Source organism: Oncorhynchus clarkii, chromosome 29, assembly GCF_045791955.1.
Source record: "Oncorhynchus clarkii lewisi isolate Uvic-CL-2024 chromosome 29, UVic_Ocla_1.0, whole genome shotgun sequence".
Classification (NCBI taxonomy): domain Eukaryota; kingdom Metazoa; phylum Chordata; class Actinopteri; order Salmoniformes; family Salmonidae; genus Oncorhynchus; species Oncorhynchus clarkii.
In genome coordinates this window covers 12,319,962-12,390,671 of record NC_092175.1, presented here as the reverse complement: position 1 = coordinate 12,390,671, position 70,710 = coordinate 12,319,962, and the positions used below count along the sequence as shown (strand labels likewise).

Genomic DNA, 70,710 nt, shown 5'->3' with positions numbered 1-70,710 from the left:
TTTTTCTCAACCTGCCATCACCGATTAGGAGTTGTTTCAGACAATGAATGTAAACAGAAATACTAAGTGGAGCAGAGAGGAGAGGAAAGGAGAGCATAGAAGCTGGACTCCACAGTGCTTGAGAAATACAGTGATAGGCTGAGTCTCAAATAGAACCCTAACCCCATAGGGCTCTGCTCAAATGTAGTGCACTAAATAGGGAATAGTGGCATTTGGTGTGCTGTCTTTAGTGAGCAGCTGGGCTGTGCTGTGTGCTCTCTGCTCTGCAGTATGCAAACTAATGGAATGCTAAACGTGTTAGAGAGAGACGTCAAACAAATGGAGTCGACAGTTGCCAAGCAGTTCTGCACTGTATTCTCTGCACTGTCTCATGTGGAAAGATTGAGTGGAGGGAATAGGAAGTGAGAGATGAGGGAGGGAGAAAGCGGAGAGGAAGAGATAATAAGAAAGCGATATAAAGGCTTTTTTTTTTTTCATGATCTCCTTCTATCTCATCCCCCACAGTTTTCATCAGATAAAGGTTACTGTTGCCTAGCTGACTCGTCAGAAAAAGGGAAAGTGTCTGGGTTGTGTTTAGTTTCCTTGTTCCTTCCCTCTCTCCCTATCCTCTTCCCCTTTCTCCCTCTCTCTCCCTCTCCGTCACTGTGACCAGCTGCGATCCCAGAGGAGGAGCAGTGCCGAGACCTGCTTCTTTAACCTCATCAATCCAGCCCCAGCACTGCAGGGAGCCCAGCTCAGAGAGAGAGAGAGCAGAGAAGAGCAGAGCGGAAAGCCAGAGGCATAGATAGGGTGATTTCAGTCTCTCCTCCAACAGATCAAAAGGCTGTTTGGATGGATAATACACTGGGCTTTAATACCACTAGGACAATTAAAGTGAACTACATTCCCTGTAAAGCTGCCTAACTATATGAAACGGGGTAATGAGCTCGCTAGGCCTTCATGACCCAACGCTATGGCGCTGCTGATGGGAATGAGTGCGTTGTATTTTTCCTCGTACCAACTACTACTCAAGAGTGACGTCAAAATATTTGCAGCAGGTTCATGGGGGAAGTTTGCCTCAGGAGTGATAGATAGCCTATATGTAAAACCTTCATATGCTTTGAGTGTGCAGCCTGGGAAAGGTGTTGGATTTTGGTTTAAGCAAAAACCATAGATTAGTTCAAACCAATTTTAAAGAGGCTATTGTGTGTGTGTGCACCAAATAGTTACACAGTTAATATACCAAACATTAGGAACACTAATATTGACTTGCACCCCATTTTGCCCTCAAAACAGCTTCAATTTGTCGGGGCATGGACTCTACAAGGTGTCGAAAGTGTTCCACAGGGATGCTGGCATATGTTGACTCCAATGATTCCCACAGTTGTGTCCAGTTGGCTGGATGTGCTTTGGGTGGTGGACCATTCTTGATACACACGGGAAACTGTTGAGCGTGATAAACCCAGCAGCGTTGCAGTTGTTGACACAAACCGGTGCACCTGCCATCAACTACCATACCGCATTCAAAGGCACTTCAATCTGTTGCCTTGCCCATTCACCCTCTAAATGGCCCACATACACATTGTCTCAGGGCTTAAAATCTGTCTTTAACCTGTATCCTCCCCTTCATCTACACTGATTGAAGTGGATTTAAAATGTGATATCCATAAGGAATCATAACTTTCACCTAGATTACATTTGTCAGTCTATGCCATGGAAAGAGCAGGTGTTTGTAATATTTTACAGACTCAGTGTATAAAAGCTCAATTGCAAATAAAGACAGGCAAGGCAAGTAATTACAGTCAAGAGGAAAAACTCTTATGTTTATTTTGCTATGAATTTCACATTGTGAAAAAAATCTGTCACATGTACAAAACAATGTTGTAAAAAAATGGAAATCAAATTTTACTTGGACATGAAAAAGAAATGAAAGAAAACGCACATTGATAACAGTGCTTTTAAAGATGCATCCTGTCTGAATTTTACATCATTTTGGTGAATGCCTACAGCAAGCCTGCCGGGGAGAATACACTCTCATGTGACCGAGCTGAGTCTCGATAAAGGAGGAAGAGAGAGGGGGCAAAAAGAGATATGAGAGAGGTGGAAAAAAAATGCCACTCAACAATTATGTGTAAATTGGAGGGGCAGTCATTGTTGACTGTTGCCAGGGTCATTTGTTGTTCTAAAAGGGATTATACTACGGGTGGGTCTAATCCTGAATGCTGATTGATTAAAACCGCATTCCAGACAGTGTCTATTCCACAAATTACCACGTATAAACCTTGCTGTCTGTCTCTCCGACATTTGCAACATTGTTTCAATATTCAAATTCGATCTCCTCTAATGAATGAGTCAGGACGAGACAGACAGGCAGGCAGCGTTTCTCAGCCAGTCAAAATCATGAATCAGCTGGCATAATTTTTGGCATATGTGCAAAAAAATGTCAATTGAAAAAAGGTTAAACTAAACTCAGCTAATCAGTCTTTCCAGCTTCAGGTTGAAGTGATTGTGTTACTGTAGCTGTATTGTTGGCTAGGTACTCTGAACAACAGTGTCCTGATGATATGCCAGGCGAAATCGTGCCTCATTAACTTATTGTTATGGATGTATCCAAATAAATGTCACTAGAAAACAGCTTAAACAAATGTAAATGCTACTTTGCTGTTATTCTGGCTGCACTTTTTGACATGACTGTAAATTACCCGTAGTTGGCTAGCTAACAAGCAAGGGGTAAGAACGTTGCCAGCCAGTATGGCAATGGAACATTTAGAACGAACAATGGGGGTCTCTAGCAACCATAGATTTGTGTCGGGACTATATCTTGTGGAAGGATTAAATAGTATGAATAAATTAATCAAAATTTTAAAAAATTATGAAAATGTGTCAATCATTATTTGAATATGTTGGTAACCTGTTGTATAAAAGTGATAATGCCCTCCAAGCCGGGGTTTGGAGGATATATTGTCCCGTTTTGCCGGCCCTTGACTTCATCAAGGGCCTAACAACACCCATGCCAATTTATCCTCCAAACCCCGGCTTCTCGGGCATGATCACTTAAGTAACCCGCTTGTCTGATTTGTGAGGCCAGTTGGGCAGTGTTCTGTGAACGGGTTGGTTAGGGGGTTGACATCAAGGTGCTAATGAGTCTCCATAGAATTCCTCAAATGATTCCTGCTTTTGTAGGCCTGGGAGGTGGGCTATGAAGTGGGTAGCTCACACAATCAAACAGGAATGTGGAATGTTGCCCGTTTAGTTCTTAGGGGTTGAGGCGATTCACTGAATACAACCATTATACATCCTGGGAAAATCTATACAACTGTTAGCTTTTTTGTTGACATACATAATGATTTCATTGATGCTAAACTGTATATGTCAATGTTTTGGCCACCTAGACAGATAAACAGACAAAAAGTCCAGAATTCCCTTTTTTGGTCTTAGGATCTCTCCCCTGTCATATTTCTTCCCATACATCAGTGACACTATTGTGAAAAGCACTGCGGTGTCCGCCTGCCCTTATCAACACCAACACACCAAGATTACAGGATTCAACGAACCCATCCGCTTCCTCATCTCCCTCATTTTCACACTACACTAAACGGGAAGTATTCTGACTTGAGATCTACATGCTCAAATTGTCATGCAAGTCTCCCGTTGATATTAATAAATTATTTACAAGAAAGTCTGATTTACATACACTCATCTCAAGTCAGAATATTTCATATTTGAGTGTGGGACTTAAAGGGCCCAGGGACCTAGTGAGGGGACCTAGAGTAACGAACCCCTGAAGGGGTTGAGCCCAGGGTAGATGTGACACAGTCAGTCCCCCAGCTGTTCCAAGGACAGCTGCCACCTTCACATTCCTCACATAACTACACGGGGCCTGGCTAGCGGTGTCAGGGTCACAGGGTGTGTGTTTGTGTGTCACTGTGCTGATGTTCCTCACAGTTACTGCACGCCTCTGCCGCTAGCTTCGAACACATACAAATTCTCACAGCCTGCTTGCTTTTGTCGTTAACATTGTTGTTGTTGTTTTTCCTCTAGCAGTGTCTCTGTTGACACAACAACAAGGCCATTTGGTGTAGCGCTTTAGGCCCCAGTTTGACCAGTCAGTTAGTTACATTTAATCAAATGAAGCAGATATGCCTCATAGAAGTCAACATTAATATGTGAGATATTACACTACCCACTTGCACTCTGGGTAATCTGAGCGACGTCCATCCTACCCATGTCCATCCTTACTCTGACCCCTAACCCCTGACCTCTTAACCTCTGATCTGTACACCTCACTGGCCAAATGGTTGGAGGTGTTCATACAACCCCCCACCCCACTTTAAAAAGATAAGGTTCCACATTGGGAGAAACTCTGCAAAAAAAGCAGCCCAAATGAGAGAAAAAAATAGAGCAGCTTTAACTTGGGCCATGCATGATATACCCCGTTAAACGATAAACATTCATTCACATACTAATGTATGAATGCAGGCAGAGAAACAATATATAGGATTAAGCATTATTTTACATAAACAAATCAAGTAAAGTCATTTTCTTATAAATGAAGACTTCTGAAACATAATACATTGCAGCAAGATCAGAAAATTGATATTTTCAGTTTCAGTTTGGGTAAGCAAATTGACAAGATTCTCTTGACCAGAGAATTTCATGACAAACGTATCAAGTCACCATGACCATAGATGTTTTGAAGAATTCAGTATCACCGTTTAGGCAAAGCGGAAGATCAATCCATCAGTACTCCAACAAAACAATACTTCTCATTGGAATAACATCAGAACAATCCGTAAATAGTGTCCAAGGCTAAACAGTATTTTGTGTAGTACTACTGAGCTTGAATGAGCATTTTCTTCAGTTCTGTGTTGCATTGTCCTTTACTGTTCTTGGATTTGTGTTATTTTGCATGGGGAGAGTATAATAGCCTACAGCCAAAATGGGCTTCCTTTGGGGTTCCTCACATCAATATTCATGTCACCCCCTCCGCCAACCCCCCTCTCAGGCTCAGCTGGTGCTGGCACCTAAAGTCCCCAGGACACGTAGTGACAGCTAGAGCCAGGTCTCACACAAAACTGCCAAACAGGAACTCCCAACGCCCATTACAATGTTTTAAACCCCAAACGCCCACTAGGTGATGGGGACGGGAAGAGAAAGGGTTCTCTCTCTCTTTTTCTCTCTCCTCTCTCCTCTTCTTTGGCTAGGGCAGAAGGACTGGTGGCCAATAGAGCAATATAATCTCTCCCAGATGGAACGCAATGAGTCTAATGTATCAGATACACAACGGAGGCAACTAACAGAACGGAAGAGTAAAGAGTGGAGGGGAGGAGAGAGAGGGGATGTTGTTGTTCCTTCATTGTGCATATCCTGGATCAGTTTGTGGATCAGCTGGTTATAAACAAGCTGAAGAGTTTTGTCTATGTCCCGTTCTCTGGTCTGGTCACACACATGCTGATCACTGACTCTCCATCACGCACATGTTGATCACTGACTCTCCACTCTCCTCTCTCCATATGTATCCTATGTCCAGCCAGGTATTCTTCATGCCATTATATTAAAGTCCCTGTGCAGAGGGCGTGTTTTTTCCCGTTTTTTTCCCCCGTTTCATTTCACAGAATTATCAGAGTGAGAAGCGCAACGACATAGCAATACGACAAAGTCTTTCATGATTGGATGGAAAGAAATGCTGTGTGAGTGTGTGACTGACTGGTATGTTGATGGTTATTTTATGAAAGGCTGCGAAGCAACGGCGTCATTTGCCAATAGTACACTGGGATTAAGGGGTTGTTGTTATTTTACAGCACAAGCAGCAGTTTGTTGAGCGTGTTTGCATGAACAATATCCAAACCTCCCTCTCAGAAACGACATGACATCATTGACATTGTGACATCATTCTGTGTACAAGGACCTCCCAGGAGCATTGATGCTTCTTTAAACATCTGTGTACTCACAGCATCATCAGGATGGATCAAGGTGTTTTTTCACACTCACACCATGGTTCAGGTCTATTTATGGATTATTTTTTTTATTATTATTTTTTTTTTGCACAGACAGGAAGTTCCAATCCAGTGGATGATGCAAAACAGGGAAATCTAAGGAAAAATAAGAGAGAGAAAAAAAGCATTAGACAAAGAACACGACAGAGGACTTGTGTGAATGAAAAGCAGGAACGCAAACAGTGTTTAAGAGGTCATGGGAAGTATCTCTCCTTCATGCCGGGAAAAAAGGCTAAATAAAATGAACACACACTAGTAAGAGTCACTAGTTCAGGGATGGAAAAATCACTCAGATAGGCTCCAGATCCTATCTTCACTATTTTACCATAACCCCTCATTCATTTTTTTTCTCCCCTCAGCAAAAACAAAACAGACACTGCCTGCCCTGGCCTGGCATTTGCACCTGTTTCTCTACAGACGTGTGTCAGCGATATCAAGTATTAAAGCTAAAAGGCTAATTCTCTCCTCTGTGAACGTCCTCTGTGAACGTTATCCACTTTCCTCCCATTTCTTCCCCCAAAACAGTTAGGCTTTTATTTTTTTAGCATTCCCCCAACTCTAAATCCAGCTAGATATTTCACATCTGTCCAACTTTGGTTCTGCATCTCATTCTGACCTTTTTGTTTTAAAAGCGCATATCTTTATTTTTCCAGCATTACGCCACCGATGATTTATAGCCTAGGGAACACCCCATATCAATTTGAAAGATCCGTCTGTCTCGCCTTCTTCCCTGTGGCCCTAACTAGAGGGCCGAGGGGGGAAGCCGGTCTTACAAATGACTGTGGTATCTAGAGGACACACACACACAGGCGCACACAAGCACACACACGTGCACACATGTGCACACAGGCACACACATAACAGTAGCCCCCTCGTACATCCAGTGCAAGCAGCCAACTCTTCCTCCCAGAAGAGGTTTCTCATTTAGGCTTGGAGAAGCTCTAGGTATTCTAGCCTAGCGATGGGCAGATCTGCCTGGATGTCATAGCATAGCGAAGGAGGAATAACAATAAGCAAACATCTGTATCCTCTCCAACGCATCAGTGGAATGAGCAATCTGACTGATAAAATAAACCTAATTTGAGATTTTTTGGGGGGGTTCTATAAACTGGAGTTCGCTAGTCTTTACCAACCTTGGAAGTTATGAAATAGAATGATAACACATTTGATTTTATCAGTATTGGCACTCTTGCGAGACTAAAGCAGATCTCTGAATAAAAACATGGATTTGCTTGAAACCAGATTCCTTTGGGGCTTTAACCAGCAGGAAGGAATATACCTAAGAAAGGGAAGGGAGGAAGAGAGAGGGGAAAGTAAAGTTGAGTCCCTGTGAAAAGTGTTGAGTAGAGACCCTTCTCTCCTCTCTTCTTCCCCCTCTCCTCCCCTCCCACTATTTGGTAGACAGTAATATATCACTGTCACTGTGTCTCTGTGCAGTCAACACTTACACTACCTCAGTGACTAACTGCCATCTGAAATAATTGTACAACCAAAATCAGTCGTTTTGCATTGGTCTAGAGAGGTTTAAAGCCTTCACTACAGTCTCTGTTTCAGAGATGAGTCACTGAAGAAAAAGGGCCCCTTCTAAGTCAGGGAGCATTTCATCCAAGGAGAGCAGAGCAGAGAGGAGAGGCATATCAGAATCCCAGACAGAGCAGTGAGGCTGCTCCTAGCCGCTCCCTGGCATTACCAAACAGGAGACTGGAGCATGCTGGACAGCTGCAGCCCAATCATACTTCTCCTCTCCTCTCCATCTCTCCATCTCTCTCTCTCTCTCTCTCTCTCTGTCTCGCTATCTATCTCTCTCTTTCTCTGTCCCTCTCTCTTGGTCTCTCACTCACTCTCTCTCTCTCTCTCTCTCTCACTCTTTCCTGTTTCTCTCGCCCTCTCTTTGGCTCCCATCTCTTATGAGCTGAGAGCACGCAGCCATTTCACAAAAGGTTTGCGAAATAAGTTCTACCAAATGTGTGTGTGCATGCACGTGTGTGCACGACTGCCTGTTTGCGTGTGTGCATGTCTGCCTTTATGCATTCGTGTATGAGTGTGAAAGTGAGTCGGACTATGACACCAGGGTCTCCAGTGTTCAGAATGAGCAGGGTTGCCAATGGTCTATGCACTACATCCGTCTGGCCTGCTTATCGTCACTGAGGCCGAGAGAGGTTACTATGTAGGCCAACAGTGAACACTCACCTCCAGGTTAGGCACTTTTATTTGTCAGGGCATGGTGTATGGTGTATGTGTATGTGTATGTGTGTGCGTGCGGGCTGTGTGTTTTTCCTCATCTGTATGGCTGTGCAGCCGTGTTTTCTCTAAAAGACAGGCGCCAAAGCTTTACTCCTTCCCCACTCCTTTCTACGACCACCCTGTGTCTTCTCATCTCAGTAACCCCAGACAGCGACTGAAGAGCAGCAGTCTGCCTCCCTCCCTATCTCCCTCCCTCACCCCCCTCTCTCTCCATCCATCCATCCATCCATCCCTCCCTCCCTCCCTCCCTCCCTCTCTCTCTCTCCCTCCCACCCACCCAGCAACACACCATAAACTCATAAAAAGGAGGCGATTGAGAGTGGATTAGCCCCAGCAGGCTGTGGTCGCCTGCCTGCCTGCCTGCCTGCATGTAGATTGTTTAATTGGCCTCCCCTCCGCTCACTCCCCTCAGACAAATTTCCCCCACAGGGACAATAAAAGTATTCTATTCTGTTTCAATTACCCCTCTGTCCCTCCTCCCTCACCCCAACCCTGCGGCCTCAAAACTCACTTAACCTACCCATACGAACCCCTATCCTCTATTCTAGCCCTCCCACCCCTCTCTCTACATGGTCCCCCACGCACACGCACAAACACAAAGGGATGTCCAGCTATGGTGAAATATGTGGTGGGATGCATTTAGTTTATCCCTGTATCTGTGGTTTTCCGTGGTATCGACAGACACAACCACTCAAAACACACTCAGTACTCAGACAATGGAGGCTGTGTGAAGATGTTGCTTATTCAAAAACAATACACTTTAGTCTACCATCCTCCTCTTCTCTCCTTTCCCAATGGGCATCTCATTCTCTCTCTCCATCTCCTCAGTAGCCAGACATAGCAAATCCAGCTTTGCCGCTGAATCACTGAGCAATCACCTACTGGCATCATGGGAGAGATCTGTGTCTGTCATGGAGTAGATTCTCCTGAAATGTAACTGTACATACATATCATGTCAAACATACATACTGTATGTGGAAAATATGTCTATCCATTACATGCTGTATTTGTGTTGGCTCTGCCTACACATTATTTTAGTAGTGCCAGACAGAGAGTCAGCAAGCCACACATACTGTCTGCTCGGGGCTGAAAACCAGACGACAAGACTAGGAAATAAATAAAGAAGTCAAATAGCAGCGGCTGCTTGGTTAGTATTCAAAGCATGCAGTTCAGCTATGGCCAAATTCTCGTGGCAATATAATTAGTCTATCAATAGTCAATTTGTCCTTGATTCAATCAGGATATTTGTCCTTGTCCTTGTCAAAGAGAGACGGCTACTGAATGAAAACAGCTGGGAATTGAAGTTACAGTATGTGAATGTTCCAAAACACAGCCCTAATAGATATATGACTGAGTGTGTTTATAATAAAAACTGACAACAAGAAACTCATGCACTCAGCTCGGCTTTGAAACTCTCCAGTTTGGACTCTCCAGAATATCACTTATACATTATACATTCCATCTCTCTCCCCCACAGTAACAAACAGACAACAACACAGAGAGCGAGAGAGATAGAGAGACTTATCTCCATACCTCATGGGAGGGGGGTTGGATGGAGGTGTCAGGCTATCCCAGGATCCCTTGCAGCTCAGGCAGGGAGATGTTTCCAGGTGCTGACGAAGGCTGTTGGGATGAGGGAGTAGGGTACGGTAGTTATGCTGTTCCACGCGTCCAGCGTCGGATCATAACAGTCCAGAGTCTTACACCGCTGCGTGCCAAAGTAGCCCCCCACCACGTACAGTTTGTTACCTGACGCCACGGCCTGGCAGCTCATTCTCTTGGCTGTCACGTCTCCCACTTTAGTCCACTGGTACGTGTCGCTGCTGAACTTATAGGCCGAACACGCTGAGAACTCTGTGTCCCCACCCATCACAAATATCTGGTTTCCAAGGACAGCAGCAGCGGTGTAGCGCCAGGGCTGTGGGCAGGAGGCGGGCACCGTCCAGCGGTTCTCCTGCGGGTCATAGCACTGCACCTTGGGTAGTTTGTCGTGGGTGACGCTGGTGCCTCCGAAGGCAAAGAGTTTCAGCTTTACGCTGACCACCGCTGCGTTGCTCACACCCTCCCTCAGCGGCGCCACCATGGTCCATTTATTGGCCCCCGGGTCGAACTGCTCCACCTGTTTCAGGGACACTGAGGGCGAGGCGGGGAGGCAGCCAGTGCCGGCCGTGTGTCCTCCAACTACGTAGAGGCAGTGTTTCAGCTCGGCCGAGCCGTGGCCAAAGCGAGCGATGAGCATGGGCGCCGCCTTGGACCACTCCTCGTGCAAGGTGTCGTAGACCCACACGTCTTTGGACACACCGTTCTCTGAGCCCCTCCCGCCAGTCACATAGACATTACAGCCGATGGCGCAGGCGCTGAACTCCTTCCTGGGGCTGGGGATGTCTGCCTTGGGGATGATCTCCTTGGCCTTCTGGTCCACCAGGTACAGCTTGTCACACATAAAGGTCTGTCCTCCCAGCAGGAACAGGGCGTGGCTGGTCTTCCTGGGCCGGGCGCAGGGGCTTTTCACCACACCATCGTTCTGAAGGATCTTCAGCTTGCAGTGGATAGCCTCGTCCACCAGCTCCTTGCTCTTCAACTGGTCATTGATCAGCTCCTCTGTGGACACATTCTCCATGAGGAAGATGGCAGGGAGTAGAGCCAGGCGGACGGTCTGCAGCAGCTCAGGCAGGTTGCAGTGCCTCCTCTCCAAGTCGTAGTTGACCCAGTTGAGGGCAGCCTCGTAGACCAGCCTCTCATCCTCTGTCTCCAGCTCTTCGTGGGACAGGAGCTGCACCACCATGTCTTTGGGAAGCTGGAGGAAATCCTCTGTCTTGCAGATGGTGGGGAAGTTGCTGAGGCACATGCCCCAGGAGAGCTCAGACAGCTTCGTACACTGGTGGGCGTCGGAAAGCAGCAGCATGCCCAGGCAGTTGGACGGGTGCAGGTTCCTCTCCAGGAACTCGGCGCAGGCGTCCCGAATGTCCTGGAACTCCAGCATGTCCCCGGCCTCAAGGAGGGACTCTGCATTCTCCTCATTGATGACAACCCGGGACGTGTAAGCATAGTCTAATAAGAGCTCCAGGACCTCCGGGTGGATGGAGTCCCTGAAGTCCACCTCGCTGGCCTGGCTCTCCTTCAGCCCGCCAGAGAACATGGCCTGTCAGAGAACAAAGAGGATCGGAAACCAAGAGCGTTAGCTAATTAGTTCGTAAACCTTTTAGCCCAGCTAGTGTTAGCATTGTGGATAAACATGCATGTTTTCTTATGGGAAATGCTAACGGTTCCCTCTCTTGGTAATAAGTGTCTTTACCTCAAAGTAGCGGCTGCAGGCAGCCAGCACAGCACGGTGGCAGGGGAAGGAGCGACTCCCGGCATGGAGGAGGACGTCGGTGAAGAGACGCTGCTGCCGCAGCGTGTTCAGGTGCATGAGGACGCTGTCGGCATACGATGACTTGTGGAACAGGTAGATGTTCATGGAGCCGGTGCTGGCACGCGACTTGCGGTTCTCGTGGACACAGACAGACATTTTCATTGAATCCTGGGAAAGAGAAGAAAAAACAGAAATTGGATTTAGAATACATAACGTATCATAACAAAGTAAAACACACAGCCATTGGCATGAGTGATTCACAAAATGAAAACCAGTAGCCCATATATACCCAATAATATGGAAACAGAAACATGCATGATAAGATATTCAAAGCATGGGGACATAGAGACTTTGAACTGTAGATTTTTTTGACCAGAAAACCAGAATATAAATGAAAGCTAGTCCAAGCTAAACCCTGTTAGAGTGCATAACTCATCTCTACACAGTCCTAGGGAAGAGTACCGAGTCACCATCTCAGTCTCAGGGTGCTTCCCAATTGGCACCCTTATACCTTATATATATGGGCCCTTGTCAAAAGAATGCACTATATAGGGAATAGAGTGCCATTTGGGATGCAGCCTCAGTCACATTTTGATTCCGGGGACAGGTGTCTGATGTGATCAATATCAGCAGGGTCTCTCACTGGGCTAGGACAGGCTGGTCTCATAGACAAGACTTAACATAGTAAACAAAAATCCAGAACACTCAAATACATTTGGTATCGTTACATAAGACAGAAGGTTACTTAAGGGAAAAATGAAATGAGGGTGGTGGGTCAGGGTGGATGGGTAGCTGAATAAAGCGAACGTCTAGCAACCCAAAGGTTGCGTGTTCGAATATCATTACTGACAACATCAGCAACATTGCAACAACTTACTACTTTTTACATAATTTGCAAGGGTTGGCTAGGGGGAGAAAACTTTCAAAAGTAAACAGCAAGGCATGTACACCCCTAGAGTTCCTTAAGGAACAGATGCTAGCCAATGGTTTACATTTGCACCTTCGGTTAGTTGAGGGGTTCTTGGAGGAACCTTTTTGGTTCAATGTAGCACTGGGTTCCTGGAGGAACACTGGAGTGGAAGCGTGGATTAGTAGGAGTGTGGCTTTTTTTGGTGCCCCGTTAGAGTAAATGTCAGTCCTGTTCATCTGTTCTGTTGTATTGTCATCACATGTTAAAGCTGATCTAAAATCAAAAATGGCTCAAGTGATTCCATACATTGAAACTATACTGAACAAAAATGTAAACGCAACATGTAAAGTTTAAAAATCCCAGAAATGTTCCATACCCACATATATTAGACTGTGTGCATCCACTGCACACTCCATCGTGTTGATCATGATGGTGATCTAGTCAAAAAAAAAGCTTACTTCTCTAAAATGTGTGAGCACTAAATTTGTTTATATCCCATTTCTCCTTTGCCAAGATAATACATCCACCTGACAGGTGTAGCATATCAATAAGCTAATTAAACAGCATGATCTTTACACAGGTGTACCTTGTGATGGGGACAATGAAAGGTCCACTTTAAAATGTGCAGTTTTGTCACACAACACAATGCCACAGATGTCTCAAGTTGAGGGAGCATGCAATTGGCTGGATGCTTGGATGCCAAGCGTCACGTCTGGTGAAAAAACCTGGCACCATCTTTACGGTGAAGCATGGTGGTGGCAGCATCATGCTGTGGGCATGTTTTTAAGCAGCAGGGACTGGGAGACTAGTCAGTATCGAGGGAAAGATTAACGGAGCAAAGTACAGTGAGGTCCTTGATGAAATCCTGCACCAGAGCACTCAGGACCTCAGACTGGGGCGAAGGTTCACCTTCCAACAACGACCCTAAGCACACAGCCAAGACAACGCAAGATTGACTTCGGGACAAGTCTCTGAATGTCCTTGAGAGGCCCAGCCAGAGCCCAGAATTGAACTCTTTCAAAAATCGCTGGAGACCTGAAAATAGCAGTGACACTCCCCATCCAACCTGATAGAGCTTGAGATGATCTGCAGAGAAGAATGGGAGAAACTCCCCAGATGCAGGTGTACTAAGCTTGTAGCGTCAAATTCCAAGAGGACTCGAGGTGGTTATCACTGCCAAAGGTGCTTTGACAAAGTACTGAGTAAAGGGTCTGAATACTTACGTAATGTGATTTTTTGGGGGGCACATTTCTAAAAACCTGTTTTTGCTTTGTCATTTTGGGGTATTGTGTGTGTAGAAAAAATGATTGAATCCATTTCAGAATAAGGCTGTAACGTAACAACATTTGGAAAAAGTCAAGGGGTCTGAATACTTTCTGAATGCACCGTATGCCCTTCTTTGGAGTTTGACGTCACAGATGTGAGTTTTATGGAAGAAGGCACAAAATGTCACTGTCTTCCGTTGATAGATACAGACAGGTGCAGAAGATGGCCAGTAGCGATAAAAGACTGGAAATACGAACAAAACATCACTACAGCCAATCTTGCAAATCGATGTGTTTAGTAAGCACTTAATTGATGATGACTATGAAAGAGATATACAATCAGAAACGATGGTAACAAAACACAGAAGAAAATTCAAAGACAGAGCTGTACCTTCTGCATTCCCATGGATTGGATCTGTCGCCGTGCCAAAATACAGAGGCGCTTTTGAGAAGAGAAAGCGTCAAAGAGAGCGTGCGGAAGTTTGTAGTCTAGTCATCGCAGTTCGAGTTGATCTTATAGTGTTGTAGTATAGGCGCTGTACTGGTTAGCATATGTTGAGGAGATAATACACAGTAATTGTGTCACCTTACATCGTAATAGAAAGTACATTTTGTCATGTCATATTGCAGAATGGACAGAATAAAAATGAAAGGTGTTGTTGCATTTTAAAACCTTTTACTACAGTGGGCTTAATCAGGGTCACACAGAATGTTTATTGGTAGTCTTAAACAAATCTACTTTGAAACAAAAGCACACACCTTACACACATGGTTGTGGCCTTTAAAAAAAACACCTGCATCATGTCAGATGTAGAGTTGAAATGTATTACAGTGAGTACTTGCATCCCAATATTACACTTTATATACATCACAGAAGATGTAATATGTGAAATATAACAAAACTGTTTGACATGGATCGCAGCCGGCCGCGACTGGGAGACACATGGAGCGGGGCAAAATTGGCCCAGGGTCGTACTGGTTAGGAGAGGGTTTGGCCGGCAGGGATGTCCTTGTCCCATCGTGCACTAGGGACTCTTGTGGCGATCCGGGTGCAGTGCACGCTGACACGGTCGCCAGGTGTACGGTGTTTCCTCCAACACATTGGTTTGGCTGGCTTCCGGGTTAAGTGGGCATTGTGTCAAGAAGCAGTGCGGCTTGGTTGGGTTGTGTTTCGGAGGACGCACGGTTCTCGATCTTCGCCTCTCGCGAGTCTGTACGGGAGTTGCAGCGATGAGACAAGACTGTACCTACCAATTGGATACCACAAAATTGTGGAGAAAAGGGGGTAAAAAAAATGTAAAATGAAAATAATTAAAATAAAATAAAAAATCATAATTCATATTTATGTAAAATAAATTTAAAAAATAATGAAAATCCACAGTTTCTATGTCAAACTGTTTTTTAAATTATATTTTATATATTTAAAAAAAAAGTGTATTTTCTAAGTAAAATAAAAAAAGTAAAATTAAAATAATGAAAATAATAAACATTTTTTGTTGAAAATACACTTTTTTAAATATATAAAATATAATACAAAAAGCTGTGACTGAAACTGCGGATTTTCATTATTATTTTTTTTTTTACATAAATATAAATTATGAAATTGTAAAACATGTGAATAAAATTCCAGCCATGAGGCCAAAGAGGGCACCTTTGGTCATTGACTGCAGGAAAGGGCAATTGACTTAGTATCAGGTTTACTATTTTTTTTCATAATAATAATCACCAACGTCTGATGTGTTGGCTAGCCATGGTTCATTTGCATGACAACATTTCATGTTTTTAACAACTGTATAGCCTTGCGGGAAATACATGGTCCTGGGAACCACCTGGGGTAGGACTATTTGGTTGCATGTAGTCTGGTCTATTGTGTATTGTAACCCCCACCTCCACCTGTCGATAGTGGCTATGAGTATCCTAACAATATAATTACTTTGAGCCCCATTGCCATAGAAAATATATTACAGATTATAAACATCTGTGGCCCTCCGGTAGTTTTCTTCCTCACTCTCAAATATTTTGTCGTCAGACATCTTTGTAGGTGGCTGTTTACTTCGTATAACTAATCTGTAATGCTAGGCTACTGTTTTCACTTCTTCCCCATTAAAGTTGAACACAGACAGTTTTGTAGCTTCAACAAATCTAAAAGAGGTGTATGAGTTCCTCAAAAGCCTGTGCTAATCCCAAAGTTGGATCAGTTACCACTTTATTACGAGTGGCGCAGCGGTCTAAGGCACTGCATCTCAGTGCAAGAGGTGTCACTACAGTCCCTGATTTGAATCCAGGCTATATCACATCCGACCGTTATTGGGAGTCCCATAGTGCGGCGCACAATTGGCCCAGCGTCGTCCGGGTTTGGCCGGGGTAGGCGGTCATTGTAAATAAGAATTTGTTCTTAACTGACTTGCCTAGTTAAATAAAGGTTAAATAAAATATTAGCAATGTTAATATTAATATTATATTTAAGAATATGTCATATGCATAAATATTCAAGGCCATTTTTATTTGCAGTGTACAAATTTAACACGATGAACGGAATGACATTAATGCCAACGGGTGGCCAAAATGAACTATCTGAAAGCCACACCTTCAAAAAACTGCGCCTCCAATCTGATATCCAATCAACAAGATATTATTAAAAAGGTTCAAAATTGAACCCCTCCCTCACAAAAAAAAGATCCCAGTTTGAACCTTTACACAGGGGTTCCTCAAACACCCTTTTCAGAAGGGTTTCCTCAAAGATTCTGCCAGTGTGGCAACACAAAAGGTTCTTCCAGGCACCTTTACTTCTAAGAGTGTAGGCTATATCCTTTAAATGTTCAATCGCTGCAGGAAAAATTAACCCTGTCACCGGGCAAGATGTCAACAATACCCGTCTGGGTAAACTGCCACCATATGCTCATCTGCAGTGTATATTAAATATAATCTGTCCTAATTGTCATGTAACCGATATAATCAGCGCGGTCCCCAACCGGGTGTCACCATCTCTGCACGAGAGGTTAATTGTGTTTAAGCCCAACGCTCAATGGGACTAAAATTGAGGTCCTACCGAATTTAACCAAATTAGAAACATAAATGACACATCAGCAGCTATGTTGGAGCCATATCGCACCTGGTGCCCCGATTAATACGGTTACACCGGGAGCAGCTGTAATAGGGCACGCGGAGAGACCTCTTAGAACAGACCGGGTGAAATCAATGATAAGAGAACACAATATAAAGGGTATCCTAAAATGCAAGAGTTACATTCGCAAGAGATGATTTCTTCTGTTTACAAATAGCCAATAGCCTCATTTGGTGTGTTGTCTAGATGGGACTGGCATGAAGACGAGCAATCAAATATTGTATTTAAACGACATAGCCTGCATAGTCTAAAACTCCTCATAGCCTACCTATATGCCCTAACAATAGCACATTTTATATGATCACAATCCTTGCTTTGTCTTGCTTCTCTCCTTGAGTTAGGCTAGAATACATGCAGCCTAGAATAATAACATGATAATGCAAACGTTAAACAAAATAAAGTTCCCTATGAATATTGCCCTCTAAACTGTGTTATAATTTGGCATCTGATCTCATATAGACCTATGTATGATGAATTGCTTTAAATATTTTGCTGCAAAATGCATTAAAACAACGTGTCTTTAGGCTATGTCCATAAATTACGCGTTTCCCCAAAATAAGGCACAATAATGATGGAGCTTCTCCATGAATTCTGAAGTCCACGACGCCACATCTCAATAGATAATGAGAGAATGAGAATGCTCAGCTACTCCATGCATGGATATAAATCATAACAATAATGACAATTAGCAATTCTCTAATGTGGAAAATACAAGTAGGCTTTGTGCCGTACATACCTCCTTAGGTGGGAGTTCAATTTTGTCCGCTTTATCCCTCGAACATGCCACTGCTGTAAAAGTAGCCACGATGCTGGTTCAAGCAAGCCACTTGTGCTTGTGAGTATGCGCGTCTTGTGTTCCTCCGTGCGGAATAGCTATATTTGGGGAGGACCTGGACACTATTTCTATCCCTATAGAAATGTCAATGGACTCGAATCATCCAAATGTTTAGTTCAGTGATTAGATCTCCAGTTCTAAATTCAGCGTTCTGTCCAGGTTAAAATAAGGACCAATAAATACAAAATAAGGAAAAGGATTTGCGCTAGCAGCCTGACTCCAGACTTGCGTCTGATCCTATAGTAGTTCTGTCGCTAGCTAGTGCCTGTCGGTGGAGTCGGGTCTTCCCTAGGTAAAGTCAATGGGGTGTGTTTATAGTGAGAAACGGGGAGGACCGTCCCCGTGTCGAAGAAGCGAGTGGGAGGGGTATGCAAAATAGCCTAGTGTTGTGGTGAGAACCAAGCAGCAACAGAGGTAGAGGCGATGGATTGAGAACGCAAGACCTGAAGATTGGGCCCTCTGTTGATCAGATGGCAAGGTGGAGGTAATAAAACAGTAAACTAGTGTGAAAGCCAGGGAGAGAGCACAACTGCCGACTCACATCCAAGAGTGTGAATATTTACTCATCTGCAGAACTTTATTACAAACGGAAGTTTGACAAACGAATTGGATCGTAATCCATGAGTAGGGCTATACTAGCACTTCTCGTGGCTCCAATTGTAAGCATTGGCTCATTCCACATCCAACGCTGAACCAAAGCTCTTTCTTAACCTTTATAAGACTTGTTTGAGATACGTTTTTAGAAACATTTGGAGCTTAACCTTCATATCAGCAAGAAATAATTTTCAAAAAAACAAAACGTGTTGTAACTGAAAAATACTTTTGGTTGCTGTTAAAGCAAGTTGAAACAGTGTAGAGTATGTGTATATTTAGCATTTGTGAAATGATTTGGATGTTATATGAAAGAAGAGGGCTTTATGTTTCTAGAACCATACCATAACTTAGAATCAATTCATGTTTAGATGGAGTATTTGGCTGTTTTGGCTTCCAGGACCTGTTTGTTTCTGAACATAACAAGTAAGGTCCTTGGATGTTAAGGGTCGGCTCACCTACACTCCTTAACAGTTCATTCTTGGGACAGGCCTATACACTCTGTAATGTAGGCTTTTATGTGCTCATATTTTTTGCATCGTATTCTACTGGATAAAATGCACCAGATATTATTTACATGAGGCTTCATTTGAATTCCAGGAAGTCCATTTCCATACATTTTTTATAACTTCCTCATGGAGTATTGATGCGTTTCATCATCAGCATTTTGTATGCAGGGACTAGTGGCTTGTGCCATCATACATTCCTAATAGCCACTCCAGCACAGGTGTAATCTCAGTTAACCCAGAATTGAAGTCTTGTGTAATTGGTCAGCTCCTCAATTTAACACACTGAATCTGTCCTTGAAAGATTAGCACAGGCGTGGGATTGCAAATATTCACCTGCACTTTGCTATGTTGATCTTTGGTTGGGTTGCCCATAGCAGCAAATATAAAATAATGGCAAGAATTCCATACGGATAAATTTAATTACCATAGGCACATATCAAAGGTGTACACGGTGAGGACGATAAGAATAACGCTTTTTTTCATATAGGCCTCTCTTTGACTGAATGCACTCCATACCTGTGCATAGCCACAGAAGGTGGTTTGGGGTGGGTAAGTGTCCCATGAAAATCTCACTCTTAAAAGCTTATAATCTGTTAACTCCCAACTAATGTTGTTGACTTGTCCTATATTTGTATTTGTGGCCAAAGCATAAATTAGAAAAGAAACTCTTCAAAAACCCCACCTCAAACTTGTATCTCAAACAGATGTTAAAAATAATGCTGCTATTTCCTCATAAATAATGAACATCATGTTTTTGTAGAGACATCTCATTGGCTGAGCTGGCCAATCAGCTGTTTACTTGTCATTCATATTTTTTATGGACCAGTATACACCTACACCAATAAGTATTATGTAGAGTTAGGGGTTCAGCCAAACTCTTTCTCTTTTGCAAAGGTAGCAACAGTCAAAATAGTCAGTATGCTGGCAGAGCTTAAATGCTCCAAAGCCACAGGCCAGGATAATATTCCTGCAAGGTTCCTAATAGATTCTGCTGAGCAAATTGGCCCTTGTATTAAGCATATTGTTAATCTCTCTCTTGAACAAGACACCTTTCCCAGGGACATGAAACAAGCTAAAGTTATACCTCTGTATAAGAAGGGGATAAAATCTGACCCTGGGAATTATAGGCCTGTATTTATCCTCTGTGTAACATCAAAGATCATGGAGAGAATTGTACATGAGCAAATGTATGAATATGTTAACAAACAGGGTCTAATGTATGATTTTCAGTCGGGTTTTAGAAAAACATACACCACTGATTCATGTCTACTTTACTTGACTGACTTCATCAGGAAAGAGATTGATGAGGGAAATCTCTGTGGTGTGGTACTGCTTGACCTACAGATTTGATACAGTTAATCACTGTCTCCTAATCTCCAAACTGGAGCCACTGGGGTTAAGCAGTATCCCTCTAGGCTGGATAAAGTCCTATTTATCAGGAAGGGAGCAAGTAGTAGAGGTTAATGGTTCACTGTTTCAGGCAAAACCAATGAGTTGTGGCGTTCCGCAGGGAAGCATGCTTGGGTCTCTGCTGTTTTTATTGTATATTAATTGATATGAAAGATGCTTGTTCTTGCCGCCTTTTTCTTTATGTGGATGACTCTACACTTCTGGTGTCTCACAAAAGTAAAACTATGTTGGAGAGTATACTTAGCACAGAGCTTACTAACATTAGCAAATGGCCTGGACATTTTATCATATTACTCCAGTGCTAGCCTCTCTACACTGGCTTCCTGTCAAAGCAAGGGCTAATTTCAAGGTTTTACTGCTAACCTACAAAGCATTACATGGGCTTGCTCCTACCTATCTCTCTGATTTGGTCCTGCCGTACATACCTACACGTACGCTACGGTCACAAGACGCAGGCCTCCTAATTGTCCCTAGAATTTCTAAGCAAACAGCTGGAGGCAGGGCTTTCTCCTATAGAGCTCCATTTTTATGGAACGGTCTGCCTACCCATGTCAGAGACGCAAACTCGGTCTCAACCTTTAAGTCTCTACTGAAGACTCATCTCTTCAGTGGGTCATATGATTGAGTGTAGTCTGGCCCAGGAGTGGGAGGGTGAACGGAAAGGCTCTGGAGCAACGAACCGCCCTTGCTGTCTCTGCCTGGCCGGTTCCCCTCTTTCTACTGGGATTCTCTGCCTCTAACCCTATTACAGGGGCTGAGTCACTGGCTTACTGGGGCTCTCTCATGCCGTCCCTGGAGGGGGTGCGTCACCTGAGTGGGTTGAGTCACTGATGTGGTATCCTGTCTGGGTTGGCGCCCCCCTTGGGTTGTGCCGTGGCGGAGGTCTTTGTGGGCTATACTCAGCCTTGTCTCAGGATGGTAAGTTGGTGGTTGAAGATATCCCTCTAGTGGTGTGGGGGCTGTGCTTTGGCAAAGTGGGTGGGGTTATATCCTTCCTGTTTGGCCCTTTCCGGGGGTGTCCTCGGAGTGGGCCACAGTGTCTCCTGACACCTCCTGTCTCAGCCTCCAGTATTTATGCTGCAGTAGTTTATGTGTCGGGGGGCTAGGGTCAGTTTGTTATATCTGGAGTACTTCTCCTGTCCTATTCGGTGTCCTGTGTGAATCTAAGTGTGCATTCTCTATCTAAGTGTGCGGACTACCTGACATGATGACTCCTTGCTGTCCCCAGTCCACCTGGCTGTGCTGCTGCTCCAGTTTCAACTGTTCTGCCTTATTATTATTCGACCATGCTGGTCATTTCTGAACATTTGAACATCTTGGCCATGTTCTGTTATAATCTCCACCCGGCACAGCCAGAAGAGGACTGGCCATCCCACATATGCTCTCTAGGACCATGGACCATGCCCCAGGAATACCTGACATGATGACTCCTTGCTGTCCCCAGTCCACCTGACTGTGCTGCTGCTCCAGTTTCAACTGTTCTGCCTTATTATTATTCGACCATGCTGGTCATTTATGAACATTTGAACATCTTGACCATGTTTTGTTATAATCTCCACCCGGCACAGCCAGAAGAGGACTGGCCACCCCACATAGCCTGGTTCCTCTCTAGGTTTCTTCCTAGGTTTTGGCCTTTCTAGGGAGTTTTTCCTAGCCACCGTGCTTCTACACCTGCATTGCTTGCTGTTTGGGGTTTTAGGCTGGGTTTCTGTACAGCACTTTGAGATATCAGCTGATGTACGAAGGGCTATATAAATAAATTTGATTTGATTTGATTTGGAGATAATAAGCTATCTCTGCACTTAGGGAAAACTGAAGCAATTATTTTTGGATCCAGACCTAAATTGTGTAGGTTGTCTGAAATCAGAGTGGAGTTAGGGGGTGAGGTGCTGACTACTAAAACCTCTGTTAGCTACTTGAGATGTATCCTTGATGGAAGCTTGGGAGGTGTGAGCATGGCCAATAAGGTGCTAGGGAAGGTTAATGCCAGGACTAAGTTTTTGGTTAGAAAGTCCAAGCTGCTTGATAAGGACTCCATGAAAGTGCTAGCTACTGCCCTCATTCAATGCCATTTTGACTATGCTAGTACTTCCTGGTTTGGGGGCTTATCTAAACTTATGAAGAGGAAGCTCCAGATAGCCCAGAATAAGATCAGGGTAGTATTGAAGGTGAGTCCACATACTCACATAGGCAGGAGCTGCTTTCAGGAACTAACTGGCTGCCTGTTGAGGCTAGTGTGTCCCAGATTAGACTAGGTTTGGTTTACAGGAGTATTTATGGTCCTGCGCCCAGATATCTAAGTGATTTCTTTCCTCGTGTTAGGGATGCACACAATCACAGCACCAGAGCAGGTGTTGCTGATGTGCGCTTATACAGGTTCAGGAGTAATGCTGGGAAAGGTACTTTTCTTGTATACTGGAGCCTCAGAGTTGCCTCTGCCTATAAAAGCAACGTCCTCTCTGGACAGCTTTAAACATAAAGTAAAAATATGTTTGATGTCCTCTGTGCCCTAAGAATAACCCCTATGATGTAACTGGAATGATGAGATTGATGTTCTTCTTTTATGTTTTTGTTTTATTATTTCACTGCTATACTGTGTTCGATTTTGTATAGCCATCTTGTCTCAAGAGGACCACAACGGAAAATAAGTCCCAGACTTTATTGTGTGTTATCCTCGGTGCTTGTTTTTTTTTTAAATGGTTGAATTAATAAACTAAACTAAACTGTTGTTGGGGTATGGCAACACCATTCAAACACAAAATAACTGCTTTAGACACCTTGCTCTTTGAAGTTTGTAGAATCGACCCTCAAGCATGAAAACAAGAACATGTCCTTGCATCAGAAATTAAAATATGAGGCGATGCAATATTCTGCAGTGTCCTAACAAATACATTTTAGACTATGTTAATGGCCATCAGAGTTCTTTCTATAAGCAAAATGAAAGACCATATAATCAGGACCATATAATCAGTATCAAAGTACAAACACCTGGGTATGCATCCAGGAGTAATGTAATATTCCAAACATATTATATTGCAAGAGGTCGATGTTGATACACTTCAATATCGTAGACACACAAAATAGAAGTTTAAGACAGTTAAATATCGTACATATCATTGAAAATATGAAATATATCAGAATTGTTCATTGTAAATAATGTTTGTTTAGCATTGGCTCTTTTAGAATAATTACATTTTTGGGGAAGGAAAACCATTTCACTCATATTGTAAATAGTTATAGATCATATTTCATAGAAATCTTGAAACACTGGACAGCTACTTTAAGTGGAATATACATTTTGCATGCCTGGGCCTTACAGCATAAATTAGTTCATATTTGTGAAATTGTACAGACACCACAGCACAATATGATTTAGATGTATATACTGTACATTACTTGGCATGCAACATTGACAACATTTAAAAAGCTTAACTGTAGAAAGATCTTGTCTGATCAAATTCTCCCAAATCAAGTTAGAAATGGTGAAATGTGGAGATTTTATTTATTTTTATTTTTTATTTAACTAGGCAAGTCAGTTAAGAACACATTCTTATTTACAATGATGGCCTACCAAAAGGTAAAAGGCCTCCTGGGGGACAGGGGCTGGGATTAAAAAATATATATTAGATATAAGTATAGGACCAAACACACATCATGACAAGAGAGACAACACACCACTACATAAAGAGAGACCTAAGACAACAACATAGCAAGGCAGCAACACATGACAACATGGTAGCAGCACAAAACATGGCACAAAAATCATTGTGCACAGACAACAGCACAAAGGGCAAGAAGGTAGACACTTATACATCACGCAAAGCAGCCACAACTGTCATTAAGAGTGTCCATGATTGAGTCTTTGAATGAAGAGATATCGATGAAGAATGAAAACCTAAATGATACGGAAACAACTTTGAAACTTCATCATCACCAATGATTTTGTGAATCACTTATTTAAATGACAACAACGCCACTTGCTGGACAAAATTCACGCTTGAGGGTTGAGCCTGCAAAGTTCAAAGAGCAAGGAGTCAACAGTCTTTATAGCTGAACATCGAGCATTCGTTTGTTTAGGCAGCCGGTAATATGTGACCATAAGAACTGTCACTGCTTCTTATGTATTTTGTCCATTTGCTTATTGTTCCCTAATTTATTTCTGTGGCAATAAGTCTTCGGTCCATCTGGTGAGAATAATTATGAAAATTAACATATCTAATCATGGTGTGTTTCTGCAGATATTCTCGACATTAGTTAGTAAGTATTTACAATAAATAGCCTCGGTATCTGACTGAGGACATTTTTAACTCTCAGGAATAACCAGAATAAATTGTTTTATGCATATATGAATTTAACAAACAATTACACTATGCGTTCACGAATACATCACATTATATATTCTTTTACGGTTTTTGCTCAATAATTTTTTTTTTTAAATGCAATGTTCTGATTTGTTAGTTAACATTTCCGCGTTGATTTTAAGCCCCGCCCTCTCCAGGCTATATTACCAAAACACACCCACTGTCTCGCCAGTTGTCAGCTGACTGGTAGTTGGCAATACAGTAGTTGTACATCATGATCGCGACGCTGAAGTTTACAGCATTATTACTTGCTGTTGTTGTCTGCCGGGCAACGCAAGATTATGGTTATAAAGATGTCGAGGAACCTACCCTGGGCGATTCTCAATATGGATCTCTCTGGCCGTTGCCTCAGAAAGTCCAAATGTCAACGGTAGCATTCAAACTCAGCGGTGTTAGTTTCCAGATAGTTGACGCGAAAGAATCGTCTTCCGGTGCGAGCTGCAGCCTTCTTCAAAATGCATATCGAAGGTAATATGTAATTGTGAATGAATAGCCGCCTACGTATTTTCAAAGACAGGCCTACTGTAATGTAAATGTTTGTTTGGCGTTGGCTCTGTTAAATTTGAAATCATTCACGTTTTAGTTAAATTGTATTAAAATACAACTTAAGTGAAAGCCTACTTCTGAAAAACGTTGTGTGCTGAATAGAGCTATAACTGTTGAATGTGTATGCACAGAAATTCCCCGTTTTTTCACATACAGTCACGTGAACTGGTTTGTTCTTCCTTCCTTGTCCTGCAGGTATGACGAATACATATTCCCCATTTCCAGAATGCAAGGGCAAAACAAAAAGAAGGCATTTGCCTCTGTGTCTGAGTTACAGGTGTGGATCACATCAGCTGACTCTGAGTGTGACAACTACCCAAGTGTGACATCTGATGAGTCATGTGAGTGCCCTGGCATGATGTTTGTCTTCCTTGTTGGTGCTCTAAGCCAGGTACCGTATTCACAAAGCATCTCGGAGTATGCTGATATAGGATCAGATTTCCCTTTTAGATCATAATGAATAGGATTATATGTACAGGGAGACCTGCTCCGAGATCAGCGCTTTTCCTCTGAATTCAGACCCAAGTTTGCAAGGTTGGGACTCTAGCAGGGTAAATACAAATAGCAGAGTCTTCACAAGTATAGTCGAGGGGCCTTCCCAGTGGGATTGAGGCCCAGGTCTCGTCATCCTACATCAGTGTTTAGGAAGGTATTGTCCCCCAGTAGACAGAGAAAGATTACCTAGAATGTCTTGGAAGATAATAGGTCAGTAGGCATAAGACCACCGGATCTTTGTTGTTAAGACACTTAGCTACTGTTTCATGAATGCACACCACTAGTACATGTGCAAGTTTGGTCTTAGCTGTGTCTTAAGGCCCCAGACTAAAAAAGAGAAACTAACATACATTTACTTACTCATCAAAGAAGAAACATCCACTTACCTAGATGGGTAACAGTGACATATGCATGCAATTTAAATCAGTGGGCATTATCAGATATATATATTTTTAAAGAACAACCATAGGATTGACAGTCTTTCTGCTGCCTGTCCACAGACGAACTCTCGGTGGACTCTCCTGTTGCTGTGCTGAAAGCACCTAAGGTGTGGGGCGCGTTGAGAGGTAGGGGTCATGGCTTTTATGCTAGACACATACTTTTTTGCTATGTTTATAGTCGTGAAAGAAGTTTGGTAACACCTGTGAGGCCTTCCTCTATTTACATACCTATATTGTTATAACGTTTCACTTGTTTTCATAACGCTTGTGCAACTTCTGTGGTTGCGTTGCATAGCATCTTGTGTCTTGACCTTGAAAGCTACAGGAAATGTTGTAATTCATACCTACGTACTGAGAGGAAAGCTTGCAAGTTAGCATTTCATTGTACTGTGTACAACACTACACTGTATCCTGTGCAGATTACAATAAACTTTGATTAGATTTGAGGCTATATACATATCCAATACGTTTACAGTGTGTTGTAAAGCATGTTTACAATCCTGTTGTGGTTGTTCTGTGATTCTGTTGATTAATCATTGTCTATGTGTCTCACTTTTTATTACCAGGTCTGGAGACTTTTAGCCAGTTGGTGTATGAGGATGAATATGGAGCAGTAAGTTGACATGAATGCCATATGAATAGAGTTTGTTAAACAAGGAGGCCTCGCTCATGCCTGAACACAAGTCACATGATGGAGGAAGTAGCCTACCTTACTGGTTTACAGTAGCTCTATTCCAAGTCATTCTAATGCATCAACGCATTTGGCAATTCAGTTCCCAGCAACTTAGCAAGCTATTTTCAATTCCACATTGTGGTTTTTGCCTCAGAAGTATTAATCAAATTGATTAAATTGTAGAAATATTTCAATGGTACTTCTATTTTTTTAATGGATAATTTTAAATTTCTTTGTTTTGTTTTTCACAGAAAAGCATCAATAGGACAGAGATCCAGGACTTTCCACGGTTTACACATCGAGGCCTCTTATTGGACAGCTCTCGTCACTTCCTGCCCATCAAAGTCATCTTAGCCAATCTGGTTAGAGGACGATACATGCGATTTCTGATTTCAGTTCACTTTGTTGTTGTTATGGTTAAATTAATTTGTATATTAATGGCATAACATTACATAACATAATGCCATCATCAACCTCATTCTCCCCTTACCCACACACAGGAAGCAATGGCGTGGAACAAATTCAATGTGTTCCACTGGCACATAGTAGATGACCCCTCCTTCCCCTACATGAGCCGTACCTTCCCACAGCTGAGCCAGCAGGTGAGTGGGTAGGCAGACGTTGTTATCAATAGCCTGGTCCCATTTAAGCTGCTATACCTACAGCTTTCACACACCTGAAAAGACCAGATGGGCAAAGGTCATACGGCAAAAAATGTAATGCTGAAAAGTATATGGTGGGAGTGTCACAAGCCTTGTGGTCTTGGTGGATCTATCACCGTATTGCTTACAACAAATCAGTCATTTCAAAGTTGTAAATGTGTAAGGGCTAGTGTAAAGGTATAAACTACTCAATGCATATCCATATGTGTATATAATGATTCCCTTTTGTGTATGACAGCTTTTGTTTTGATGTATCGTTTTTTCTGCAGGGAGCATACCACCCGTACACGCATGTGTACACGCCCTCTGACGTGAAGATGATCATTGAGTTTGCTCGTCTCAGGGGCATTCGTGTCGTCTCTGAGTTTGACACCCCTGGACACACTCAGTCATGGGGCAAAGGTGAGTGTGGGGTCACTTAGGGGTTATTTCAGATTAAAGTCCTCTGGCTGTATCAAGGGGTTAATTTCTAGGGGGTCAGGGTAGTCTTTTGTCCTTTTAGGCATGCACATTTGCATAATGTTTTTGTATGAATTGAAATGAAATATGCAGCTACCTGATATTGCATTGGTTTTATCTGCTCCTCTCTCATGCCCCCTTTCCAGGCCAGAAGGACCTACTGACCCCCTGTTACTCTGGAGCCAGCCCCTCTGGCTCGTTTGGACCGGTCAACCCTATCCTCAACACCACCTATGACTTCATGGCCATGTTCTTCAAGGAGGTCAGCACAGTGTTCCCCGATGCCTATATCCATCTAGGAGGAGACGAGGTTGACTTCAGCTGCTGGTGAGAGGCTTATAAGGACATTTTATATTCGTAATTTAGCAGACACTTTTATCCAGGGTGACTGGCAATCGGTGCATATAACAACTATGTTGAGCAGGCAGAAACAACCACATAAGTCATTGCTAGTAGACCCTAGCAGATATTTATTTCAAACGTTACTTAATCAAAGTCTAAATATTCAGCACCAACTGACCCACAGACTCCTTATCCACTACACAGGTACAGTATATGACCACAATTGTCAACAGCCATGTGACTCTGGCTTGTTTGACAGTCAATGGAAATGAAAACGGTACTGTAGGCTGTCTCCGCCAACATCAAGCACATCAATAAAAACACTACTTTCTGCCTCTGTGATCCACAGGAAGTCCAACCCAGACATCCAGAAGTTCATGGCGCAGCAAGGCTTTGGCACGGACTACAGCAAGCTGGAGTCTTTCTACATTCAGAGGTGTGTGGCTTCAGTTAGACATGGCCTTAAAGTGAAGCAAATGATAAGTAATTCGGCCAACCTAAAATAAAAAACCCACTAACTTCCGCATATTCTAAAAAATGTCCCACTCCATTGTCCAAAGATGAATTATTCATATTATCATGTGGTTATTTTCTGTCACATGATAGGCTCTTGGATATTGTCACCACTACCAACAAGGGCTACATGATCTGGCAGGAGGTGATTGACAATGGAGTTAAGGTAACGGAGCAGCAGCATTTATTAGCACAGGCAGAGAGAAAAGCAGCCTCTCTGATATTTAGAAATCAGACTCATTTTCTGAAGTGAAATTCTAATATTTCTATGATCAAAATATCTTCAGTTATCGTTGAAGTCGGAAGGTTGCATACATTAAAACTCGTTTTTCAACCACTCCACAAATTTCTTGTTAACAAACTATAGTTTTGGCAAGTCGGTTAGGACATCCTACTTTGGGCATGACACAAGTAATTTTTCCAACAATTGTTTAAAGACAGATTTATTTCTCTTATTCACTATCACAATTCCAGTGGGTCAGAATTTTACATAAACTAAATTGACTGTGCCTTTTAAACAGCTTGGAAAATGATGTCATGGCTTTAGAAGCTTCTGATAGGCTAATTGACATCATTTGAGTCAATTGTATTTCAAGGCCTACCTTCAAACTCAGTGCCTCTTTGCTTGACATTCTGGGAAAATCAAAAGAAATCAGCCAAGACCTCAGGAAAAAAAATTGTAGACCTCCACAAGTCTGGTTCATCCTTGGGAGCAATTTCCAAACGCCTGAAGGTACCACGTTCATCTGTACAAACAATAGTATGCAAGTATAAACACCATGGGACCATGCAGCTGTCATACCGAGATGCGTTCTGTCTCAGAGATGAACGCACTTTGGTGCAAATCAATCCCAGAACAACAACAAAGGACCTTGTGAAGATGCTGGAGGAAACCGGTACAAAAGTATCTATATCCACAGTAAAATGAGTCCTATATCGACATAACCTGAAAGGCTGCTCAGCAAGGAAGAAGCCACTGCTCCAAAACCACCACAAAAAAGCCAGACTACGGTTTGCCACTTTACATGGGGACAAATATCATACCTTTTGGAGAAATGTCCTCTGGTCTGATGTAACAAAAATAAATAATACTGTTTGGCCATAATGACCATTGTTATGTTTGGAGGAAAAAGGGGGAGGCTTGCAAGCCGAAGAACACCATCCCAACCGGGAAGCACGGGGGTGGCAGCATCATGTTGTGGGGGTTCTTTGCTGCAGGAGGGACTGGTGCACTTCATAAAATAGATGGCATCATGAAGAAGTAAAATTATGTGGATATATTGAAGCAACATCTCAAGACATTAGTCAGGAATTTAAAGCTTGGTTGTAAATGGGTCTTCCAAATGGACAATGACCCCAAGCATACTTCCAAAGTTGTTGTCCTTAAGCCATTTTGCCACAAAGTCAAGGTATTGGAGTGGCCCATCAAAGCCCTGACCTCAATCCTATAGAATATTTGTGGGCAGAACTGAAAAGGCGTGTGCGAGCAAGGAGGCCTACAAACCTGGCTCAGTTACACCAACTCTGTCAGGAAGAATGGGCCAAAATTCAGCCAACTTATTGTGGGAAGCTAAACAATTTAAAGGCAATGCTACCAAATACTAATTGAGTAAATGTAAACTTCTGACCCACTGGGAATGTGATGAAAGAAAGAAAGAAATCATTCTCTCTATTATTCTGACATTTCACATTATTAAAATAAAGTGGAGTTTAAATGTATTTGGCTAAGGTGTATGTAATCTTCTGACTTTAACTGTACCTTATTCACTTCTTACCTGGTATTTACATACGTAGTAGTGCATGTGGCTTCATGGCTTGGCTCCTGTATGTATGTATGTATGTATGTATGTATGTATGTATGTGTGTATGTGTGTATGTGTGTATGTGTGTATGTGTGTATGTGTGTATGTGTGTATGTGTATGTATATATATCTCCTAACCACCACCAGACCTGTGTTTCAAATACTGAAAAAAAATATTTATCTGTGCCTGTTTGAGCTTGCCTGGCTTAATAAACCAATAGAAAAGTCCCAGAACTGCAAATCCCGCCCATCTGGCACTCCAGGCAGACTCAAGCTAGCGCTCAAAATATTAGAATAAATGATTTCAAACCAATGTCTGACCACCACAGCCGCAAATAATAAACATGCTTTCTGAGTAACATATCAGTGTAATACTTGCAGCTGAAGTCAAACACAGTAGTGCATGTGTGGATGGGGAACAAGTTTGAAGAGGAGCTTCAGAAGGTGACGGAGGCGGGCTTCACCACCATCCTCTCCGCCCCCTGGTACCTAGATTACATTAGCTACGGACAGGACTGGCAGAAGTACTACAAGGTCGAGCCACTCAGCTTCAATGGTCAGTTATCTTCATCAGACACCTCCCTTTTGTTGGATCCCAGTAAGATTAGCTGACGTTATGGCGTCAGCTAATGGGGATCCTAATAAAAAAAAAATGTAATCTTTAATGTTTAAAAAAAGAGGACCGGGTTCTAGGAGATCTGGAATAGCTCTGAGTTTTGGACCCACGGTTGAAAATGCAAAAATTGTCCTTTCAAATTTGAATGACTTCATTCAACAGGTCTGCACTTGAATATTGCACCACTGTATCATATTGAAACATCTGCTCTCTGGACCAAAGTCGTAGTGTATAGAGACATGGTTCTTGTTGGAAGGTTGTTTTTTTGTGTGTGTTTTAGACCAGCACGGTAAACCTGACATACACATTTTTTGTATCCAGCTTTGGTTCATGGTAAAGATGGAGGTTGTTGGGTAAACCAGTTAGGGCTGTGCATTGCCTTTGCTTGGTATTCATTTTGGTTCTGGTCTAGGTTGAGGCCTATGGCTGTCTTGTTTGTGGTTTGTACAAGGACATTGAACTTCTTGATTTGATCATTGTTGCTTGCTGCAGCGCGTTTGGCTTTCCAGATACTAGCCCTGACAACTCTTGCATGTTCACTTGGCGTACATGATTCATGGCTTCACAGCGCTGCTCTTATTTCGGGGTACATTCAAGATCAGCAACACTGTAACATGTTGAACATTGTAAGCAAGAAGTTGACGTGAAACCTTATAAATCCAGCCAACTTCAGAACTTTACTCCATTTGTTTTGTGGTGCCCCACCATGAAAAGAGAGACAGCCATGTGTTGAAAACCACCTCACTGGAAGCATCTTGCAAGGGGACAGCTTCAATTTGTCACTTCTCTACAACGTTGTTTTGTGTCTTGAATGTACCCAGAGGCACGCTTATCCATGGAGGGCTCTCCTGTGGCATATTCTTTCTTTCTTTTTAAGTTTCTTCACCCCCCCCCCCCCCCCCCCCCCCAAAAAAAAAACTAGTAGTACTAATACTACACCTAAATACTAAGGTTACTCCTCAATCACACGTTGCATGTGTATCTACAGTATGTGATGTGTCTCTACTGTATGTAGCTGAAGGCAGACACGCTAATCCACGTGTGGAAAGGCAACCAGCAGCAGTACCAGGCTGAGATGGCAAGGGTCACAGCATCAGGCTACCAGGCCCTGCTCTCCACACCCTGGTACCTGAACCGCATCTCCTACGGCCAAGACTGGCAGGCCGCTTACAAGGCAGACCCACAGGACTTTAATGGTGTGTGTGTGTCTATCTGGACACTTGGCAGATGCTTTATTTCTGAAAAAAATACTACTCTTTGCTGTGTGATTAAAAAAAAAAAAAAATACGGTTGGAGTTTTATATTTTACATCAACTGGTCGCGACGCTTAGCGCGATACCTCACTGTATATTTACATTAGGGCAGCAAGGACCAATACATTGACTTTTATTGTTTGTGATAAAGGAAGACTTTGCTCTAACCATGCTGTTCTAAATTGATAGACCTGTGTCATACGAGTCCGCTAAGGTCCAACCCACCTGCTCTGAGCCTGAACAGGGAAAACGCCTTCCGTGCCAAAAGCCATCCATTTTTGTCTTGTGATCCGATGGTCATGCGTTTTTATTTCTGTGCAACCCTGTTGACTGAAGTAGTAGAATGAATAACTCCATTCACATCATTTAAAGATTAAATGCAGAAATGAGCATACAGAAACTTTTCCGTGTGATTGCCTCCTGACCCCTGAATTACATTTTGACCTTGTGAACCCAGGCACAGATGCTCAGAAGAAGCTGGTAGTCGGCGGAGAGGCCTGTCTGTGGGGGGAATACGTGGACGCTACCAACCTGACCCCCAGACTCTGGTACGCTGCAGACAAACCCAAATGTTTCAAAAACAAATCTTAGAAGATACCTTTCCTCTCCATCCATTTTACACTGCACTGTCTGTAATGTTAGTCTGTGAAGATGTTTCTCTCCTATCCCCAGGCCCCGTGCCAGTGCTGTGGGGGAGCGGTTGTGGAGTAACAAGGATGTGAAAGACACAAACGATGCTTATAGTCGTCTGATCCAGCACCGCTGTCGCATGGTCCAGTAAGTTGCCCCCATAGAGAAACGTACTGTTCCATTTAACTATGTGGTGCGCCCCGCTTATAAGAATTGGGGCAAAAAAACTCTTGACTAAAGTATACAGTTGTGGTGAAAAGTTTTGAGAATGACACAAATATTAATTTCCACAAAGTTTGCTGCTTCATTGTCTTTAGATATTTTTGTCAGATGTTAGTATGGAATACTGAAGTATAATTACAAGCATTTCATAAGTGTCCAAAGGCTTTTATTGGCAATTACATGAAGTTGATGCAAAGAGTCAATATTTGCAGTGTTGACCCTTCTTTTTCAAAACCTCGGCAATCCGCCCCGGCATGCTATCATTTAACTTCTGGGCCACATCCTGACTGATGGCAGCCCATTCAGGGATTCAGAGAAATTAACCTTTTGCAAAATATCAGTCTGTCCCTGATGTTTTTCCTGGAGAGAAGTGGCTTCTTTGCTGCCCTTGACACCAGGCCATCCTCCAAAAGTCTGCCTCACTGTGTGTGCAGATGTACTCACACCTGCCTGCTGCCATTCCTGAGCAAGCTCTGTACTGGTGGTGCCCCGATCCCGCAGCTGAATCAACTTTAGGAGATGGTCCTGGCGGTTGCTGGACTTTCTTGGGCGCCCTGAAGCCTTCATCACAACAACCTCTCTCCTTGAAGTTCTTGATGATCTGATAAATGGTTGATTTAGGTGCAATCTTGCTCACAGAAATATCCTTGCCTGTGAAGCCCTTTTTGTGCAAAGCAATGACGGCACGTGTTTCCTTGCAGGTAACCAAGGTAAGGTTAGGTAACCAAGGTAACCAACCATGTGTGACAGGGGAAAAACAATGATTCCAAGCACCACCCTCCTTTTGAAGCTTTGTCTGTTATTCGAACTCAATCAGCATAACAGAGTGATCTCCAGCCTTGTCCTCAACACTCACACTTGTGTTAACGAGAGAATCACTGACATGTCAGCTGGTCCTTTTGTGGCAGGGCTGAAATGCAGTGGAAATGTTTTTGGGGGGATTCAGTTCATTTGCATGGCAATGAGGGACTTTGCAATTAATTGCAATTCATATGATCACTCTTCATAACATTTCTGGAGGAAATACAAACTGAGGTAGCAGACTTTGAAAATGTACATTTGTCATTCTCAAAGCTTTTGGCCACGACTGTACAATGTGGTAACACCCTCTCTTTCTTCCTGTCTTTTCTCTTCCCCCCTTCTGTCTTCTCTTGCTCTACTAGGCGTGGTATACCAGCTGAGCCTCTGTTTACAGGTTACTGTGCACATGAGTACAAAGGGGTATGAGCTGACAGCCACTGTGGGGCTACAACCTGAGAAGCAGCGTTAACCGCAATGAGAGAGAAATAATCTCACAAATCAAACTTGATTGTCTTCATTGATGCACTGATATGAGCCAAATTCTGCCTTAATTTTTTTCAGAACAATCCTCATTGCAATGTCACAAATTGATTGGTGTGTAGGAACACCTTTTTATATTAATGTTTATGAATTAAAATAAACTTTTGCAAAGTTTGTCTGTGTAAACACTATAGTGATAGACACCCGAAGTGCGACGCAGTTTACCGATTCATGGAAATTACACATTGGAACACATCTTTTATACAATTGCTATACATTTAATGACTGATACCGCCACTTCTACAATATGTTCAACAGAAGTACTGAATGCCCACATGCATGTTCTTGACCCGATTTTCATGTTTGCACAGCAAACACCCTCACAGGAGTATTTACAGTGCCTTCAGAAATTATTCATACCCATAGACTTTTTCCACATTGTTTTATCATAGCCTGCATTTAAAATGTCACTGGCCCATATTGTCAAAGTGGAATTATGTTTTTTGAAATGAAATGTCTTGATTCAACCCCATTTGTTATGGCAAGCCTAAAGTTCAGGAGCAAAGATGTTCTTATGTTGCATGGACTCCGTGTGCAGTAGTGTTTTTTATTTAACCTTGAAGTAGGCAAGTCAGTTAAGAACAAATTCTTATTTACAATGACTGCCAAACCCATATGATGCTGGGAGAATTGTGCACCACACTATGGGACTCCCAATCGCGGCCGGATGTGATACAGCCTGGATTTAAACCAGGGACTGTAGTGACGCCTCTTGCACTGAGTTACTCGGGAACCCCTGTTTAACAGTTTTTGAATGACTACCCCATCTCTATACCCCACACATACAATTATCTGTAATTCCTCAGTCAAGCAGTGAATTTCAAACAGATTTAACCACAAAGACCAGGGAGGTTTTCCAATGCCTTGCAAAGTAGGGCATGTATTTTTTCAAAAGCAGACAAATATCCCTTTGAGCATGGGGAAGTTATCAATACACCCAGTCACCACAAAGATACAGACGTCCTTCCTATCTCGGTTGCCGGAGAAGGAAACCGCTCATTTCACCATAAAGGCCAATGGTGACAAAAACAGTTAAGAGTTTGATGGGAGAAAACTTAGGACGGCTCAACATCATTGTAGTTAAACCACAATACTAACCTAATTGACAAAAGTGAAAAGAAGGAAACATTTGCAACAAGGCACTAAAGCAGGGTTTCCCAAACCCGGTTCTGGACCCCCCCCCCCATGAGTGCACATTATACACTGCTCAAAAAAATAAAGGGAACACTAAAATAACCCATCCTAGATCTGAATGAATTAAATATTCTTATTAAATACTTTTTTCTTTACATAGTTGAATGTGCTGACAACAAAATCACACACAAATTATCAATGGAAATCAAATTTATCAACCCATGGAGGTCTGGATTTGGAGTCACACTCAAAATTAAAGTGGAAAACCACACTACAGGCTGATCCAACTTTGATGTAACGTCCTTAAAACAAGTCAAAATGAGGCTCAGTAGTGTGTGTGGCCTCCACGTGCCTGTATGACCTCCCTACAATGCCTGGGCATGCTCCTGATGAGGTGGCGGATGGTCTCCTGAGGGATCTCCTCCCAGACCAAGGACTAAAGCATCCGCCAACTCCTGGACAGTCTGTGGTGCAATCTGTGCAGTCTGTTGGTGGATGGAGCGAGACATGATGTCCCAGATGTGCTCAATTGGATTCAGGTCTGGGGAACGGGCGGGCCAGTCCATAGCATCAATGCCTTCCTCTTGCAGGAACTGCTGACACACTCCAGCCAAATGAGGTCTAGCATTGTCTTGCATTAGGAGGAACCCAGGGCCAACCGCACCAGCATATGGTCTCACAAGGGGTCTGAGGATCTCATCTCGGTACCTAATGGCAGTCAGGCTACCTCTGGCGAGCACATGGAGGGCTGTGCGGCACCCCAAAGAAATGCCACCCCACACCATGACCGACCCACCGCCAAACCGGTCATGCTGGAGGATGTTGCAGGCAGCAGAACCTTCTCCACGGCGTCTTCAGACTGTCACGTCTGTCACATGTGCTCAGTGTGAACCTGCTTTCATCTGTGAAGAGCACAGTGCGCCAGTGGCACATTCATTCATATTTAGGAGTGTCACAATCTTGGTGTTCTCTGGCAAATGCAAAACGTCCTGCACGGTGTTGGGCTGTAAGCACAACCCCCACCTGTGGACGTCGGGCCCTCATACCACCCTCATGGAGTCTGTTTCTGACCGTTTGTGGCCTGCTGGAGGTGATTTTGCAGGGCTCTGGCAGTGCTCCTCCTTGCACAAAGGCAGAGGTAGCGGTCCTGCTGCTGGGATGTTGCCCTCCTACGGCCTCCTCCACATCTCCTGATGTACTGGCCTGTCTCCTGGTAGCGCCTCCATGCTCTGGACACTACGCTGACAGACACAGCAAACCTTCTTGCCACAGCTTGCATTGATGTGCCATCTTGGATGAGCTGCACTACCTGAGCCACTTGTGTGGGTTGTAGACGCCGTCTCATGCTACCACTAGAGTGAAAGCACCGCCAGCATTCAAAAGTGACCAAAACATCAGCCAGGAAGCATAGGAACTGAGAAGTGGTCTGGTCACCACCTGCAGAACCACTCCTTTATTGGGGGATGTCTTGCTAATTGCCTATAATTTCCACCTGTTGTCTATTCCATTTGCACAACAGCATGTGAAATTTATTGTCAATCAGTGTTGCTTCCTAAGTGGACAGTTTGATTTCACAGAAGTGTGATTGACTTGGAGTTACATTGTGTTGTTTAAGTGTTCCCTTTATTTTTTTGAGCAGTGTATATATTTTTTAAGAAACCCTCACTAAAGAAATACTGCAAAAATGTGGCTTTTGACTTTTGTCCTGAATACAAAGTGTTATGTTTGAGGCAAATCCAATACAACACATACTGAGTACCACTGTCCATTTTTTTCAAGCATAGAGGAAAACTTGGTTCCGTCTGCTTTCCAGCAGACACTGGGAGATGAATTCACCTTTCAGCAGGACAATAACCTAAAAAACAAGGCCAAATCTACACTGGAGTTGCTTACCAAGAAGACAGTGAATGTTCCTGAGTGTCCGAGTTACGGGTTTGACTTAAATCTACGGCAAGACCTGAAAATGGTTGTCTAGCAATGATGAACAACCAATTTGACAGAGCTTGAATCATTTTGAAAAGAATAATGAGCAAATGTTGCACAATCCAGCTGTGGATTTCTACAAAGTATTGACTTACTTGTAAATCAGATATTCCTGTATTTAATTTTCAATAAATTAGCTGAAATTTCTAAAAACATGTTTTCACTTTGTTATTATGGTGTATTGTATGTAGATGGGTGAGAGAAAAAATATATTTAATCCATTTTGAATTCAGTCCAACACAACAACATGAATACTTTCTGAAGGCACTGTAAATGGACATTCCTGCTGGCTTACATTTCCCAGAATTACTCTTCCATCTCTGCGTGATGTCATCAGGCGAGGCCAGCCATCTTGTTGAGCAGGGCATTCTGGTGTTGGGGGTTCATGGCCTCATAGATGTCCAGCTGGAGGGAGAAGGTGGCGTTGCCAGAGGTCAGAGTTCGCAGGGCGGTGGAGTAGCCCTGAAACAGAGGAGGAAAGATTAGATCCAAGGAAGGATACTGCAGTGTCACTTTTTGACTCTGATACAGTATATTATTCAGCTAAGATGCATTTAGAATATGCTGAACATGATGCGTCATTCGCAAGCATTGGACTTGATTCGGTAGTAACAAGACGAGAGATGTACAAAACAGAAATAGTGAAACTATTTTTTTTAAAAGCACTTCTATACTATCTTGGTGGTGTTGTCTGCCCTGTCACTACAGGAGGTTTCCACGGCAACATTGAACCAACCTACCATCATCTCAGCCAGGGGTGCGGTGGCAAGCAGCACCTTGCTGTCATGGCGACTCTGGATGTCCCGGATGGCCCCTCGTCTCTGAGCCAGGTCACCCAGCACAGAGCTCAGGTGCTCCTCCCCTACCGTCACCTCCAGTGACATCACAGGCTCCAGCACCTGCCCCCCCGCCTGCCTCAGAGCCTACAGGGGACAGAGACAACACTGTTACTAGCGTAGTATAAGTAATAATATGAGAAATAGGGTCACTGTTACTAGCGTAGTATGAGTATGAGCAATAGGGTCACCGTTACTAGCATAGTATTAGTAATGGTATGAGTAATAGGGTCACTGTTACTAGCGTAGTATTAGTAATAGTATGAGTAATAGGGTCACCGTTACTAGCGTAGTATTAGTAATAGTATGAGTAATAGGGTCACTGTTACTAGTGTAGTATTAGTAATAGTATGAGTAATAGGGTCACTGTTACTAGCATAGTATTAGTAATGGTATGAGTAATGGGGTCACTGTTACTAGCGTAGTATTAGTAATAGTATGAGTAATAGGGTCACTTACTAGCGTAGTATTAGTAATAGTATGAGTAATAGGGTCACTGTTACTAGCATAGTATTAGTAATAGTATGAGTAATAGGGTCACTGTTACTAGCGTAGTATTAGTATGAGAAATAGGGTCACTGTTACTAGCATAGTATTAGTAATAGTATGAGTAATGGGGTCACTGTTACTAGCGTAGTATTAGTAATAGTATGAGTAATAGGGACACTTACTAACGTAGTATTAGTATGAGAAATAGGGTCACTGTTACTAGCATAGTATTAGTAATAGTGTGAGTAATAGGGACACTGTTACTAGCGTAGTATTAGTAATATTATGAGTAATAGGGACACTTACTAACGTAGTATTAGTATGAGAAATAGGGTCACTGTTACTAGCATAGTATTAGTAATAGTGTGAGTAATAGGGTCACTGTTACTAGCGTAGTATTAGTAATAGTATGTGTGTAATGGTATGAGTAATAGGGTCACTGTTACTAATGTAGTATTAGTAATAGTATGAGTAATAAGGACACTGTTACTAGCGTAGTATTAGTAATAGTATGAGTAATAGGGACACTGTTACTAGTGTAGTATTAGTAATAGTATGAGTAATAGGGTCAATAACTAGTGTAGTATTAGTAATAGTATGTGTGTAATGGTATGAGTAATAGGGTCACTGTTACTAATGTAGTATTAGTAATAGTATGAGTAATAAGGACACTGTTACTAGCGTAGTATTAGTAATAGTATGAGTAATAGGGACACTGTTACTAGTGTAGTATTAGTAATAGTATGAGTAATAGGGTCAATAACTAGTGTAGTATTAGTAATAGTATGTGTGTAATAGTATGAGTAATAGGGTCACTGTTACTAATGTAGTATTAGTAATAGTATGAGTAATAAGGACACTGTTACTAGTGTAGTATTAGTAATAGTGTGAGTAATAGGGTCACTTACTAGTGTAGTATTAGTAATAGTATGTGTGTAATAGTATGAGTAATAGGATCACTGTTACTAATGTAGTATTAGTAATAGTATGAGTAATAAGGACACTTACTAGCGTAGTGTTAGTAACAGTGTGAGTAATAGGGACACTGTTACTAGCGTAGTATTAGTAATAGTATGAGTAATAAGGACACTGTTACTAGCGTAGCATTAGTAATGGTATGAGTAATAGGGTAAAATATTTAGTAAATAACAAATACAAAAATAAAAGAGTAACAATAAAATAACAATAACGAGGCTATATACAGGGTGTAATGGTACAGGTTAGTCGAGTTAATATGTACATGTAAGTAGGGGTAAAGAGACGATGCATAGAGCGAGTAGGAGCAGCGTAAAGAAACCCATATTTCTAATGCCTTTCTCCTTCTATCGACACTCACAGAGCCATCACAAGACTACAGTACAGAGGCAGAGATCATCTCACATTGTGTACACAACACTATCATGTGCATGTGTTAATGTACCTTGAGCATACAGCGGGACACGCAGGCAGACAACATAGCTAGAGACGTCCCCGGCTCCATGCTCACACTCTGGATCATAGTGGACACGCCCTGGACCGGGTAACCAAGCAACGGACCTGGGAGAGTGAGAACATAATGAGTATCAGAATAGGGGCTACAACAGTACAAGACTCATCGAAAATGGGGGTCTTCTTCCATAATCTGTGATGTCGTTACCTTGGAGATAAGAGCTGTTTACGCCGTTCTCCACGGCGTCCCTGACGTCAGGGGACAGCTGCTCCTCCACTTCCTCATCGTAGGTGATTTCACAGGAAGTGAGCGATGAGGAGGAGGAGTCCATGATGGGGCAGACCGCCACACTCACAGTCACCATGTGTCTCCTCTCCCCAACTGTACGGTCCAGCGTGTCTGAACCACACACAAGCAGGAATCAGAATAAGAAGAATCAGTACGTTCTACACTGATTGGAAAATATGGTTTCCACCTCCGTACTGATTGGCATACTATACCTGTGGTGGCCATTGATTGGAGGATGGTCTCCCTGTAGGCCACCTGTAGAGGTCCCAGGTGGGTCTCGATGCCGTACTCTCTCCTGATCCGATCATGGAGGATCTCAATGTGCAGCTCTCCCATTCCACATAGAATGGTCTGGCGAAGGAGACGGTACAAAGACCATTAAAACAGATATTGCATATTTTATTAGTCTAATATTATATGCTAGCTAGCTAACATTCATTCAATCAATCACTTTCAACCAAGCAATTAATCAATCATACATGTTCCTCCTGTACAGGTGGTATTACCTGTCCAGAGTCTGAATCTACCCTGACCTTCAGGCTAGGGTCTTCTCTCTGGAGGCAGGTCAGGGCATTCTCCAGATCTAATAGAAAACAGAGGATAATAACATTCATAGGTTGTTATAACAGTGTTACAAGAGTTTTAGGCCAGGTGGCTCAAACAAGCCTGTAGAACAGTGCACGTTATGAGGGGATTTGAGCAGGGATCCCATGCTTAGTAATGGCTGCAGGGACACTGACCTGCCTGTTTAGACATAGTGGGGGGTTCTATGGAGCAGAAGAAGACAGGCTCAGGGACCTCCACTCCAGCCAGCACCAGACTAGCCTGCTCTCCACCCCTCTTCCTCTCCCCCTCCTTCTCGTTCTGGGCCCGCCGGACCGCAGCCACTGCCGAGGCCTTGGAGGACACAATAGTGTCCCCTGTCACTGTCTGAGAGAGAGGGGGAGTGAGAGAGAGAGAGAGAGAATTTTTTGTAAACATAATGAAAGATTGCTTGGAAATTAAAGTGTTTGGTTTAATTGTCAAGCCACTGTCACCCAACAGATTCAAAACAATGTTTCAGTTTCAAAAACATATTACTCTTTACTGAGAATGGATGTGGTTTCAATTCCAATTTATGGGGCGGCAAGTAGCCTAATGGTTAGAGCGTTGAACTAGTAACCGGAAGGTTGCTAGATTGAATCCCCGAGCTGACAAGGTAAAAATCTGTCATTCTGCCCCTGAACAAAGCAGTTAACCCACTGTTCCTAGGCCGTCATTGTAAATAAGAATTTGTTCTTAACTGACTTGCCTAGTTAAATAAAGGTTAAAAAAAAATCAAAAACAGGTAGTCTCTCAAGGAGTCCTACCTGCTTGAGGCCCACACAGAGTGCAATGTTTCCTGCAGTCAGAGAAGGTATCTCCACATGCTGGTCAGCAAATGGCAGCAGCAGCCGACTCATCCTCTCTCTACAGTGGAGACCAGTGGAATTCAAAATGGCAAGCACAGTAATTAGAAAACTAACAGTACTTGAGTTTATTGGAACAGCCTGAGAATTTGTAAGGTTCACCATTTTAGAGGGCTCCTACTCAGTTATACCCAATGCAACAAAACCTTAAGAGATACAGAGTTAATTCATTGATTAGCATTAATTGAATCCCATTCAGCAAGCTGCTGTAGCAGTAAGCAGGTATTGGGTAGTAGTGGGCTGGTGATGGACCTACGTACGTGTTGTTCCTGTTGATGTTGAGGACAGCAGACTGGGGCTTCATGGTCCCAGAGTAGATCCTCACAAACACCAGAGGACCTCGCTGCTTGTCATGCACCACCTTGAAGGCCAGGGCACACAGGTCATCCTGGTACCAACGCCTGTGTGAAGGGAATAGACCAAGCTGAATCAAACTGGGTCTGACTCAAGAATAAATCCCTGACTGATATATGTGGTAGAGAAGAGTAGTTGCTTCAGCCCAATGATATGGATCAGATTGAATTACATTTGGGTTAGGTATCCCACAAAATTATTTTATAGAAAAGTCCTATTGGGGTTAGAGCTGAGTGGGCTATTATGGATAACACACTTTGTTGACTCTACAAGGTAAAGGATAAATGTTACTCACACCATGGTGCCTCCTGTTGGAGGCGAGGAGATAGGCTGTGATGGAGTTCTGGTTAGGGGTAGAGGATGTACTCACACTAGGTCGTGGTGCCTCTCGTTTGGGGCAGGGAGGTAGGCTGTGATGGCGTCCAGGAGAGGCTGAACACCTTTGTTCCTCAGAGAGCTCCCACAGAGCACAGGGACTCCTTTACGTGCCAGAGTCACCCTCCGCACTGCCTCCTGGAGCTGGAGAATACACAATACACCAGATACACACACAATACCACATGCAGAACTCAGTCCTACTGATATTTTACCTGAGATAAATATTGCTTACTTTGGCAGGAGGTACAGCATCAAAATTTTCACCGTAAACTCCAAGTAACAGCTCCGCAAACTCATCATCCAGATCAGCAACCTGTGTATGAAAAAATGCAAATGCCAACTTTGACACATAGCATTTACACATGTTTTTACTATACTTATGTTTTTATAGCGATCTAAGCTATCAGCAATAGCATAAAAATAAGCACTCGATGACAGTTGGCATGATGATGTCATTTCCTGTACCTGTTCTATCAGAGCTGCTCTGGCCTCCATAGCGTCCTGAAGAAGTTCCGGGTCATCTGATTGGCTGAGAGATTTGGTCTCAAAGACACGGCCATCCTCTGCTCTGGATTTCACCCGCCACGTGATTTGCTGGTTGGTAATCAAGTCAATCAATCCTGTGAAGCTCTTCCCGCTGCCAATTGGAATCTGTGTAACCAGTTGTTTCTCATTTATACTGTAATGTATGTCATTTGATATGGAGGCATTAACACAGCAGGGAAGCTGAACAATGAAAAATACATAGACGGCCTATTGAGAATGTTGTCTACCTGGAGGAGCACAGGATTGGCTTTCAGTTTCTTCTTTATGCTCTCAATGGAAAAGTGTAAACTATATAGGAAAAAATATTATTTTTTTTATCAAAATGAACACTGTAGTCCCAAATCGTAACAGCAAGCAAGCATATGTCTGGTTACAACAGAAGGGAGTCACTATGTGATGCTGGTTGTTTTACCTGGCCCCAGGCTTGTCCATCTTGTTCAGGAAACAGATACAGGGTACATGATGTTTCTCAGCCTGCCGCCACACTGTCAGAGTCTGAGCCTGGTGATATCACAAGACACAACACACAGCCATACCGAGTCACTAACACACACACTTACAATACAATCAACACCTCGATTCTAGGTCAGTTCAATTACAGTCTTTTATTTATTTAATTTTTTTTTACAAACAATACAGTCAGGTAAACAGAGATGCATAGGCCTATTTCAGTACAGGGTGGGAACATGGCATCGTATCAGGGCTTGACTCACCTCAACGCCAGCAGAGGCATCAAACACTGCCACCGCCCCGTCCAACACACGCAGGGCTCGCTCCACCTCCAGAGTAAAGTCAACATGTCCTGAAACACCCACCCACACACACAGTGTTGTACTATGGAGGGTCTATGGGTTGATTTTGTTCCAGGGTTGCCTGTCTATAGGATTCGTGTTTGTGTTTTTGCACAATTTATTGAATGGGACTGGCTCTGTACCTGGCGTATCTATGAGGTTGATCCTGTGCTTTTTCCAGTCGAAGGTGACTGCAGCAGACTGTATGGTGATTCCCCGCTCCCTCTCCTGAACCATGAAGTCTGTCACAGTGTCCCCGTCATCAACATCTGGGAAACAAGAAAAGAGAGAGAAATTGAGTTGCTAGCTTGGGACTCTGTTAAACAATGCAGGAAAAAGCTAACAGAGGACGTGGAATTGAAATTAAATTACTGACCTCAACCTGCTCATCCCCCTACACATGTCTATCCCAATCCCCTCCTACACACCTCCCAAAGCCCTGGTGTATCCAGAGTAATACAGCATTCTCTCTGTGGTGGTGGTCTTCCCTGCATCTATGTGTGCCATGATGCCAATGTTCCGGATTCTGGGGACAAACAATAGTGAGTATTACATCTGATATTAAGGGGCTACCAAGGACCATGAAGTAGGCTATAGAGTAGTAATAAACATAGGCTGGAGCTAGTTTTACCACTTACTTCGATATATCTGGATTGACGACAGCTCGTGGGGATTTGACATCATCTATAGGATATAAAATAAGAACTTACAAAGTTGTATTACAAAAGCACTGAGAGATCATCAAAGTTCAGTCTAATATGGGAATGGGACATGTCATATACCTGGCAAAAAGCTGTACTGTCTTCTTCCTTGTAGTCTCCACCTGCACGTCTGTGGTCCATTCTTCAGTAGACCTTTACCCTACGCAACCCAACACAGGGCAATACACATTATCCATAGAAAACAGTAGCGACTAGTGACAAATAGCCAACAGTCTACAGCCTTTTAACCATGTTTGTCCCTGAAATGTAAGTCTTACCCCCCCAACCAGAACACTGAACGTCCCAATGCCTATTCCCAGGACATTCCGAAGTCGCATCTTCAACCTGCTTCGGGCTTACAAACGTATTCCAGTGAAAATATTGTAGACAGTCTTGACATGGACAGGGCAATGTCGACTGCTCTGTGTGAATGTCATTCATCAACCATAAACCCTGTTGGCATTGAACTGGCTGTCAAATAAGGTAAACACATTCTCTAAATGCCGTGCCTCCCGAGAACAATAATCAAAATCAGTATAATGTATTAATTATCTCAAATGATCAACAAAAATATATAATAATATGAATCGACGTCGATTCACGCTTTCCTTAAAAAGTGCATCTTCAAAATACACCCCAAGCAGCAGTCCTATCTGAATTTAAGTTCCGGCTTTGACTTTTAAAATAAATGTGTATTTATAGTTTAATAGTTCTGACTATTTTAATAAATAGTAAAACCGTGCTGAATTGTTTTGATAATGATTTGCTCAACTTACTACGAATTACTAATAAATATGCAACGGGACTGCTCAGGAACTCTCGTACCTGGTTTCATTCCGGAATTTGTTTTAAGCGGACACTCCCATCACATACTTCCTCTAAAATATTGGCTTCGGAAAACAACACCAACGACCCAAGCCTCTAGCAAAAACTACGAAAAAAAATCAAAATTTGAGACAATAAATTCCATCAAATAAGTATCGTATCTGAATACGTAACTTTCAATACACAAAATGGTAAGCTATACACATATTTCACGTTATTTATGATACATAATTTGATATGGAAATCTTCTAGCATACGAAGTTAGCTAGCAACATGTGGCAGACATCCGACTCCTAGCTGCTATTCAACCAAGAATTGTCTTTTGACATTGTGATGGGAGACATTGGTCTTGGTTGAATTGCGTCGATCCGACCACATGCAGTGTCTAGAATTCGTTATGTTGGTCAAACTGCTCTGGCCAATAAATTAACGTTATAGTTAATTTATTTGAACGAAATTATCAAATCAAATTTTATTTGTCACATACACATGGTTAAATCAAATCAAATTTTTATTTGTCACATACACATGGTTAGCAGATGTTAATGCGAGTGTAGCGAAATGCTTGTGCTTCTAGTTCCGACAATGCAGTAATAACAAGTAATCTAACTAACAATTCCAAAACTACTGTCTTGTACACAGTGTAAGGGGATAAAGAATATGTACATAAGGATATATGAATGAGTGATGGTACAGAGCAGCATAGGCAAGATACAGTAGATGGTATCGGGTACAGTATGTACAAATGAGATGAGTATGTAAACAAAGTGGCATAGTATAGTATAAAGTGGCTAGTGATACATGTATTACATAAGGATACCGTCGATGATATAGAGTACAGTATATACGTATGCATATGAGATGAATAATGTAGGGTAAGTAACATTTATATAAGGTAGCATTGTTTAAAGTGGCTAGTGATATATTTACATCATTTCCCATCAATTCCCATTATTAAAGTGGCTGGAGTTGAGTCAGTGTCAGTGTGTTGGCAGCAGCCACTCAATGTTAGTGGTGGCTGTTTAACAGTCTGATAGCCTTGAGATAGAAGCTGTTTTTCAGTCTCTCGGTCCCAGCTTTGATGCACCTGTACTGACCTCGCCTTCTGGATGATAGCGGGGTGAACAGGCAGTGGCTCGGGTGGTTGATGTCCTTGATGATCTTTATGGCCTTCCTGTGACATCGGGTGGTGTAGGTGTCCTGGAGGGCAGGTAGTTTGCCCCCGGTGATGCGTTGTGCAGACCTCACTAACCTCTGGAGAGCCTTACGGTTGAGGGCGGAGCAGTTGCCGTACCAGGCGGTGATACAGCCCGCCAGGATGCTCTCGATTGTGCATCTGTAGAAGTTTGTGAGTGCTTTTGGTGACAAGCCGAATTTCTTCAGCCTCCTGAGGTTGAAGAGGCGCTGCTGCGCCTTCTTCACAATGCTGTCTGTGTGAGTGGACCAATTCAGTTTGTCTGTGATGTGTATGCCGAGGAACTTAAAACTTGCTACCCTCTCCACTACTGTTCCATCGATGTGGATAGGGGGGTGTTCCCTCTGCTGTTTCCTGAAGTCCACAATCATCTCCTTAGTTTTGTTGACGTTGAGTGTGAGGTTATTTTCCTGACACCACACTCCGAGGGCCCTCACCTCCTCCCTGTAGGCCGTCTCGTCGTTGTTGGTAATCAAGCCTACCACTGTTGTGTCGTCCGCAAACTTGATGATTGAGTTGGAGGCGTGCGTGGCCACGCAGTCGTGGGTGAACAGGGAGTACAGGAGAGGGCTCAGAACGCACCCTTGTGGGGCCCCAGTGTTGAGGATCAGCGGGGAGGAGATGTTGTTGCCTACCCTCACCACCTGGGGGCGGCCCGTCAGGAAGTCCAGTACCCAGTTGCGCAGGGCGGGGTCGAGACCCAGGGTCTCGAGCTTGATGACGAGCTTGGAGGGTACTATGGTGTTGAATGCCGAGCTGTAGTCAATGAACAGCATTCTCACATAGGTATTCCTCTTGTCCAGATGGGTTAGGGCAGTGTGCAGTGTGGTTGAGATTGCATCGTCTGTGGACCTATTTGGGCGGTAAGCAAATTGGAGTGGGTCTAGGGTGTCAGGTAGGGTGGAGGTGATATGGTCCTTGACTAGTCTCTCAAAGCACTTCATGATGACGGAAGTGAGTGCTACGGGGCGGTAGTCGTTTAGCTCAGTTACCTTAGCTTTCTTGGGAACAGGAACAATGGTGGCCCTCTTGAAGCATGTGGGAACAGCAGACTGGTATAGGGATTGATTGAATATGTCCGTAAACACACCGGCCAGCTGGTCTGCGCATGCTCTGAGGGCGCGGCTGGGGATGCCGTCTGGGCCTGCAGCCTTGCGAGGGTTAACACGTTTAAATGTCTTACTCACCTCGGCTGCAGTGAAGGAGAGACCGCAAGTTTTCATTGCAGGCCGTGTCAGTGGCACTGTATTGTCCTCAAAGCATGAATACACCCGCTGGTCTGAATTGTTTTGACATTGCCTTAGCCTGGGTAGCCAGCTAACTAATCTGTCAGCTATATACTTGACTGGTCCCACATATGTTCGCGCTGTCATGCCAAACATATTTTAAGGATGTTTGATCAATTAGATTAAGCCCACCTTGGAAATTAATGTACAGAAATCATTCATTTTATTCTATTGTTTGTTGACTTAATACATTCAGAAAGCCTTAAATAAACTATTAAAATGTGCCTCCTACCTCAGCCCCAGAACGAGCACATTGAGTTACATCGCAAGCGCCATGGCCAACGCCTGGACCACCAGGAGAGGAAGAGGAAGAAGGAGAGCCGTGAGGCCCACGAGCGGTCACACAAAGCCAGGAAGATGATTGGTCTGAAGGCCAAACTCTACCACAAACAGAGGCACTCTGAGAAGATCCAGATGAAAAAGACGTAAGTACAGTATAACCATAGATGAGTAGTACACACTACAGTAGTACAGTAGTGTAGTACACTACAGTAGATCAACCAATGGGCTCCTTTATAGAGTGAAGAGTTGACTCTTAGGATTTAGGTTCAGGGACATGATAGGTTTAATGTCCTATTTTTAAACAAATTCCTTGGTTATGACATAGTAATTAAGACATCCTCTAGTAACTGCTATTGTCAAAATGTTGATTGAAACGGCATATGCCATTGCCACCAATCCAAAACGTTTGTTTGTGCCAACACCACTTGTCTTACCACAGCCTCAAGATGCACGAGCAGAGGAAGACCAAGCAGAAGAACGATGACAAGACTCCTGAGGGAGCAGTACCAGCCTACCTGCTCGACAGAGAGGGACAGTCCCGCGCCAAGATCCTCTCCAACATGATCAAACAGAAGAGGAAAGAGAAGGCTGTGAGTATTCAATGCCTTTCTTTTACTTGTTTGTGTTTTCACCACCATGTCCCACTGAAGACAGGTAATAGTGCCTGGCCATATGATCTCATATAGAAGGGAACAACACCTAGGTTAACCCTATCTATTGCCAACCGGCATGCATTTTGCATACCATGCAAACAATTTGAGGTCAAAGTACTCCGGTACGAAAAACTGGGCCAATCAAGAGAACTTGAGCTAGGAGGGAAAAATCTCTGGTTCTCTGCTCCAGCCCGTCCCCCGTAGTCGTAGTGCTATTTTCCTCCCTCGAGCTGGATGGCAGATTTCTTCCGTTGGTACCGTTGATGTGAGGAAAATGGAGGGGGGAAATGGTGTATTAGTCGAGCACTATTATTTCGTAGTTAGCTCCTTAGCTAAGGCATCATTGCGATTAAGGTAGTTAGCTACAGCATTTAGTCAACTAGGCGAGAACACTTTCTTGCCCGAACATGCTATGATCTCCGCAACGGTAGTAGGTGCGAGCGCATTGACGTGCAAAGAAATGTGCGGTGTTGCGGTAGTTCAGTGCGTGTCGCTGCGTGGATGGAAACAGACATGGCAGAGAGAGCTGTTCCGCTAATATCGTCTTTCACTGAGTTATGTTAGACTGTTAAAGATTAGTAGACCTATGTTAATTCATCCGTTCGTGATCTCTAGGTTTCAGGAAATGGCAGTTGCAGTTAAAATAACTAAATAAAATACAGCCAATTGCTCCAACTTCCTGAGGAGGGAGTTGAATGACCCCATCCGGACCTATAACAGTCTATAGCCTGCCATTCCTACTGAGCCAGTCTTCTGCCAACATCATTATTAGGCAAAAAGTGCATTTGCCTATGATTTGAGCAGTGTGGGTGTTGCACGCGTGCCGTCGTGAGGTCCGCAGGGCAGAGATTGGCGCCGCGGCGTTGAAATGGTACTCATAAAAATTATTCAAGGATGGCATGTCTGCTATTGTCAGATTAATTGTTTCAAATGTCAATGTAATACTGTTGACTGTTTTCCCGCAATCCCATTAAACCTAGTCCTGGATTAACATGCACTTTCAATGAAATTGTCCCTAAGTGTGCAAAGCCCAAGCCAGTTTAGTTAAAAACTGGTGTCCTGATATATTCTGTGTGTGTTTCTTCCTGTAGGGTAAATGGGAGGTGCCCCTGCCCAAGGTTCGAGCCCAAGGGGAGACGGAGGTGCTCAAAGTCATCCGTACGGGCAAGAGGCAGAAGAAGGCCTGGAAGAGGATGGTCACCAAAGTGTGCTTCGTAGGCGACAACTTCACCCGCAAGCCTCCCAAATATGAACGCTTCATCAGACCCATGGTAAGGGGGAAAGAAACACTACTCACTAGCATACAGTGTATATAGCAGTGTTGGATTGAAACTCTGATATGTAAACACCCTCGTTATCACTGTGAACATCAGAGTAACTTTGACTACATTTTTTTTCATTTAGCAGACTATGTAGAGAGACTTTAGTTACAATCAACTAAATTAGGTTAAAAAACTAAATTGACTTACTTGCTCTTTGGGGAGCATCGGTCATTCACAAACTTCCTCCTGCGGGTTTGAAGAGGTAAACAACCTAAATTACCTGAAATAAATGTCCCACAATTGTCTGCCCTTCCCTCTCTCCAGGGTCTACGGTTCAAGAAGGCCCATGTGACCCACCCGGAGCTGAAGGCCACGTTCTGTCTGCCTATTCTGGGGGTGAAGAAGAATCCCTCGTCACCCCTTTACACCACTCTGGGGGTCATCACCAAGGGAACCGTGGTAGAGGTCAACGTCAGCGAGCTGGGCCTGGTCACGCAGGGGGGAAAGGTCATCTGGGGTGAGATATCTCCTATCCTCTCAAATGTCTATTGATATTCATCTGGATCAGTATGGGACAGTTTCCCGGCCACAGATTAAGCCTAGTTCTAGAATAAAAAGCACTTTCTATGGAGATTCTCCATTAAACATGCTTCTTAGTAGGATGTCATTCTAAATAAGAATTTGTTCTTAACTGACTTGTGTAGTTAAATAAAGGTTAAATACAAATTAGTACACCACTAGGCTACATCTGTGTACACAGTACCAGTCAAAAGTTTGGATACACCTACTCGTTCCAGGGTTTTTCTTTATTTTTTACTATTTTCTACATTGTAGAATAATAGTGAAGACATGAAAGCAATGAAAGAACACATGGAATCATGTAGTAACCAAAAAAGTGTAGTAACCAAAATCATGTAGTAACCAAAATATCTTATATTTGAGATTCTTCAAAGTAGACACCTTTTGCCTTGATGACAGCTTTGCACACTCTTGGCATACTCTTAACCAGCTTCATGAGGAATGATTTTCCAACTGTCTTGAAGGAGTTCCCATATGTTGAGCATTTTTTGGCTGCTTTTCCTAGCATTTATGAGGCCAGCAAACACGTTCCTTACACGCTAGGAACATATTTCCTCCAACGTTATATTGAAAGGGTGCCTCTCGGTCCCAAAACACACGTTTTCTGGAGACTTGTGAGAGGAGTACTGATGACATTGCCCACTGTATGCTTTTTCGGACGCCTGATTGCATCCAGACTGAGGAGAAATCCAAACACAATGCATCTCTGACTACCTTCTGAAGTGGTCAGCTAGATCTGAACACAGTCAGACCACAAAGTTACTTTTGTGTGTCTAGACATGTCTTTTCAATGTGATCTTTGTATTCTGATAGCAGAAGTCACATGTAAGTGTCAAGTGTAGACACAACCTTATTCAACTTCTGAAGTGTAGTGATTAAAATATCTCATTTATTTCTCTTCTCTTCAGGTAAATATGCCCAGGTGACGAATAACCCAGAGAACGATGGCTGCATTAATGCTGTACTGCTGGTGTAAATTAAGAACTCGCTGGGACGGTCCCCTGGACACAGATTAAGCCAAGTCCTGGACTAAAAAGAATTTAATGGAGATTTTCCAGTGTTTTTTTTATAGTCCAGGACTAGACTTAATCTGTGTCTGGGAAACGACCCCATCAATACAGACTGTGCCTGTAACATACAGCCAGAGCTATGGCTGGCATGAAATAACAGACCAGACCAGGAACACTGAAACATCTGGGAATAAACCATGTGTGTTCAGCCGTGGAGAAAATCAAGAAAACACAGAAAAGATCAGATGCAGTATTTTGCTACGAGGTGTCTTGTAACTAAATACTAAAACATGCGCAAAGGTATGTGTGACTAAATATAAGGGGTTGTGCTTTTGTCCTAAATTTGTTATATAAATTGTTTTTGACTGCTCTGAGAAGTTTCCAGTGTTTTTTTTTGGGGGGGGGGGTAAAAAAAAACAGATTACTTGAAAGAGCAGTAAACTTGAAAAAGGATGGTGCTATTTAACGTGAGAAAGGGATAATGTAACAAGATATACTAGTCCTCTCCACAACTCAGAGCAGGCCAGCACAAGTGGAGCCACAGTTTGAGACGGATGTCATACCTGCAGTGATACTGGTGCTCATCTACTGGAGTACAGGTAGGATAGTGATACACCTGTATTGTATGTAGGGCTGTGCTACACTAATATACAGGGCGGCAGGTAAGCCGAGCGGTTAAGAGCGTTGGGCCAGTTACCAAGAGGTTTTTAGTGGGGCTCTCTTACACTTCTATACGCATGTGTTTGTGCTGAAATTGTACAGTGTTTTTGTCCAGGCCCATCTACACACACTAGCCCATAAATATTTTTGCAAATTTATTGAAAATGATATACAGAAATATCTAATTTACATAAGTATTCACAGGCATGCTGTCAATACTTTGTATAAGCACCTTTGGCGGCGATTACAGCTTTGTTGTCTTTGGTATGTCTGTATCAGCTTTGCACTTAATGATTTGAGTATTTTCTTCCTTGTATATTTTCTTAAGCTCTGTTAAATTAGATGGGGAGTGGTGGTCAACAGCAATCTACAAGTCTTTCCACAGATTTTCAATGGGATTCAAGTCTGGGTTTTGGCTGGGCCACTCAATACGTTCACATTCTTGTTCTGAAGCCATTCAAGCGTTGCTTTGGCTGTATGGTCATTATCCTGTTGGAATGTACATTTTCGCCCTAGTCCGTCATTTGCATTCTGAAGCTGGTTCTCATCAAGGATTTGCCTGTATTTGGTTCTTCATTGTTCCCTCTATCCTTGCCAGTCTATCAGTCCCTGTGGCTGAAAAGCACCCCCATAGCATGATGCTGCCACCACCATAGTGATTTTCATTCAGGCCAAAGAGTTTAATTTTTGTCTCATCAGACAACAGAATCTTTCGCTTTTTTCTCCATCTTTCACGTGCTTTTTTGCAAATTTCAGGTTTGCTGTCATGTTTCTCAGGCGTGGCTTCCATCTGGCCACTCTCCCATAAAGCCCAGATTGGTGAAGTGCTGTAGAGACTGTTGGGTTTTTTGCCACCTCCCTGACCAAGGTCCTTCTTGCCCAGTTTCTCAGTTGGGTCGGACGGCCAGCTGTAAGCAGAGTCTGGGTAGTTCCATGCTTTTTCAATATCCCAATGAAGGAGACGACTGTGCTCTTGGAAACTGCACACTAGAAATGGTTTTGTACCCTTACCCAGATACTCTTTTCCACATTTTGTTACAGCCTGAATTTAAAATGGATTAAATTGAGAAGTCACAGGCCTACACACAATACCCCATAACGTCAAAGTGTAATTATGTTTTTAGATTTTTTTAAACAAATTAATAAAAAATTAAAAGCTGAAATGTCGTGAGTCTAGTTTTCAAACCCTTTGTTACGGCAAGCCTAAATTAGTTCAGGAGTAAAAAATGGGCTTAAGTCACAAGTTTCATGGACTCTGTATGTGTGCAATAATAGTCTTTGACATGATTTTTAGAATGACTACCTCATCGCTGTACCCTACAAATAAAATGATCTGTAAGGTCCCTCAGTCAAGCAGTGAATTTCAAATACTGATTCAACCACAAAGACCAGGGAGGTTTTCCAATGCCTTGCCAAGAAGCACACCTATTGGTAGATAAAAAATAAAAAAGCAGACATTGAATATCCCATGGTGAAATGACACATGGATGGTGTATCAATACACCCAGTCACTACAAAGATGCAGCCTTTCTTAACTCAGTTGTTGGAGAGGAAGGAAACAGCTCATGGATTTAACCATGAGGCCTATGGTGAGTTTAAAACGATTAGTTTAATGGCTGTGATAGAAAACTGATGATGAAACAACATTGTAGTTACTCCACAATTACTAACCTAAATAACAGAGTTAAAAGAAATCCCGTACAGAATTAAAATATGCTAAAACATGCATCCTGTTTGCAATAAGGCACTAAAGTAAAACTGAAAATGTGTCAAAGAAATTAACTTTATGTCCTGAATACAAAGTGTTATGTTTGGGGCAAATCCAATAAAACACATCACCAAGTACCACTTTTCATATTTTCAAGCATGGTGCTGGCTACATCACGTTATGTGTATGCTTGTCATCGGCGAGGACTAGGGAAATAGAATAGAGCTAAGCACAGGCAAAATCCTAGAGGAAAACATGGTTTAGACTTCAACAGACACTGGGAGACAAATTCATCTTTCAGCAGATCAATAGCTGAAAACACAAGGCCACATATACACTGGAGTTGCTTACCAAGACGACATTGAATGTTCCTGAGTGGCCTACAGTGGCTTATGAAAGTATTCATCCCCCTTGGCATTTTTCCTATTTTTGTGCCTTTACAACCTGGAATTATATTTGATTTTTTGGGGGTTTGTATCATTTGATTTACACAACATGCCTACCACTTTGAAGATGCAAAATATTTTTTGTGAAACAAACAAGAAATAAGACAAAAAAAAACTTACAACTTGCACATGCATAACTATTCACCCCCCACAAAGTCAATACTTTGTAGAGACACCTTTTGCAGCAATTACAGCTGCAAGTCTCTTGGGGTATGTCTCTATAAGCTTGGCACATCTAGCCACTGGGATTTCTGCCCATTCTTCAAGGTAAAAGTACTCCAGCTCCTTCCAAGTTAGATGGGTTCTGCTGTTAAGTCATACCACACTAGTCTGGGCTTTGACTAGGCCATTCAAAGACATTAAAATGTTTCCCCTTAAACCACTCGAGTGTTGCTTTAGTATGCTTAGGGTCATTGTCCTGTTGGAAGGTGAACCTCCGTCCCAGTCTCAAACCTCTGGAAGACTGAAACAGGTTTCCCTCAAGAATTTCCCTGTATTTCGCGCCATCCATCATACCTTCAATTCTGACCCGTTTCCCAGTCCCTGCTGATGGAAAAACATCCCCACAGCACGATGCTGCCACCACCGTGTTCTCCTTAATGGCCAAAAAGCTCCATTTTAGTCTCATATGACCAGAGTACTTTCTTCCATATGTTTGGGGATTCTCCCACATGCCTTTTGGCGAACACCAAACTTGTTTTCTTTTTCTATAAGCAATGGCTCTTTCAGGCCACTCTTCCGTAAAGCCCAGCTCTACGGCTTAAAATGGTCCTATGGACAGATACTCCAATCTCCGCTGTGGAGCTTTGCAGCTCCTTCAGGGTTATCTTTGGTCTCTTTGTTGCCTCTCTGATCAATGCCCTCCTTGCCTGGTCCGTGAGTTTTGGTGGGCAGCCCTCTCTTGGTAGGTTTGTTGTGGTGCCATATTCTTTAAATGTTTTAATAATGGATTTAATGGCGCTCCGTGGGATGTTCAAAGTTTCTGATATTTTTTTATAACCCAACCCTGATCTGTACTTCTCCACAACTTTGTCCCTGACCTGTTTGGAGAGCTCCTTGGTCTTCATGGTGCCCCTTGCTTGGTGGTGTTGCAGACTTTGGGAACTTTCAGAACAGGTGTATGTATACTGAGATCATGTGGACTTTATTTCACTAATTATGTGGCTTCTGAAGGTAATTGGTTGCACCTCATTTTATTTAGGGGCTTCATAGCAAAGGGGGTGAAATCATATTCACACACCACTTTTCAGTTTTTAATTTTTGAGATTTTTTTTAAACAAGTTATTTTTTTCACTTCACCAATTTGGACTATTTTGTTTATGTCCATTACATGACATTTGAATACAAATCCATTTAAATTACAGGTTGTAATGCAACCAAATAGGAAAAACACCAAGGGGGATGAATACTTTTGCAAGGCACTGTATCCATAAAAAATTATGCCAGCTGATTCATGATTTCGACTGGCTAAGAAACGCTTCCTTACCTGTCTCTCGTCCCGACCCCTACACGTTCACTACTATGGGACAGTTGGAGATTGAGGTTTATACAAATCTCTGCTGTTGAAAACTAAATGTTAGTCTAAAAGAAATGTGAGAATGTCTAGACGCTTTTTATAGTGGAGATCAAGTTTATAACTTTCCTGTCTGGGTTGACAGTGGATTGCACAGTCAGATGGAACAGAGTGAATAGGCATTATAACGTCATAGATTTAGCCGGTGGTAACTTGTGGAATAGACACCGGCTGGAAGGCGCTTTTAACCAACCAGCACTCAGGACCTTTTTTTTTTACCTTTATTTAACTAGGAAAGTCAGTTAAGAACAAATTCTTATTTTCAATGACGGCCTAGGAACAGTGGGTTAACTGCCTGTTCAGGGGCAGAACGACAGATTTGTACCTTGTCAGCTCGGGGGGTTGAACTTGCAACCTTCCAGTTACTAGGCTACCCTGCCGCATTAGACCCACCTGTTGTATAATATCCAACATTTCACACATATAGTCCAAATACTGACTTTTAGCACTTGGTGGTATATAGCAACTTCATACGAGAATAGGCTTTAGGTGAGGAAGATGAACCTGTATCCATATTACTTCAACATCATCTGACATGAGATCCTCTCTCAGCCTAACAGCAATATGACTCTGGACATACATGGCAACAACTCCCCCATTTGCATTTAAATCAATCAATCAAGTAAGCATTTCACGGTTGTATTCGGCTCATGTGACAAATAAAGTTTGATTTGATGTATATATTCTATAACCATTTACATTTGAGTCAATGGTACTGAGTGGGCTGCCCACAGTGGGCTTCTTTCTAAGGCAGACAGTTTCAGTGCAAACAATGGAATTCAATTCTATGTGTATATGATTATTACAGACAATACCCTTGGAGCTAACAGTTAAAGGAGCGTTGGGCCAGGGTTGAGTGTTCTGACAGTAAACAAAAGGTTGCTGGTTCAAATACCTGAGCTGACAAGGTGAAAAATCTGTCAATGTGCCTTTGGGCAAGGCACTTAACCCTAATTTGCTCTAGGGGCGCTGTACTTCTATGGCTGACCCTGTAAAACAACACATTTTACTGCACCTATAACGTGTATGTGACAAAACTAGTTTTTTTTATTGTTTTATACTTTACACAAGCACATAGCCTCTGGAATTCGGGGTGCTGAGGGTGTTGCAGAACCCCGATAAATCTCTCTCTCATGTGAACTATGCCGTTATTACTTCTCTATGAGTGGAGAAAAATAACTCCTAGGCTGAGCAGAGCAAAAAATATTCCTCAGCACCCTCTAAATTGGCAATAGAGTATTGTCCACATATGTAGAAAGGATGCCAGGTAATTGATTTTGGTTCAGTAGCATCCTATGCTGAGGTGATCTGCTCAGATCTACTGCTACAGCCTAATAACGCCCTGACTGCCCCAGTGGGAGGGGGCTCCAGGGGCCAAAGGTGTTATGGGGCCACAGCTTCAACATCACCTGCTCCACATTACCCAGGAGTCGCCTTCCTCCTCATGTTCCCCAGCGACAACAGACCCAGACCCAGCTAGCTGCCAATCACTCTGCTAACTTCCTCTTCCCTGCTGCAGATTACTTCCACCAAGGGCATTACACCTGTGTTAATAAGAATGACGTTTTCCGTCATAACTTCTCTGACAGTGAGCTCCACTCCCTCATTGTCACAGGTAAACTGAACATGGAACGAACTTTTGACTTTGTCAACATTGCCAGATTTCCACAGATGTTTAGATCTGGGCCAATTTTCATAGTCTAAGAGTAGGAGACTTATCTAAGATTAATCTTATTCAATATGCACTCCTAATCAGAGACGCTTTAATTCTGAAATAGGATGTTTTGCTGGTAATGAGTGCTGACCTAGGATCAGTTTTGCTGATGATCAATCCCCTCATTTTGTGTTTCTATTGCAACCAATCCTCTGACATCTTTTACCATCAGACTGGTAGTAGTGCTACGGTCCCGTTCTTCAAGACCACCAGGTGGAAGAAGAGAGTAGTTCTTACATTTCCTTGAACCTTTTTGATATGTCATGTAATCGGTGGTAAAAAAAAAGAAGTACCCATTTGTCATACTTGACTAAAAGTATAGATACCTTAAAAGAAAGTTACTCAAGTAAAAGTGAAAGTCATCCAGTAAAATACTACTTGAGTAAAAGTCTAAAATTATTTGGTTCTAAATATACGCAAGTATCAAGAGTCAAAATAATTTCAAATTCCTTATATTAAGCAAAGCAGATGGCATCATTTTCTTGTTTGAAAAATGTACTGATAGCCAGGGGCAGATTCCAATACTCAGACAAAATTTTCATTAGGAATGTAGTGAAGTAAAAAATGACAAAAATACAAATAGTAAAGAACAGATACCAAAGAAAACTTCTTAGGTAGTACTCTAAAGTATTTTTACTTAAGTACTTTACACCACTGCATGTACTCAAACAAAAGTAAAACAAAAACACATTTTCACTACATAAAAACATTTGACTGAAAAATAGTGAACCTTCCTTCCTGTAATACTTTCTTGTGCATTGTTTAGATCGAGAACAGTAACTGCATGCCAACTGTAAGGCACAGTATACAATTGTACAAAAAAACATAATTGTTTCATTGTAATTAAGCTATATATATATATATATATATTTTAAATACATTACATTTACAGACACAGGGCTGTTGGGCTACTCAATTAAATGATTTAGGACAAATCTGGATCAATCTTGAAATAAGTGAAAAATGAAAAAATGTGTGGACTGCACACTAAATACTTGTATACCCACAAAGCTAAACTGACAACAGATGTTGAAATGTACACAATGCTTCTGGTGAATGAGTAAGGATAAAAAACAAAGGCAAAATAGATGTACGTTTTAAGGTGGATATTTCCATGTCTGTATTGACGACAGATATAAAATACACAATTTATGGGTATCCCGTGCACCACAAATGCACAATATTTAATTTTTAATAACAATTAAAATGGTGCAATCTGCAAGTTACAGCTGTTCAATTCTTATTTCAATTAACAATATTTACACATTGATTCTTGAAGAATTTAACTATCACGTTGATCTCAAGGGCTGTGTGAGCTCTTGCATCCATAGCCCTCTCATTTGGAGAGGAGTGGTTACACCTAAGATTAACAGCAAACCAAGTGGCAGGGCTGCTGTTTGATTTCACAAATTATTACAGATTGTAGCTTTAAACCACATTTGTTTCTAATATACAACTAGTTTTCAATTGCCACTGAGTTCATGTGCAGCAGAATTCCCTGAAAAAAAATATATAGGTTTTGGAGATTCTCATTTACAGAATATATAAATTAGGATCAAGCACATTGATTGGATAAAAATGATAACTTTAAACACTTCCCTGTGTGATTTTAATTTTTTTATCTTCTTCAATTCAATCTCCTCTCTCTCAGTAGTCCATTGGTTCATCTTCAGGGAGTGCCATCAGAGAGAGACCATTGATGTCCTCCACATGGTTGTGTTGACATTGGGAGACCTGAGGGGCAGGTCATCATTCCCTTTCTGGGTTCAGTCACTGACTTCCTCACCCCGACTGGCGGAGATGTTCTCATTAAGAAAGAGCTCACAGTAGAGTAGGAGGTAGATAGATACAGTAGCTGTTCCCTCTGAGATCGTCTACATTACAGTCAGCAACTGCAGACAGACTGATCAGACCGACAAACCACCTTTCATCCTAAATTACTACTCATTATGATTAGATTGGTCAGTCTGCAACCGCCGGCAGCAACGTAGTCGATCTCAAACACGCACTATGTGTAGTAATCTAGCTTGCCGCCGATGGTCTTGCAGCCATTGACGGAGAAGATCTTATCGCTCTTGGGGAAATAGACCAATTCTCTGGCCATCTGGTCAACCACGTCCTGGTCGGGCTCCAGGCCCTTGGCAGACATCTCTGCCATGCCACACAGCAGCACATGTCTGTACTCCAGAGGCAGGAAAGGGATGAAGAAGTCAACTAGGTTCTTGTCTATCAGACTGGTGTGCCACAACCCACCTACACAGAAAGGGAGGGAGGGGGGGACACAGTCATAAGATGGGCAAGAAGACGCTACCACCAATTCCTCTCAGATGTACACAAGTGCCTCGGGGGTAAGGATAGTCATAAGATAGGCAGGGGCAAGAAAGGCAGATGGACAGAATAGAGAGATACAACACAGGTCATCTTTGTACTGAAGGACTGAAAAGTCTCCAATAACATCCCAAGTCTTCTAACCCCAGGCTTAGTAACAAAAAGGGAAAAATCCTAACCTAAGATAAACATACACTACATGACCAAAAGTATGTGGACACGTGCTTGTCAAACATCTCATTCCAAACATATGGGCATTAATATGGATTTGATCCCCCCTTTGCTGCTATAAGAGCCTCCACTCTTCTGGGAAGGCTTTCACCTAGATGTTGGAACCTTGCAGCGGGGACTTGCTTCCAGTCAGCCATGTACATTAGTGAGGTCAGGCACTGATGTTGGGAGATTAGGCCTGGCTCGCAACCGGTGTTCCAATTCATCCCAAATGTGTTCGATGGAGTTGAGGTCAGGGCTCTGTGCAGCCCAGTCAAGTTCTTCCACACCAATCTCGACAAACCATTTCTGTATGGACATCGCTTTGTGCACAGGGACATTGTCATGCTGAAACAGGAAAGGGCCTTCCCCAAACTGTTCCCACAAAGTTGGAAGCACAGAATTGTCTAGAATGTCATTGCATGCTGTAACGTTAAGATTTCCCTTTAGTGGAACTAAGGGGCCTAGCCAGAACCATGAAAAACAGCCCCAGACAATTATTCCTCCTCCACAAAACTTTACAGTTGCCACTATGCATTCGGCCAGGTAGCTTTCTCCTGGCATCCGCCAAACCCAGATTCGTCCGTCGCACTGCCAGATGTTGAAGCGTGATTCATCACTCCAGAGAACGTTTCCACTGCTCCAGTGTCCAATGGCGGTGAGCTTTACACCACTCCAGCCGACACTTGGCATTGCGCATGGTGATCCTAGGCTTGTGTGTGGCTGCTTGTCCATGGAAACCCATTTCATGAAGCTTCCGACGAAGTGTTCTTGTGCTGACGTTGCTCCAGAGGCAGTTTGGAACTCGGTAGTGAGGGTTGCAACCGAGAACAAACTATTTTTACGGGCTACGCACTTCAGCGGTCCCGTTCTGTGAGCCTGTGTGGCCTACCACTTCGCGGCTGAGCCGTTCTTGCGCCTAAGCATTTCCACTTCACAATAACAGCACTTACAGTTGAACAGGGCATCTCTTGCAGGGCAGAAATTTGACAAACTGACTTGTTGAAAAGGTGGCATCCTATGACGGTGCCAGGTTGAAAGTCACTGAGCTCTTCATTAAGGCCATTTTCCTGTCAATGTTTGTCTGTGGAGAATGCATGGCTGTGTGCTCGATTGTATACACCGGTCAGCAACGGGTGTGGCTGAAATGTCCAAATCCACTAATTTGAAGGGGTGTCTACAAACTTTTGAACATAGAGTATATGATTTGTTAAATATGGAAAAGGATTACCAAAATGCATAAGTTCGGCTACAGCCCTAAAGGACGGCAAAGAGGTGGCTTACTCTGCTTGCTGTTGAACACGGACAGGGTGAGAGCTGGTTCTAAGTGTTGCAGCTTGATCTCCTCTCGGTCTCTACCTGCTTTCCAAAAGTCCAGAGCCACCTGCGTGATGTGCTCTCCTCCAGCGTTGCTATGGAGATGAGCAAAACAAACTAGTAGATATTAAAAGTGGTCCAAAGTGGGGGGTTTTCTTCTACTCACTGGCCCGGTCGGACCTGTTGGCCAAAAATCTACTAGCGAGAACAGAATTTTCACTGGTCCGGATATTGGGTGCATTAGGGTTAGGATTAAATGCATTAGGGTCATGTCGGGCCTAGGTCAGGGTTCCCCAATAGGCGGTCCGCGTGGTGATTTTATTTGCAAAATCTGAAGTAACTCAACTTTAATTTTGTGGTTCCGTATCTGATTCACAGCTGATTTTCAGCTAAGTAAAAATATGGTCACTACAACGAGTCGTTAAGTTGTGGGAAAGATAGGATGATGGATGACTACTATACTGTATTTGAATGTAAGTCCAGTTTTAAAAAATTCTAAAGTCTCCAAAAACAACACATGAATTCTTATCACACACTGCTGGTCTGTCTGGCCTACCTGAGGAAGATGAAGATGGCTTGGCGGTAGGAGACCCCGTCCAGATATTCGTAGTAATCCAAGTAGGGCTTTATACAGTCGATTAGGCCAGGATGCATCTTGTCCATCTCATCAAAGATGAACATGGAACGTGGGCAGTTGGTGACGTTGCCTTTGATCCACTGCTGCAGCTGAGACTGAGGGATGGTCACAACAGTTTAAACACAGACTTATCTACAGCAGTGAAGACAGTTTTACAGCATAGCCGCAAAATACATTTAAAATTTATTTTCAGCTATACATTCTGTATCATATAGAACCATCAAATTCAAATCTGGACCTTGAAGCCAGTTCAAATGTCTTTTTTGCATTCTTCCCATTTAACCAGGGACTGATTTAAACCTGGGACACCAGTTGGGTGCAATTAATAATCAGGTAGAACAGAAAACCATCAGTACTCTGGAACTTGTTGGGTAAGAACTAGTAGATATTAAAAGTGGTCCAAAGTGGGGGGTTTTCTTCTACTCACTGGCCCGGTCGGACCTGTTGGCCAAAAATCTACTAGCGAGAACAGAATTTTCACTGAATTTTCATATTGGGTAGTTTATAAATGCATTAGAATATAGAGTATGCATAATAGTTTTTTTTTTTTTTTACAGCCTAATTCTCCATTGAGAATTTCCCTGCCACAGTTGCAAGGTAGTATATTGTATTTCAATATTACAAAATACTTGTTTTACCTTATAGTTCTCAATCTGACTCAGATGAGGGAAGTGAGCTGTAGACACAAACTGATGGACGAAACTGCTGGCCATGCCCTCCTTGTAGATGTTTTCAGCTATCAACTGGCTGACTAAGTTCTTCCCTGTGCCAGTCCAGCCATGCAGAGAGAGCACCAGGGACTTTTTAGGGTTTTTATTGTTCATGAAACCCGTTACAGCTTTCTGGATGACTCTGGAGGCAACATGTTGACCAAACAGCTTCTGATCTAGGGCCACTTCCAAACCTGATGACAGGGAAGGAGTTGATTATTAAGTGTTAATGAATGAATTATTAATGAATTATTTCTATACAAATAACAGGTGGTTATATTCATAACATGTTAAGCATGTAGGACCCAGCTGCTGAGTAGGCTAGTGGTGCGCGGGTCAGCTGTTTGTTCACCCCCACCCGCTCACAATTGCTAATAACCGATCATCAACCGTCAGACTATATGTGATAAAGTGAAAATCTGTGGCCAGCACTCGACCCTAACCTGCTAATATAGAAGATCCGCTGTAGGCTACTGTCAGAGATGGTGGAAGGATCTTTTTTTTGGACTGATTTAGGCTTTGTTTCTGCTTATAATTTCAGACATTTTGGTAGGCGATTTGTTGGTAAACTCCTACAATTAGATACATGCAGCTTCTCTTCTGTCATATGTTGCATTGGAGGAATAAACTCTTGCTCACCAGAATTAATGCTTCAATCTAGTTGACATCAGTAAAGTTCTCTCTGTCATCTCTGCCTCTTTCGTGAAGGAAAGACGTTTAGCTGTGAAAATGACCCAAAATGTTCCGGATGCGACTTCAGTTGGGCTTGGATGCATCTTTTATGTGGTTTAAATAGCTTATGATGCTGATAAAGATAGATACCGGCTGTAGAGGTGCTAACTATGCATTCGCATTCTCTCAAGATGCTGAAATAAATAATTTTTCTCCACTCCTGTTCCCGAGTCAAAATTGTGCCTACATTTGGTGTATAATTTTACTGCAAGCAATGCTTAAATCGGCAGGAGTTACTATTAAGGCTATGTCAGTGGTTATAGACTAGTCAGTGTCCAGATTTCAGGGGGGAAGAAATGGTAGAAAAATGATTGGAACCATTTCCCTGTTTGACCACTAGGTTTTATGGGTTTTATGACACCTCCACTTTGGGGCTCTTATTTGGCGCGTGTAAAGTTACATGCTGACCAGACCGCTCGTGCGCATGTTGATTTTGCCAAGCATTAAAACATTAAATGGCAATTTAGCTAGCGGCTGCTAGCTAATTTGTCCTGGGATATAAACATTGGGTTGTTATTTTACCAGAAATGCACAAGGTCCTCTACCCCGACAATTAATCCACAGATAAAAGGGTAAAAATGTGTTTCTAGTAATCTCCTCCTTCAGGCCTCTTCTTTGTTCTTTATATGGCAGTTGGCAACCAACTTTAAGGTGCATTACCACTACCACTGTAGTTGCTAACTGGCATATAACATCCACATTTTATTTAAAATTAAAATTAAAAGGGCCTATTTCTATAACCAATATGAATTCGGTGGGCAGAAATGATTAAATATTAAAGCATTAGACCTCTCACTAAAGGCATCAGTCATACAAAAGTTATACTTAAATCCAAACTGGTTCTCTAGTATATTGGTAGGAATGTCTCATCCTATATTCAGGAAGGGCCTTTTCCCCTTTATTCAGATTACACCTGCTCACTTTCGGTTGTTTGAAAAGGAAATAATCTCCAAAATATCTTTATTTTTTAAACAAACCTTAGAAAGTTGGTTGCAATTTCAGTTTAATCCACCTGAAAGGGCGGAACAAATAGTACAACAAATATTGTGGTTAAATTCAAATATACTAATTGATTAACAAAAAAACTGTATTTATCGAAGAAATGTTTAAAAAAGGTATAATTTTAGTGAATGATATCATAAATAGGACTGGTGGAGTTATGTCACACATGCAGCTAACACAGACATATGGAAATGTCTTCTACCCAAAATTACAACCAATTAATTGCAGCATTACCACAAAAATGGAAGAGGCAAGTAGAAGGGGAAAAAAGTAAGGAACTTGTATGTCGGCCCTGTATTAAAGAACATAAATGGTTAAAGAAAAGTGTGATAAATAAAACATATACCAATTTAATTTAAGGACCAAAAAACTGACAGCTGTGCCATATACATTGCAAAATAGTTGGGAAGAGATTTTGGATGTACCCATTCCATGGCACATGGTTTATGAATTGATACGCAAAACAACGCCGGATTCAAAACTTCACATTTTTAAATATAAATTACTATACAAAATTCTTGCAACTAATAGAATGTTATACATATGGGGGGATACAATCTTTCCAGCTCTGCAGATTCTACTGTGAGGAGGCAGAGTCATTAGATAATTTATTTTGGTATTGTCCATATGTAGCTCATTTTTGGCCACAGGTCCAGGAATGGCTGAAGAATTGCAACATTTGCCTAGAACTAACACTACAGACAGCAATACTGGGTGATTTGAAAAGCCATAGTCAATCGATCAATAATATAATAATTATTTTAGCAAAAATGTTTATTTTTAATTTACAATCTGTAGAAGCTATGAGAATAGGAAGGTTCAATTATTTTGTGAAGCATCACAGCACAGTTGAAAAATATATGGCAAGTAGAAATCCGAAATGGATGATGTTGAGAGACAGATGGGAGGGGTTGAATGGAGCTGAAGGGTGGGACTAATAACAAGATAAACAATGTAAAACATACGAGATCTGTAAAATGTATATAGGTTCGGAACTTTTGTGAAATAGCACAGTTACAAATAGAAATCCAACTGGATGGACATCAGAAATAGAGGAAGGACTAAGAAGAAACAAGAGACAACTATTGTAAAGTAGACTGTGTCTGTAGAATGTGTGTATGGATTAAAGGTAGAAGCAGAAGTGTTTATTAGTTTACTTCAATTGGGGGAATCGGCGGAAGGGTTTGCGGGGAATAATAATAAAGGTATATTCTTTAAAAAAGTATGTATGTCTATATAGGTATGTGTATGTATATATATGCATGCGTGTATGGATATATATATATTTACCAAAAAAATATGGGGGATTGAAAATGATGCAGACAGTTACATTGGAAGCAACATTCTTTCCGCAATATTAAGCTGATCCACCCTCTAATTAAAAATAAAAAAACACCATAATTAAGTTTACCGATGACACAACAGCCTGATCACCGACAATGATGAGACAGCCTATAGGGAGGAGGTCAGAGACTTGGCAGTGTGATGCCAGGACAACAACCTCTCCCTCAACATGATCAAGACAAAGATGATAGTGAACTACAGGAAAAGGAGGACCGAGCACACCCCCATTCTCATCAACGGGGCTGTAGTGGAGCAGGTTGAGAGCTTCAAGTTCCTTGGCGTCCACATTACCAACAAACTAACATGGTCCAAGTACACCAAGACAGTCGTAAAGAGGGCAGGACCAAACCTATTCCCCCTCAGGAGACTGTTATTTTGTTACTTTAATTTAAATATTTTGTAGGTATTTTTCTTAAAACTGCATTGTTGGTTAAGGGCTTGTAAGTAAGCATTTCACTGTAAGGCCTGTTGTATTCGGCGCATGTGACAAGTACAATTTGATTTGAAGGCCTGATTCACACAGTCCCCTCTGAACAGTTGTTCAGATGTCTCTGTTACTTGAACTCTGTGATGCATTTATTTGGCCTGCAATTGCTGAGGCTGGTAACTCTAATGAACTTATCCTCTGCAGCAGAGGTAACACTAGGTCTTCCTTTCCTGTGGCGGTCCTTATGAGAGACAGTTTCATCATAGTGAGTGATGGTTTTTTAGACTGCACTGAAATTTTAAGGATTGACTGAACTTAATGTCAAAGTAATGATGGACTGTCGTTTCTCTTTGCTTATTTGAGCTGTTCTTGCCATAATATGGACTTGGTCTTTTACCAAATAGGGCTATCTTCTGTATACCACCACTACCTTGTCGCAACACAACACAAGGAAAGAAATTCTACAAATGAACTTTTAACAAGGCATATCTGTTAATTGAAATGCATTCTAGGTGATTACCTCAAGAAGCTGGTTGAGAAAATTAACACTTTTTTCAGTTACTACATGATTCCATATGCGTTATTTCATAGTTTTGACGTCTTCACTATTATTCTACAATTGAGAAAATAGTAAAATAAAGAAAAACCCTTGAATCAGTAGGTGTCCAAACCTTTGACTGGTACTGTACATTTCACAAGAATTATACATTTATAGATTTTAGGTATTGTTTTCTCTTTTTTTAAGCTGCCCGTCAACCACACAATATTTCATGACCCACTAAAGTAGGCCAATGGTATATTGGTGGAGATCAATATGCAATTGGATGACTAAAACGCAAAGGGATTGACTGTGTTGACTGTGTCTACATTATCAAATAGCCTAAGTAAACCACGTAAACAAACACTTCAACCATCTAATAGTTTAGCTGTACACATACCTGTTGAATTAAAAGCAACCCATTTTGACTCGCAACTTTCATGTAAATGATTGTACATTTTCTTCCCCACTGCTGCTAGGCCTAATGTTACTCCCGCACCGACAATTGTGGTTGAGATTGGTTCGAACGCATTCACAAGTACACTCGATATCAAAACATACAAGATGTATGTTACTCTCATTTTCTCTTAAAATGAAAATGTAGCTACCTAGCTTATCATTTAGGAGTGGAAAGACGGAGTGCAAATCAGCTACGATCTTTCCTCCTACGTAATCATTATGCGACAGTAAAAGCAAATGTCGCGTTCAAACAACTTCCTTTTTTGATGATTCTTTTTTATTAAACAGTAACATGCAAAACACAAGAAACACTCGAACATCTCCGACTTGAGACTTCATTACGTTCAAGATAACTGGAAACTCGTGGGGGAAAAAACTCAGGCTGAGAAAAATCTATTTGAATCAAATCAAATTATATTTGTCACATGCGCCGAATACAACAGGTGTAGACAACCGTGAAATGCTTACTTACAAGCACTTAACCAACAATTCAGTTCAAAAAATATAGTTAAGAAAACATTTGCTAAATTAATTAAAGTAGAAAAAAACTAAATAAAAAGCAACACAATGAAATAACAATAACGAGGCTATATACAGGGGGTACAGGTTAGTCGAGGACGGTCATCCAATTTAGAATTCGGGACTCTTTCTTGAGCTGCGACCTGAAGATCAATGCCGTCATGATTTGACCTCGTATTTTCCCTAGTTCCCAGTTGTTTTGAACAAGCACCTTTCTGAAGCACCGACTTCCCGACCTGAAGCTCAATGCCGTCATGATTTGACCTCGTATTTTCCCTAGTTCCCAGTTGTTTTGAACAAGCACCTTTCTGAAGCACCGACTTCCCGACCTGAAGCTCAATGACGTCATGATTTGACGTCGTTTCCCCCCCTTCTTCTTCTTTAAAGTTTTATGGCAAACTACAGCTATTGGTGTATTGACGCCACCTACTGCATGGGGCATTGAAACAAAAAATATTCCATTGCATTCCATTGTGCGATCCCTAAACAGGCTCAGGTGCCTGTAAGGACAGAGCACTCAAATCCTTGAGTCCCAAATAACGCTCAGCCGCACTCACAATGATGCCAATTTTCTCTGAGTTCCCCTCTGTTTGCAAAGTGCAGTTGATGACCAATGCAATAAACGCTACAAAGTTCCCCTTCTTGACATGCAACATGTCAGGATCCCTCTGTTGACAAGGAATATTATCTGGTTTCTCTATGTGTCTCTATTCCTACTACCATTATTTATTCAACTTTACTCCTTTATTCCACTCTTCTCATTGCCTCTGCATAGGAGACGTGCTGGACAGCCCTTATTCTTACTACGTTAGTCTCCTTCGCCCAAACAGGACACTTCAGAAGTTCGGGTGCACCACAATTGCAGAATTTAGGCTCAGCTGGCATATATACCCCTCCCGTCATACACTTGACACATGACCAAATATTTAGCATTTATCACACTGCACAAAGGCTTTTTCCACCACTACTTAAGTACATTTTAACACTCCTGCTGTGTTCCGGTCGAATTGGACTGATTTACAAGTTCTCACTCTGAAAAATGTAGTTCATTTAATCTGATTGTCATAAGGTTCCATAACTTTGTCCACACAGGGCATCTGAACACACAAAAAATACATTTTGATGATTTTCTTTACATTTTGGGTGTTTTATTTAACTTTTGTACAACTATGGTGTTCCCAGTCAAAATAAATGAATGGGTGAGACTACAATTAGTGTATAACATTGAGTTCAGGCACATGCACATTCATCAGATGGACACACTTCCTCTCCCAGACCCCCACATGCATGTGTTTGAGTGTGCGCACACACACACACACCTCACTCCCCATCTTGGCTTCCATGGCAAACCCTACGGGAACCTTAGAATCTTAGAACCCTATAGAATCTTTCCCCCACAGGAACCACACCTGTTGGCATTCTCACAAACAATCACAATGTTGTTTCAATAAAATATATAACTTTTCTCGCAGCTCTGGTATATAAAGCTTTTTTGAGGCCTTTTCATTCTGTGGCAGCACAATGACCAAACGATATAGTGTATGTGAGGCTCTTGATCATACCTTTGATTATGACACTGGTGAGGAGGAGAGAGGCCAGGAAACTGACAGTGAAGATGCATTAGAGGAGAAAGTAGTCTGTGATAAATAGCACAATATGTTTAATCTGAGCATTTGTTATAGTCAAAATAATCATTTGCTTTAACTTCTAGCAACACCCCAAAATATAACACCCTTGATAGGTGCCCTGCTTCGAAGATCCACACACAACACATTCCATTCCGATATATTATTTTGGCACATAGCACGCTCTTTCCGTTCCACAGATACACAACAAAATAAGCCCATTTGTCGTTATTTTCATCGACGCCACCTAATCCTCAATTTTTACAGAGACTTCAATCGGATCTCCCAGTTAACATCTATCCAAAACCCTTACTCTGACCCAAAAATAATCAGAACTAGGTTTGAATTTACTACATTCCACTACCACTTTACTTCTCTTATTTCCTTTTGTATTCGCCAATGTAATCCAATTCTTCACACTCTCATCTCCACTTGACACGCCATCTGATTCAAACTTCACATCTTCTACTGCCATTTTCTCCTTTCCCAGAGTTCCCTGTTGTCTTGAAAGCACCACAAGATGGGCTAAAACTAGCATGGCTGACTCGTGACTCATGTGACTACACAGCAAACTAGAGAGGCTGGTGTTAGCAAGACTAGGCTAAAACCACAGAGTTTCTAAACCCAAAGGCGCAACATCACGAGATTTAAAGGAACACTTGCGAAAGAGACCAAACAGACCAGGCCGGGGTTTGAGAAGTCAATGAAAGAAGTGAAAA

The 70,710-nt window shown here is 42.4% G+C and overlaps 5 protein-coding genes across 10 annotated transcripts; 2 read left to right on the top strand and 3 right to left on the bottom strand.

Annotated features, from left to right (window-relative positions):
• Positions 1–4,549: 4,549 nt before the first annotated feature.
• Positions 4,550–17,975, bottom strand: LOC139388585 (ectoderm-neural cortex protein 1). Its single transcript, XM_071135338.1, has 4 exons — positions 17,610–17,975; positions 11,515–11,742; positions 9,753–11,361; positions 4,550–6,071 (listed from the first exon to the last, which is right to left on the bottom strand). The coding sequence occupies exons 2-3, from the start codon at positions 11,734–11,736 to the stop codon at positions 9,808–9,810; spliced, it is 1,776 nt and encodes a 591-aa protein (XP_070991439.1). The 5' UTR covers positions 11,737–11,742; positions 17,610–17,975; the 3' UTR covers positions 4,550–6,071; positions 9,753–9,807.
• A 6,764-nt stretch (positions 17,976–24,739) lies between these two features.
• Positions 24,740–34,687, top strand: LOC139388684 (hexosaminidase B (beta polypeptide)). 5 transcript variants are annotated; one of them, XR_011629308.1, is made up of 15 exons: positions 24,750–25,047; positions 25,321–25,466; positions 26,121–26,186; positions 26,627–26,673; positions 26,985–27,095; positions 27,234–27,335; positions 27,665–27,797; positions 28,001–28,181; positions 28,546–28,632; positions 28,803–28,875; positions 30,893–31,067; positions 32,143–32,323; positions 32,838–32,928; positions 33,053–33,157; positions 34,396–34,687. XR_011629308.1 is itself a non-coding variant. In XM_071135507.1 (14 exons), the coding sequence occupies exons 1-14, from the start codon at positions 24,794–24,796 to the stop codon at positions 34,457–34,459; spliced, it is 1,641 nt and encodes a 546-aa protein (XP_070991608.1). In that variant the 5' UTR covers positions 24,742–24,793; the 3' UTR covers positions 34,460–34,687. The 5 variants fall into 5 exon arrangements, 3 of the variants coding, with proteins under 3 accessions (XP_070991610.1, XP_070991608.1, XP_070991609.1); XR_011629307.1 differs by lacking the exon at positions 34,396–34,687 and having other exon boundaries at positions 24,742–25,047; positions 33,053–33,137; XM_071135507.1 differs by lacking the exon at positions 30,893–31,067 and having other exon boundaries at positions 24,742–25,047.
• Positions 34,688–34,770: 83 nt separating this feature from the next.
• Positions 34,771–45,581, bottom strand: LOC139388682 (GTP dependent ribosome recycling factor mitochondrial 2). Its single transcript, XM_071135506.1, has 20 exons — positions 45,229–45,581; positions 45,032–45,110; positions 44,888–44,933; positions 44,678–44,775; positions 44,393–44,518; positions 44,172–44,260; positions 43,871–43,959; positions 43,686–43,746; positions 43,378–43,563; positions 43,145–43,225; positions 42,905–43,053; positions 42,441–42,581; positions 42,082–42,181; positions 41,473–41,662; positions 41,239–41,315; positions 40,945–41,083; positions 40,652–40,843; positions 40,436–40,551; positions 38,431–38,613; positions 34,771–38,152 (listed from the first exon to the last, which is right to left on the bottom strand). Exons 1-20 carry the CDS (start codon positions 45,286–45,288, stop codon positions 38,024–38,026), a joined length of 2,331 nt encoding a protein of 776 aa, XP_070991607.1. The 5' UTR covers positions 45,289–45,581; the 3' UTR covers positions 34,771–38,023.
• Positions 45,582–45,812: 231 nt separating this feature from the next.
• LOC139388685 (ribosome biogenesis protein NSA2 homolog) lies at positions 45,813–52,413 on the top strand. The gene is made up of 6 exons (XM_071135511.1): positions 45,813–45,966; positions 48,494–48,681; positions 48,978–49,128; positions 50,283–50,462; positions 50,778–50,970; positions 51,941–52,413. Exons 1-6 carry the CDS (start codon positions 45,964–45,966, stop codon positions 52,006–52,008), a joined length of 783 nt encoding a protein of 260 aa, XP_070991612.1. The 5' UTR covers positions 45,813–45,963; the 3' UTR covers positions 52,009–52,413.
• Positions 52,414–59,235: 6,822 nt separating this feature from the next.
• On the bottom strand, positions 59,236–68,706 carry LOC139388584 (torsin-1B-like). Of its 2 annotated transcripts, none has more exons than XM_071135337.1 (5): positions 68,578–68,706; positions 63,274–63,539; positions 62,555–62,730; positions 61,966–62,093; positions 59,236–60,396 (listed from the first exon to the last, which is right to left on the bottom strand). In XM_071135337.1, exons 2-5 carry the CDS (start codon positions 63,457–63,459, stop codon positions 60,152–60,154), a joined length of 735 nt encoding a protein of 244 aa, XP_070991438.1. In that variant the 5' UTR covers positions 63,460–63,539; positions 68,578–68,706; the 3' UTR covers positions 59,236–60,151. The 2 variants fall into 2 exon arrangements, with proteins under 2 accessions (XP_070991438.1, XP_070991437.1); XM_071135336.1 differs by lacking the exon at positions 68,578–68,706 and adding an exon at positions 67,789–68,072.
• Positions 68,707–70,710: the final 2,004 nt, after the last annotated feature.

Coding starts and splice junctions, on each gene's coding strand:
- LOC139388684 (XM_071135507.1), top strand. CDS start 24,794: ATGATCGCGACGCTGAAGTTTACAGCATTATTACTTGCTGTTGTTGTC. Junction 28,633..28,802: donor GAGTCTTTCTACATTCAGAG/GTGTGTGGCTTC, acceptor GTCACATGATAG/GCTCTTGGATATTGTCACCA. Junction 32,929..33,052: donor AACCTGACCCCCAGACTCTG/GTACGCTGCAGA, acceptor TCCTATCCCCAG/GCCCCGTGCCAGTGCTGTGG.
- LOC139388685 (XM_071135511.1), top strand. Junction 48,682..48,977: donor AAGATCCAGATGAAAAAGAC/GTAAGTACAGTA, acceptor GTCTTACCACAG/CCTCAAGATGCACGAGCAGA. Junction 50,971..51,940: donor GGGGGGAAAGGTCATCTGGG/GTGAGATATCTC, acceptor TCTTCTCTTCAG/GTAAATATGCCCAGGTGACG.
- LOC139388585 (XM_071135338.1), bottom strand. CDS start 11,736: ATGAAAATGTCTGTCTGTGTCCACGAGAACCGCAAGTCGCGTGCCAGC. Junction 11,362..11,514: donor CCTGCAGCCGCTACTTTGAG/GTAAAGACACTT, acceptor GTTCTCTGACAG/GCCATGTTCTCTGGCGGGCT.
- LOC139388682 (XM_071135506.1), bottom strand. CDS start 45,288: ATGCGACTTCGGAATGTCCTGGGAATAGGCATTGGGACGTTCAGTGTT. Junction 44,261..44,392: donor CAACCTCATAGATACGCCAG/GTACAGAGCCAG, acceptor TGGGTGTTTCAG/GACATGTTGACTTTACTCTG. Junction 40,552..40,651: donor AAACAGCTCTTATCTCCAAG/GTAACGACATCA, acceptor TCACTCTCCCAG/GTCCGTTGCTTGGTTACCCG.
- LOC139388584 (XM_071135336.1), bottom strand. CDS start 67,969: ATGAGAGTAACATACATCTTGTATGTTTTGATATCGAGTGTACTTGTG. Junction 63,540..67,788: donor GGTTGCTTTTAATTCAACAG/GTATGTGTACAG, acceptor CCCTGTCATCAG/GTTTGGAAGTGGCCCTAGAT. Junction 60,397..61,965: donor CGTGTTCAACAGCAAGCAGA/GTAAGCCACCTC, acceptor CTTTCTGTGTAG/GTGGGTTGTGGCACACCAGT.